This window comes from Nannobrachium achirus (genome assembly GCF_963921795.1).
Source record: "Nannobrachium achirus genome assembly, chromosome: 16".
Taxonomy (NCBI): Eukaryota; Metazoa; Chordata; class Actinopteri; order Myctophiformes; family Myctophidae; genus Nannobrachium; species Nannobrachium achirus.
The window spans coordinates 57,714,492-57,786,580 of NC_137823.1; the positions used below are offsets into that span (position 1 = coordinate 57,714,492).

The 72,089-nt window shown below is 41.6% G+C and overlaps 2 protein-coding genes across 2 annotated transcripts; both read left to right on the top strand.

Annotated features, from left to right (window-relative positions):
- Positions 1 to 24,594: 24,594 nt before the first annotated feature.
- LOC308301160 (uncharacterized protein) lies at positions 24,595 to 53,405 on the top strand (the record flags this gene model as incomplete). Its single annotated transcript, XM_080745053.1, has 6 exons — positions 24,595 to 25,149; positions 27,554 to 27,988; positions 39,625 to 39,800; positions 43,089 to 43,494; positions 47,525 to 47,962; positions 53,373 to 53,405. 6 exons carry the CDS (start codon positions 24,595 to 24,597, stop codon positions 53,403 to 53,405), a joined length of 2,043 nt encoding a protein of 680 aa, XP_080601179.1.
- A 10,757-nt stretch (positions 53,406 to 64,162) lies between these two features.
- Positions 64,163 to 70,979, top strand: LOC308301161 (12-(S)-hydroxy-5,8,10,14-eicosatetraenoic acid receptor-like; the record flags this gene model as incomplete). Its single annotated transcript, XM_080745054.1, has 3 exons — positions 64,163 to 64,302; positions 65,969 to 66,362; positions 70,488 to 70,979. The coding sequence occupies 3 exons, from the start codon at positions 64,163 to 64,165 to the stop codon at positions 70,977 to 70,979; spliced, it is 1,026 nt and encodes a 341-aa protein (XP_080601180.1).
- Between the last annotated feature and the right edge of the window lie 1,110 nt (positions 70,980 to 72,089).

Genomic DNA, 72,089 nt, shown 5'->3' on the forward strand with positions numbered 1-72,089 from the left:
ATTAATTTATGCATTAATTAAAATAGCGCCCCCTAGCGGTCATAAAACGTCTAATGCACCTACATAGTTAGACTACTTTCAATTGGTTAAAACTGTGTGTAAAATGTTAGGGAGGGACAAGAAGAGAAGAAATCCAGTTGGAAAGTTAAAAGGCAAGTCATTTTATGTTTGGTTGCGCTCTGAAAATAACAGATCTACAAGAACACAAGCCTTGTGAGCTATGTTCAGAATGCAACCAAGTGTAAAATCAGGCATTACGACTCAATCAAGGCCCGCCAAAAGAAAAGAAAAAAACATTTTTGTCTAGAAAATAAACTGTAGATTTAGTCGACTTAAATCTGACTGAAACTAAAATCTAAATTTGCTGTCCAAATGAACACTGTCAGACAGTAGGGTCCTTTTGTCAGATAGTCTAGAAGACCAGCACTCCTAATCTTTAACAATGACAGTGAGATACTTGTTGCACTAACTAGCTGCTATGGTCTCTTTTTGTAAGACACTTTATGTATATATATTTATATATTATTCGCCCCCTCTCTTGATGCACCTTCTCTTTACTGGTACTGTACTGCTATTGTTTTTTCCTCCTATCTATCTTTTTTTCTTACTTCTCTGTAACTTTGTAAATAACTGTATACTGCTGTGCTACAACCGGACAACTGAATTTCCCCCTTGGGATAATAAAGGTATCTATCTATCTATATCTAATCTGGGATTGATGATGCTGCCACAAACCCATGCACATATATGTCCAAATCCTATTTTTTTCTTTTGTATGTCTTTCCATCGTGTACACAGTGAAATCCGGAAAGTTCATTTAGGACAGCAGATAACGTTGTCTGGACAGGGTATCCGTTTTTTGCTGGCTTCACCTAATGGCCAGTACAAGTATTATAGCATGCTATCAACCCGATACCAGTATCAAAATCATTGCACCCTAGCCCTACACAATGATATTTTATTTTTATATATTATATACAAATATACTTCAGTAGTTATTCTAATAAACAGTGAAACATGCCCATGTGTGGTGGTTACCTTGTCTAGGTGTTGGTCTGATGTGGATCCATGTCTGGATGAAGACCTTGTGTAAATGATGGAAGATCTCCTTCCACCAGTCCTCACATCACCCTACAGTATATAAACAGAGTGTGTACTGTTTACACAGAATGCCTACAATCCTTCAAACCTATTTTTAAAATGTCTTAAAATGTACTATACTTCACTTTCAAAAAGACTTTTGGTCATTTTATGGTCTAATCAGGCTTTTATGAACACCCTGAACAGCTTTTAAGTTGCTTGATTCAATATTTAGATTTTTGATGATGATGAAATATTTGATGTAAATGTTATCAGGCCTTCCTCCTCTAGAGCCTCTCCCCATACACACTCACTCAATGTAACTTCAAACTCCATTTTAACTATGATAACTATGACCCTAAAGGCCCTTTTCCACTGGCAGCGATAACAATGACGATAACGATTTAAAAAAGTGGGTTTTCAATTGAAGTGGATCGGCAGCATCCACCCAACACCGATACAGACAACGATAGCCGACAACTATCTATTAAAAAAAAAAGAAAAAATCACACCCGTGTGAACTGAGCGGTGGTTCCCCCCCCCCCCCCCCCCCCCTTCCCCCCTGTGTGTGTGTGTGTGTGTGTGTGTGTGTGTGTGTGTGTGTGTGTGTGTGTGTGTGTGTGTGTGTGTGTGTGTGTGTGTGTGCGCGCGTGTGTGTGTGTGTGTGTGCCTGGCCTGGCCTGAAAACAGCGCCCCTCCCTTAACATGTGTGGTCAGAAAAGGTACTGCACAGGCTTGAGGCTACATACAGACAGACAGACCCACCCACCCACATACAAACAAACAAACATACCTACACACACGGCCACGCTATGGAGACGGTGTGACCACCGCTCAAAAAAAAAAAGAAAAGAAAAAAAGTGGGTAACCCTTTATCATGAAATGTACAATAATGTGAAATTCATTTTCAAAATTGAACCTCTTAACTTGTGTAAGTGAACTATTGTATGTCTGTCATATCTGTTGTACTGTATGTGGTTGTATGTGATGTGTAATGTATGTGGTGACGGACCCCAGGAAGAATAGCCATGCTTAGGCAAGTGCTAATGGGGATCCATAATAAAGAATAAAGTAAAGTAACTACATCGTTAGGATCAACAACGATGTGGTTAAGATCACAGTGATATGGAACTGGGTCTCTGACAAACAGCTCGAGGTGCGCTCTGCGCGAGCGGCTGTTAATTGGCGCCTCTTCACATTGATGTCCGATAACTTTATCGGACATCAATGTGAAAGCATAATTATCGCTGTGATATTTTATGGCTATCGTCATCGTTATCGCTGCCGGTGGAAAAGGGCCTTTACCCTAACAAAAATGGGTGTTTTTAATGAATCTATTATAGTTAAAATGGAGTTTGAAGTTACAATGGGTGTGTGTGGGGAGAGGCCCTGGGCCTGGAGGGCCTGATAACATTTACATAAAATATCTAAATATTGAATAAAGCAAATTAAAATCTGTTTAGGATTTTCTTAAAAGACTGATTAGACGATAAAATGACCAAAAGTTTTTTTTAAGTGGAAACGTTGTTATTCCTATAGCTATAAAAGGTAACCTTTACACAGTTTAACCCTCTATTCTTATATTACCGGTATTTGGAAAATTGAAAGTTCTGTTTACTTCTATACTGGGGGTTCCATTCTGGCACAAGTCTGTGTCTGTGTGTGCAGTACGCTGCCTGGCCACCAGGTTGTGCTGTCGTGTTGGGGTGAGAGTCCCCCTCAGTTCACTGTTCTCTCTGGTCAGAGCCTCCAGCTGGCTTTGCAGTCGATGCTGAGCCACAGACCAGCCTCTCTCTCTGTGTTGCAACCACCGCTGGAGGGCCAGCATCTGGTTTCTCAGCTCCTATGTGCATCCACACACACACAGCACGCACATACACAGGTATACAGTAGGTGTTATGCAGGAAGGCTATAGTAAAGCTATGATGCAAAGACATACAAGTGCAGTCACTGAGGCGACCGCATATTTACCGGTGAACCTGTGCGCAAAGGTGGGGGCCGATGGGCAAGGAGGGTCTCGAGCTTATGAGAAACAACTAAAACAAGACCTTAAAACCTGGCGAAAACAGTTGAGTGCATTAGCGGAAGATGACGATATAGGAAATCATTAAATGGAGAACATTAAATTAACTTCTGAAAAGCCTACACGGCCTTAAAATATGGCAAAAACAGATGCGTGCATTAGCGCAAGATTAGATGAGGATAAAGAAAATCATTAAATGGAGAACATTAAATTTACTTCTGAAAAGGCTTCTAAGTTCTAAGCCTACACTATAGCCTACTAAAAACTAGTGGAACCGCGATCTTGCCACACGTGAATAATTGTGGTTGTAAACAATAACACAGACAATATAAATCCTTAGTCTAGTTGTGGGAAGAAAAAGTTATCATCATGGCCCCAAATAACTTTTAAATATCTTGCAATTGGCGACGAGTCTCTTACTAAATCGGCAAGAGTGCCTCTCATTCTCAATACGGTACATAAAGGCTAAGCTATATAACCTCTCCATCATCAGCAATAGTCAGTGGTGCGTGTTCCCCACACTCCCAAAGCCCCCACCGTTGCGCTTAGGTTCACCGGGAAATATGCGGTCGCGTCACTGAGACACTGAAAGAATACACAGTTATCAGAGACACACATGCATACAAACGCTTGACACAGATATGCATAGACCAGACATACAAACACACACATAGACACATGTAAATGCCTGATTACACAAAAAAAAAAAAGAACACATCCAGGTTGAAGTCTCCCTCTTTCACTCGCACGCACGCGTGCGCACACGTTTGGAATAAGCTATGCACATATATGCAACTCAGGTGCATGGTGACAGGCACAAACACACCTGCATAAACACACTCACGCACACCCACACACGGCACACTGATAAATCAGAGTCAGACATCCAATAACAAACATTGACTTAGTCAGAAAGTGAGGGTGTGCACTGCGTATACACAGGTCTCTTATTTCACCGTAAACTGTTTGGACACACGAGCGGTGTTGGATCTCGTCAGCATCACAAGAGCAATTAGAAAAACCTCTATTGACAAACAGGAAATGCCGCTTGCGCAGTTTTTCCAGTTAAAGCGAAAAAGTAATTTCTGATGATGTATGCCTCCTCGGAAACATTTACTGGTGGACAGACAGCTGAGGACCACTGAGTCATTCATAGATTTTAACAAGTTGTTATCCAGATGTGTGGTGAAGTCATTTAGAATGGTAATCCTATTTGTGGGGGGGTAGGTGATTGTGATTGTGCAAATGTTTTTGGCAAAGTTGACCCCAGTTGACAGAGGTGGTGCCTAAACACAACCCTTTATTGCAGGGCTGTAGTCGGAATTTCGGGAGTTGGTCATGAAGTGTGGGTCATGACCGAAAGTATAAGGTCTCGAGTGCAAGCGGACGAAATGAGTTTCCTCAGACGGGTGGCTGGTATCTCCCTTAGAGATAGGGTGAGAAGTTCAATCACCCGAGAGAGACTTTGGAGTAGAACCGCTGCTCCTTCACTTGTAAAGGAGTCAGCGTAGGTGGTTGGGGCATCTAGTACGGAACTGTTACCCCCGCGACCCATTTCCGGATAAGCGGTTGAAGATGGATGGATGGATGGATGGACTTTAGAGAAGAACGGAGCTGTGGACAGAAGCGGAGTCCAGCAAGAGAGGTGAATAGGTTGTTATGTACTGGACTCGTCACTCGGCACACAGTGAGAGGATAACAGGGAGAGACATGGTCAAATGTACAAGACAACATGCCATGCCGGCCATGGGTAATGGAGCCATCAAGCCTGAAAATCTATCCTCACAAATGTCATAGACTACGGTTTGCTCCTACATGATCACTGCACATAAAAGCTGTTTTTTTTTAAAGGTCAAAGCTGAAGATGCCTCAGCCTTTTGGTGTGCAATGTGATGTCCTGTGAGTTCAAAGACACTCAAGAGCTGTGGTGCTCTTTCCTTGTTTAATCATAAGGAAGAAAGAACCTCACCGTTTTTGGCGTTGTGCATTAATTCTGATTAATTAACTGGTTTAAGTCAATCACCCTAATCATTGAGATGCGAATCACTAGGACACACATTTTCCCCCTAGCATCCTGACATCTACATTTACAAAGTTATTCCCGTAGGAGAAAAAGTCCTTTTGCACACCTACTAAGATGGACAGGTGATCGAAGTAGTTAACTTGAAGAGCGAAAAAAGGGGAGAGCACACTGTCTTCACTTACAAAAAGATATATAGTTATGCAGATAAAACGTTTCAGTCGCTCGGACCTTCACCAGGTGTTGTATGTATCTGCATTAAACAACATATATTTTTGTAAGCCGATACAAGTCCAAAGTGATGCCCTAACATTGTCCAGAGAAGACACTGCCTCTTTTTCCATGATTATACCTGTCTGAACAGTGAAGAAAGATAAGGAGGCCAGTTTACTGTGCAGGGATGGAATGGAAGACCACAGTCAAATGTATATAATACCTTAGAATCTAAGGTGTTATGTATTGTTTGATTGGGCAGTTCGGGCTGTAATGCGCAGTGACTTCCTCTGTAGCAAGCCATAAGTGACATAATTTGGGACTTTTCCTAAATGCCTCCAAAACAGTTCTTTCTTTGTTCAGTCAGCTCGTAATAATGAAACTTCAGTTGAAGTGATAGATGGATGACTGACATTTCAGGGGAAGATCTCAGGTTGCAACTCATTCACGTCACCTTTAGTTGTTGTCACTGACAGGGAAACTGGGTGAAGAGCTCCCATGTCAATTCCCGTAAATCCGGTGAGTCTCACCTTGGATCAAATCCCAGTCACTTCCAGAGTGGCCCTGAGCCTGAGACTCACCCCATGAATACATGACTTAAGGGTGATTACCTTTCATTCTGAGGAACAGATTACGCGCAATACCTGTGACACCGGTTAGGCAACACACGTATACACTCACACAGTGAAGGTGCAAGTCAAGCTTAACAAGTTATTATGTAGACAGAGCGGATGTGGACATTTAGTTAATCAGTTACTCGTGAATTTAGATTTTCAGTGTCAGCTGTGCCTGTAACCATGGCTCATTTCATAAGAACAAGTGAAAAGCGGTGAGAAATAGTACATGTTAAGGCAAATGCCTTGTAGTCCGGCTGCCAACTTGGCTTTTATGGCTTTTTTTCTTTTTTCTTTTTTGCAACCCATTTTTCACCCAGTGCCAATTGTCTATGTAATCCTGGGCTCTGCTCTCCCTCTGCCGCGCCTGGGGAGACAAAGGACTGACCTCATGCTTCCTTCAATGCATGAGTAGTCCAAGTTGTTTCTTTTCACCTGACAGGGGGGATTTCCCCGGGATGGAAGTAGCGCGTGGAAGGAACACGTTATTCCAACCAGTTTCTTTCCCCTCCATCAAACTCCCCGGCTGGCCAGGGGAAGGCATTATTGAGACCAGGTTTACTGCATGTTTTTGTGAGGGTATCAACCCTAGGAGACACGGGGAGAACATGCAAACTCCACACAGAAAGGCCCTATCGCCGACCGCACCTAGGGTGTGGGTGCTGATGACGCGGAGGGAGATACACACCCCCAGCACCCACAGCGTCCCCCGGCAGGAATCGAACCCAGGACCTTCTAGCTGCAAGGCGAAGCGCTAACCACTGCGCCACCGTGCCCTTTTTTTTTTTTAGGTATGACATTTGGTATATAGTTTTTTTTTATTGGCCTAAAATGTTGTCTATACATATACATTCATGAAACCACCTGCTGACCGCCTGTCAGCACTGAGCAATTTCTTTAATGGGGGTAAAAGTTTGGGCCCATCACTTACTATACACTATACTATAAAGGAAAAAAAATACCCCCAAGAAATATGCTTTAAGTAGCATGTGAGGGGTCAAACTAGGGGTTTTTAATTATTCTGAATCCATTGCAAGCATTTGTTTTAGATGAAAAACATTCCTTGGGCTAAAAACGCTGACAACACAGTTGTGAAAAGTGATGTCTCATCACTAAACCATAGATTTGTGCGGCTACTTTTAGGCAAAGGAATATTTTTCATGCCAAACAAATGCTTGCAATGGATTCAGAATCATTAAAAACCCCTAGTTTGACCCCTCACATGCTACTCAAAGCAGATTTTTGGGGGGTATTTCTTTACCTCCTATAAAAGAAATTGCTCAATGCTGACAGGCCGTCAGCAGGTGGATTCACGACTGTATGTATATAGACAATATTTTAGGCCAATTAAAAAAAAACTGTATACCACATTTCAGACCCCACCTCAGGGGCAGCCGGACTATCGCAGGATGTTGGAGAAATGTTGCACTGATCAGTGCAACATTTAGTGCACTGATCAGCGAGTCCACTGGTTCTCAACCTCAAGTCCACAACGCCTCACAACTTGTAGATCTGCTATTTTCCCAATTTTGTCCTCTTTCTTATATTATTTGACAATTTTAATAGTATAGTTTGTTGATTACTTTTGATGCAGTAATGGTCTTTTTGAGGTATTAAAAAACCCCTGCAAGACCCGAATTAATTTCTACTGGCCAAAATTAAAAAAAAAAAAAAAAAAATCAGATGGTGTTGTAGGAGTCCTAATCACAGGAAAATGTAATAATGTTTTTGTAAGATTTTATAGCCATAAATCATAAATCATGCTCTAATTTGCATTTTGGGGATACTTTTCACAATATTAACATATGTTTCTAGACATTTTTAGACAACATATGTGTTCTAGACATTCTAATGATCACGAAAAAAATTATTACAGACATTTTACTTATGTTTTAGTGAGGAATAGCTTCAGTTAAAAAGTGAGATGTTGTTTGTCCAGACGCTGGAATTTCAACTTCTCTGGGAGGTGTGAATGTCAGTCTCTGTGGGGGGTATTTATATGCAAATATCGTGGCCAATGGCATTGTAATACTAAACAATAGGATTTAATGGTGATGTTAATGTGAAAAAAGAACAGGAAAACTAATTATAACATTTTTTAAAAAATGATTTAAAAAATGTTGCCAAAAAGCAACGCTGGGCCTTGCAGGGTTAAAAGTCCTTAAATTGTCACTTCACTCATCTGGGAACCCCCAAAATCACGTGGGGACCCGGGCCCCCCTGGGAGGCCATGGTTATTGTACTAGTTGCACTGTTGACAGTGACACTGTCACTTTTCATTCTGCTGACTGTATTGGTTGCATGCAGAGTTTTGTTACTGACACTTAGTTTTTTAGTTTTGGGCAGGATAGAGTGAGGACAATGGCAGCAATGAGCCCCCGTAATAGGAAGCACCATCAATATCAGTATACAAAAGTATACACCACCTATACAACTTAAAGTTATACCATGTAACTTTTTTTATAAAACAAATCTTAAAATTGTCCTAACTGTTAATCGCTAAAGTTTTAGAACACCCACTCCGTTATTTTCAGCTTCTAAAGCCTTCTCTTTATATGTTTTCTATGATCCTGAAAAACGGCTGAAAGAAAGTTTGCTATAGAGCTACTGACCACTAGTTGAGCAACTTACACAGTATAGCTTTAAGAGATTCCCACTGGGCCAGATAAACAGATAAAAAATATCTGTCTCCGTTCAAGTGGATGGTAAGATACAGATAAAAAACATCTGTGACAGACCATCCACTTGAATGGAGACAGATCATTTGTATCTGTTTATCTGGACCAGTACAGTGGGAATGGGCCTTAATGCAGAAATACAACAAAAACACCAGGTTACAGTGTCCTCAGTCCTCACACTATCTATCCAGCCCAAAACAACAAAAAACGAATCAAGTGTCTGTGACAACCGTAGTACGGGGTTCTCTCTCTTTGTTGGATAAGATTTGGAAGCTTCCTGAAAACATTTTTTCTTTTCTTTTTCCTTTTCTTGATTTTTTTTTCCTTTTTCCTTTTCTGTTTACTAAAGAGCTTATGGGGAGACCCATATTGAACAAACACTCTATAGCAATGCTTAGTATCAGAATTTTGGGTAACACTTTACTATAAGGTACAAAGTAATACACTTAGTTAATGCTTAACTAACACTTTATACCTGATTAACTAATACATCAGTTAATCATGAATTCATCATGAAAAATCATCAAGTAATGTTGGAATAGCTATTACTTAACTAACTTAATCTATCAGTAGTTATGTGTTACTATGTTAGTTAATAGTTAACATCAACCATATTACGGATGGTTTGTAGATCTGTTTTTTCTGGAAGTTTTAGACCAACCAGTACCACCGGGTCAACGCACTAATCCTAATCGCCTATGAAGCACTCATCCTGGGCATAGAATTGACCAGAAAAAAACAGATCTACAAACCATCCGTAATATGGTTGATGTTAACTAACTATTAACTAACATAGTCTTAACTACTGATAGATTAAGTGAATCATTGTGAACGTTGACATTTGTGATTTTCCACACACCAGATTCACCTGGGCCTCGTTGGACTCCATTTTACGTGGCCACGCGTCACTTTGTGTCATCTGGCCACCTGCTTGGTGACTCACTGGCACAGAGTGAGTGCTCTGAACAGCACCTCCGCTGCCTATCTCCTCCATCTGGTCCACTATCTCTCTGCAAAAGAAGCAAACGCATTTGTAGGGGAAACGGAAATAAAAGGGCACAGATTGCGAAAGCCTCAGATTATGAGCAGAAGACACTGAAGAAAAGCACAGTATAGCTGGCTGATAGAACACTGTGATTTATCACACTTGTTGTTGCAATACTATATTTCATACTTTTGTTTACTTTTGAATACATTTAATGTCCCCTGCCTTTGAACAGAAATTCTAAGATTTTCAGGGATCGATTCTCTGGACCACAAAAGACATAAGGGCAAGTGGGTACTTTCTATTTATCATGCCCTAAAAATGAAAAGATAAAATAAAAAAAGCATTGTGGAGGAAATATATGTGATGGAGAGATTTACCCATACACTCAGGTTACAAGAAGAAACAATTCTCGAGAAATGGGAAAAATGGACCGCATACAAAACCCAACATGATGACACCACGGAAAACTAACTTTGAAATGGACAAAAATGTGAATTTTGAAATTATGTAATCATGTAAACCCTGCGCTGTATGATTGTGACAATTTGCAAATAAAACTTAAAAATCCCTGCTTTTCTGTTAAGTTTGCTAAAACCTGCTTTACCATCAAATGACAGCCCTAAAGAAATGTCTATATCAAGACTGTAATGATACAAATTTAAACGATACGATTCGATTTTAGCTGTTTTCATTTTGATACTTCGATTTTTTTTAATTAAAAACGAAATTTCGATGCAGTTACTATATCGTTACACCCCTATTTAGCACGCATACTCTCATCCAGAGAGTCTTACAAGTGCAAGATCAGAGGCATCGTGGCATGATGAACCCTAGTCATCACAGGGTGAATTGTCATGTAAGTAGAGCACAAACTAAACAATTAAAATGCTACAAAGTAAAGCCCTTTGCACACAGCACAGTTGCGTTTGTTCCGTTTGCTGCATGAATAAAACGCATTGGATTTGGTGTGCAATGCTGTGCGGAATCAGCGCTGCGGATCCCAAAAGGAGTCATAAAAGGAGCGTTGAGTTTTTTTACCGCATGCGACAAGACGCACGAATCGAACTGGGTTCGATCGAGAAAAAAACGCACGGCCGCAGCCACTCGTCGCACGGCTAATTCGGATCCGTTGTGCATGAGGTCATAGAGAATCATTGTTTTCTTTTTAAAAAATGAAATTGTCCGTTTTATCCGTGCGGATAAACGCGCCTGTGTGCAAAGGGCTTAACTTGGATATCAGGTAAATATCAAACCTAGCATCTGTCTGTCTAACCAACATTCTTGTTATCTCAGAGAGGTGACGTGAGAGCTAAAATCTCTAAAATCTTTGTGATTTAAGTGAAACTAAAACTCAACATCCTGTTACTGTAACATTCTATTTTCATAATTAGTCACTGTCTGGCCAAATGTCTTAACTCCATTTTTGAGGTTTTTGATTTTTTTGCATAAATCAGGGCTATAGACCATATTCACACCGCGGCCATCTGTGCAGTGGGTTAGGGTTAGGGTTAGTGCAGTGCTTGCTCCAGTGCTTGCTCCACCATCATATTAACTATTTGTTGTTAGATTGTTTCTGATTAATATGCAAAAAATCACGATACAGTAATATTAACTATATGATGGGAGAGCAAGCACTAGTCTGCACAGATACTGTAGCAAGTCAGTCCCCCACTCATATTGTGGGACCATCGCTCCATTGTTCACAATGGTTTGTAATGCAGGCTGCTATCCCAGGAAGTCATGTGATCCAAGATGGCCGCGGTGTGAATATGGTCTATTGAACAGCCTTTACATCCGAGTGTTGGTTAAAATAATATTGAACCAATGAAAAGTAGTAAAAAGTCCTTCGGTCAAAACCTCCTAACTCCACTTGAACTCATTTTCCCGAGTTAGGAGGTTTCGGCCCCGACAGCAGAGATATGCTACATAATATGCTATTTTCATCATAAATCATTATCAAGAATCTAGATAATGATTTTTTTATTTTTAGTTAATTTTTATCCCACGATGTTGTAAACCATTTTTCACCCAGTGCCAATTGCCTAATAAGCTGTAATCCTGGGCTTTGATCTCCCTCTGCCAACCTGGGGAGAGCCCCGAACTGAGCTCATGCTTCCTTCAGTGCATGAGGAGTGTGCATGCCACTTCTTATCACCCGACAGGGGGGAACTTCCCTGGTTGGACGTAGCGTGTGGAAGGAACACATTATTCCAACCAGTCCCTTTCCACCTCCATCAGGCATTATAGAGACCAGGGTTACTAGATAATGATTTCTGATTAAAATATCCCTCTAAGGTTTTACCTGTGAAGTTCCCCTGATTGTTGTTGCGATTTTATTCTGGGTGAGGCGGCAAACTCCTGACTACCTACAAGTGGGACAAGAAGCACATGTTAAATACAATAACTGATGGTGTGTGTGTGTGTGTGTGTGTGTGTGTGTGTGTGTGTGTGTGTGTGTGTGTGTGTGTGTGTGTGTGTGTGTGTGTGTGTGTGTGTGTGTGTCGCACAAAAGCTTGTAGATCGGCTGTTTTCACTAGTTTACATTTTTAAAATGATAAATACAAAACGAACGGTTTTGGACATACAAGGTTTCCACCCGACAACGACGATATTATAACCCTGGGCCTCTGGTGTCACATGGGCATTTCAATAGTCTTATCCCCAGGTTTCTCACCCTGCTCTGCTTTGGTCGATCTCCTGATGCGCTCTTTAGATGCTGCCATCGTTTTGCAGAGAATCTCTGCCCTGGGCACCGAAGTGCTTGAGTGTTCTTGCTTCCTCGCTTTCCCCTGGCCAGAGTGGCTCACTGGAGGCTCTGTGCTGCTCTGTAGGGGCGCGTTCCTGAAAGACAGAGTCCGCCGGGACTGCGTTTGGCACCAGACTATGTCCCTAAGCTCTTTGCAAAATAAGAACATGTTTAAAAAAAAAAAAATCAGACACGCATATACTTCCTAGATCAGGGGTCTTCAACGTTTTCAGGCCAAGGACCCCTTAGTTGAGAGAGAGATGAAGCAGGGACCCCCACAACCTTTTCATAGATTCCATATAGTTTCATCGTTTGACAGCACAATCATCAGTGTATTTTGGATTCATGTCAATTTGTGCTTTCAGATATTTAACCACTTGAACCGTCAACACAAATAGCCAATCTACAAGCTCACAGCGCGAGGCGTTGTGAGCTTGTAGATCTGCCATTTTTGGCTAAAGTTCTCAGAATATGGACACTAGGGTTCAAGTGGTTAATATAAAAAAAAGGAGAAAAAAACGTTCCATCACTCAAAGATTTGTAGGACCCCCCCTGTCGTAACTCTGAGGACCCCCTAGGGGTCCTGGACCCCCTGTTGAAGACCCCTGTCCTAGATGATTTAAAACATGATCGTGGAGACATGAGGTGATACAATGTGAGATTGGATCAAACATCAGCATTCAATATTTGTCATTGTTACGCTTTCTCAAAAGTTGTTTTTGCTTTACACCACTGAGTGACACAATAAAAAACGGAATATTTCCATCAACCTCAAGGTAGACAGTCCTATAACACTGGATTACTGTAGGTGTCACCAGGGCAGTCTAACCATGGCTCATGTATCGTAGCAAACAGCAATCAGATTGAAAATATGTTAAAACATTCTTTCTATTTAGATATATTCAATAATGTAAATCTCTGCTGTCGGGCCGAAACCTCCTAACTCCAAAATGTTCATTTTTGGGAAAATGAGCTCAAGTGGAGTTAAGAGGTTTTGACCGAAGGGCTTTTTACTACTTTTCATTGGTTCAATATTATTTTAACCAACACACAGACGTAAAGGGTGTTCAATAGCACATATTTATGCCAAAAAAAAATCAAAAACCTCAAAAATGGAGTTAAGAGGTTTTAGCCAGACAGTGACGAAATGTTAAAGTGAAATGCTGAAATAAATGACATTTTCATGGTTCTTACTAGAGGTGTAACGATATAGTAACTGCATCGAAATATCGTTTTTAACTTAAAGAATCGAAGTATATCGAAATGAAAACAGCTAAAATCGAATCGTATCGCTTTATTTTGTATCGTATCGAATCGGCAGTGCAAAGAATCGATTGTATCGATACTACCTACTTGTGCATTGTATTTAGCATTTTTACGAAGGAAAATGTAAAAGGAGGGGTTTAATTACTTTTCCATTCCATATAGCTACACTGGTCTATCGATAAATGTGTGTAATCTCTGGGTTCATGTCAAGGTGCAGGTTTGTCAATATACAATGACCATGTATTTGGCAGATAATCACTGTGTTTACTTATTTATATCCATAATAATACATGTTTCCCTTAAAAATCTGAACTATCCACACATTTCACACAGATTTAATTTCTTTGCTAAATAGTTACTATATCGATTTTAAATCATTGAATCGAATCGTATCGTATCACCATGAATGAACCAATATCGTCCATGTATCGTATCGTCAACCATGTATCGTGATATGTATCGAATCGCTATTAAAATGTATCGTTACATCCCTAGTTCTTACCATCGCTGCTGGAGCTGCAGGATGGGGATGGCTCCCGGTACAGAGGGAGACTTGATGTTATTGGCCTGGAATTGGTGCTTGGTTTCTGGGTCAGGTGGTCGGACATCACAAACTCCTCCCCGGCCTCGCTGGGCGCATCACTCGCATAGTCACCTTCTGACAGGTCTAGATTGGAGTCCTGGTGCTGGAGGAAAGGAACTGGGGATGGGGGCTTTAGATTGTGAGAGAACTTGGAGTGTGGGTGATCATCATCATCATCATCACTGCTATTACTGTTGCTACTTCTGCTAGTGCTGCCATGACAGGAAGGTCTTATGGGAGTTAGACTTCTGTCGTTCGGTGAGGTGGAACGTGATGGCGTCGGTTTTGTTGTAGGCCGTCTCTGCCCTTTGACCCTAAAGGAGCTGGAGCCCAGGGGCGTCAATTGGGTATGGCAGGGGTATGCAGCTGCCATACCCTGGTGCAGGGGAGGAAAATAAAAGTTACTTTTAAATATAAATCCATGAATGTCTCTTTGTCTATCTGTTCTGGTTATTATGTTGTTAAATTACAGTAAAATAACTACAAATGCAAAATTTAACAAAATGTCTCTTTAACAAGGTATTATAATTATATTTTCCACACTTGTATTCTCCCCATCTTGACAAAATGGTATATTCCCAGGTTCCGCAGGTCAGCTGCACAGGTGCAATGCATTATTGTTAATTGTGGCAAGTTTACTAATATGCTAAGTTTAGCTGCACTTGAAAAAACATTTCAGGCTGCCATATCCAGCCCAAGAAACCATAGAAACCTGTGTAAAAAACTGACATTGTTTTCAGACATTGTGAAAATAGCAGATCTACATGCTCACTTTGTGAACATGTAGATCTGCTATTTTCACAATAGAACCGTGTTATCCAAAATGTAATGCCTATTTTCCATGAGGACTCCCATCTTTGCCATACCCTAGCTTTTGCTGAACTGACGCCACTGCCGGAGCCCCTTCTGCTTCCTGGTTTTGAATTGTTGTTGCGTCGCCGCCGCCGGGCCCAATAATATGTTTTGTTTTCGGCGGAGCCCGAGGGAAGAGCTTCCATCTCTGGGCCTGTGACTCTCACTATGTGGTCGTTCACTGTCTTAAAACCAACAATAACTTCCTGAGACGTCCCGGCCTGAGGACGAACCGTGTTATTATTGTGAGGGGATGGATGGGTTTTCAAATGTTTTGTCTGATGTGGTTCGGTTGAGACGGCAGGCTGTTTGAGTGTCGACACTTCTGTGCAATTCCCTTTGGCGGGGCGGCGACTTGGCTCCTCCGAGGCCACGCGAGACGATCTCAGAAGTTCACATGTCCTCAGTGTTGCTGTGAACTCGAATTCACTTTCCCCCATCATCTCCTCTCCTCCTCCTCCTTTTCCAGTGGTTTTGCCCAGTTTGTCCTCCTCCTGTCTCCTTCTCCTTGCCCCCTGCTGTATGAAAGACTGGTTATTGTCGTTCCCAGCTGGCTGGTTTACTCTGGCTTCTCGCTGACGTGACTGCTGGACTTTCATGGCATCACTGAGTCTTCTCTCTCCTGATTTACCGTTCTTATGTTTTCTCTCTTGTAACTGGTAGAGAAGTTGCTTTCCGTCTCCTACTGCTGGCATGCTGCTCCATTCTTGTATTTGACCCAGGGAGGGAGGCAGAGAATCAGGACTGGGATGGGGCCGGAGAGGGGTGGTGCTGGCCTGGTTTAGGGAAAGCTGCGGGGGTTGTTCTTGTTCCAATGTTTGGAGCTGGGTGGAGGAATCAGACGAGGCCTGGGATTCAGTCTGGGACTGTGCCTGGTTATGGGGATGACACAGAACATGGCTGTGTCTCTGTGATATATGTGAGGTTTTGTTCCTTGGATCCCTGATAGCCTCTTTCTGAACTGTCAGAGGGAGCTCGGTTGCATGTTGCATTCCTTGATCTTTAACGTCCAGACAGGGGGCTGAGGAGCGCCTTTGCTGCCCGCCCCGGGTTAACTTCCTGCTGGGCTGCTCGTGGTCGAGGGAGGCCCTCCTCTGGGGCTTCCGATGGACAGCGTCCTTATCTTTAACCCTCTCTGTCCCAGTCTTGCCCTCTCCCTTGCGCAAAAAGTAACGTTTCTCCGTCGGCCTTCTCAACTCGACAGTGTCCTGATAGAGAAAGACGCAGACGAAGTTAATTTCTGTTTGCACAACTAAGAAAAGATGAAACACAAATGAAAACCCGCGGGGGAAAATATGTAGAAAGTGTTTTGGAACTTTTCCCCTTTGCTCTGCGTTAATAGAATACACGTATAATAATTGATCATGTTTGGTGAATCATGCATGCAAACAATCACTCTACAAAGTAGGACAAATGGCTGACATTGTTCTGTCATGCACAGTGTTGATTTCGTCGATTAAAACTATGATGAAAAAAGTTTGTTGACTGTGTTTTTTTCACTGACGAAAACTAAATAAAAACTAAATACAAACTAAGCTGTGATGACTAAAACTAAGACTAAATATATTGACAATTTCGTCAACAAAATAAAAACTAGACTAAAACGTTAGGGAGGGACTAGTGCTGAAGAGAGTAACTTTATGTTTGGTTGCTCTCACGTGTTGCGTGCTGAAAATAGCAAGTGTAAAATCAGTCATTACGATTCCATCAAGTCCCGCCAAAATACATTTTAGTTGACTAAATCAAAATGTAGATTTAGTCGCCTAAAATCTTATGGTATTTAGTCGACTAAAATTAGACTAAAACTTTTCAGGTGACTAAATTATGACTAAAACTAAACGACATTTTTTTCAAAAGACTACGACTAAAACTACATCTAAATTTGCTGTCAAAAACAACTCTGGTCATGCAGTATACTTTACTTTACCTGCTCTTGTCTGGGTTTAGTGATTTCATCCACTTTCAGCTGCTCCTCTACAAACTCTTCAAAGGTCTTCTCTCTCTCCCTCAGAGCAGGTCTGATGGGCCTGGCAGACCAGTGAGAAAACATCAATAGCCGGGGACCCACAAGCCCAAAAGCTCAAGGAATAGGGTGGGACCTGTGATTTTCTGCCGTACTTTTTATTTCTGTTTTATCTATTAGTTTGGTCATTAAGGTCCACAGAATGAGAGGCCTGCTCTGCCGGAAACATCACGAAAAAAGGTTATGGCCATTTGGTATATTCACTGTCCCATTGACTCAACTAGAAATATTAAATAAAGGAAAAACATCTGCTTTAATTAGCATGTGAGGGGTCAAACTAACTAGGGGTTCTTCATGATTCTGAATCCATTGCAAGCATTTCTTTTCCATAAAAAAACATTGCTTGGGTTAACTTTCGGCAGCCCAAAACTGTGAAAAGTGGGAAAAAAAAGTGATGACTCATCACTTTTGACTGTTTTGGGGGGCCGATATCTAGCCCAAGGAATGTTTTTCATGCAAAACAAATGCTTGCAATGATTCAGAATCACGAAGAACCCCTAGTTTGCCCCCTCACATACTAATTAAAGCAGACTTTTTTTCTTTTTTTTAATATTTCTAGTGGAGTCAATGGGACTGAGTGAATATACAAATGGCCATAACTTTTTTTCGCGATGTTTCCAGCAGAGCAGGCCTCTCATTCTGTGGACCTTAATGACCAAACTAATAGATAAAACTGAAGTAAAAAGTACGGCAGAAAATCACAGGTCTCCTCCCATTTTGGTGACTGGGTCCCCGGCTAGAAGGCATTTAACCCTGTCTGCACATGGCAACTACAAGCACAAACATCAGGGCTGTTAAAGGAGTAGTTCACCCCCCTTTTTTTCTATTGATTACACATACCATGGAGAGTTCAATAATATTTGTTTGTTTTTTTGTTGCATCCCCAAGACAATAATTGGATGGGGACCCAAATGCATTTGGGTCCCCATCCGGAATCAATGGGGGTACATTTATTGTAATCAAATTATTGTCTTAGGAATGTGACAAATACCCAAAAATATATATTTTTGAATACAGCCTGATATACGATATGATTATGTATGAGTAAGCAGACACACCTTAATTCATAATAATGATAACTGAGGCCATCTGGTATCACTTCTCCTTCTTGAGATTCAAAACAACAGCTTCTCTGTGGAAGTTCTTGATTCCCAGTAACAACTGTTGTCAGCTACAACTTACAGTTGGTCACCAGTCATTGATTGACCCGTTTCTAAACTTGTGGTCCATGGAACACTAGTGGACCATGACATGATTAACGGGTGGTCCATGTCTGTCTTTTCTTGGCTATAGTGGAGTCTCATGTCTCATGTCATGTTCTGGCTCAAACCTTGTGCTGCTCTCACCTTGTGCTGGGAGACTAACTGGCCAGGTTGATATCCCAAAGGTGTGATTGACTTGGAGTTACATTGCAATGATTATGCGTTCCCTTTATTTTTTTGAGCAGTGTAGTATATACCTGCATACCATTCCCTTATTAGACATACAGTAAGTATACTACTGTATAGTACCTGTCTTCAGGGTTAGCGGGTGGGACTCTTCTGACACCAAAGGGACTGACTTGATCTTTGACCTGTGCTCCATATTCATTTGTAGTTTCTTCTTGGATGGGAGACAGCAGCCTCTGCTTTGGTTGTTCTTTCTGAACAGCACAGCTGCCTAAAAGAGGAACAACATGACAGATGGAGTCGCGTAATTACTATGAAAAACATCTCTCTTGAAATTAGCTTTGTTGTTGCACAGTTTGCATATCGTTTTCAGATTTAGTTGAGCCTGGCGTGCATTATATTTTGAATAATTATTGCTGCTGCTACAATGTCTAAGGAACTAGAACAAAATGGGTGCACAAGACAATAAAGAAACCTTGAACCAAGTGGACGAAATACTGTGTAGGATGAAAACCACTGACTAGTGTACATCGTCATGCATTTACTGTGTACATACAGCACTCTGGCTACTGAAAGCAAGTGGGCAGATTCAAACGTTGACCATGGGTTAAGAAAACACAATTTCCCCAGAGGGCTACTCGGATTTATTTATGGACAGGCTATCATCAGATCCAGATGTCTCAATACAAATCAGAAGGAAAATGGATGGAATAGCAATAGCCAATCTTTTGGTGTCCTTTGTTGAAAAGGATGTCACAACCACTCTTTGTTTCCATTTGTTGATTTGCGCCAACCCCACTCAGCAAGATTTCATTTGAATTACGCAACATACTAGTCATCTCCCATAGTAAAAATCTAGGTGGGGTATTAATCGGGTCCCACACTGATTACAACCGTAGTTTGTTTTTATAGGCATATTTACATGACTGTTATAATCTGGCATTTAATCTGATGAATGTGATTGAAGTTACAGTTATTGTGTGCATATGAAAGTAGTTGCTCCACGTAGTGTACCCTGGTAAAAGCCTGGCTTTTAATCACTGATTACAATGGGATATGTTTACATGCCCACAAAAAACTGATTACTGTGCAAGTACTCCTGTGTGCAGTGTTCTAATAAACCCCTCAACCTGAAGGAACTGACCTTTAGTCAACTACCTGGTATGTCTTTCCTTGCAAAAGCATCAAGTTTTTGCATAGTCTATGGATTCATGCTGCCGCAAATAAGCAAATAAGGGAGGTTCCTAGTATAGGTTTCTGCTGAGGATACATATCCTATTCAGGAATTAAATAACCACTTAAACCATATACTTTGTTGACCAGAGTCCCCTGGGTTCTCCTCCAAATCTCCCTTTAGTCCAAATATTTTCATTGAATAATCAATGGACATGCCGATCTGCAATTTTCATAGAATGTTCGCCCAAGAATACAGACTCTAGTATTCATGTGATTAAAATGTTGGTTTAGAGGCCCATCATGAGTTTGAAACCTTCCAAATCCACCAAGTGTGACAGCAAGGGAAAAAGCAGAAGACTGAGATCGTTTGGTGTGTGCAAGAGGATGTTACAGATGTTTTACCAGTCTGTCATGGCAAGTGTCCTCTTTTTTGGTATAACATGCTGGGGAGGCAACAACAGAGCAGGTGACACGTTTAACCTGAACAGACTGGTGAGGAAAGCAGGCTCTGTTGTTGGGTCCTCTCTGCAGGGGGTGGAGGAAGTAACCAGAGTGCGTACAGCGAGGAAGCTAGATTCCATTTTGGAGAACTCCTCTCACCCCCTCCATCTGGAGATCACCAGTTACTGGAGTAAGAGAGGAAACGACCGCTTTGCCTACCCAGGACGGAGATGTGAGAGACTAGGAAAATCTTTTGTACCGGCCGCCCTTAAGCTGTACAACGAGACACGTAACGGACGAGTGAAAAGGACTTCCTTCCTAACCTAGACTGACGGAACTATTGCTGTATTGACTTTGACCCCTAAGGACCTTCCAGGGAGAGTGCTCATGTGCGTCTTGCGGTGACACGCTCCCTAGTTTTTCTTCTTCTCTGAGCTGCTATTTTGTTAGTTTTTTCGCACTGATTTTTGACTTTGCACAATTAGGTTGTGTTGGTAGTTTCTGAGTATTCTGCTTTGTTTAACAATGTCAGTGAGATACTTGTTGCACTAACTAGCATTGACTGTTACGGTCTCTTTTTGTAAGTCACTTATATATACTTATATATTATTCGCCCCCTCTATTGATGCACCTTCTCTTTATTGGTACTGTACTGCTCTTTTTTTTTTCTTTTACTCTTATCTATCTTTTTTCTTACTTCTCTGTAACTTTGTAAATACTGTATACTGCTATGCTACAACTGGACAACTGAATTTCCCCCTTGGGATAATAAAGGTATCTATCTATCTATCTATCTATAACCTCTCCACACACTTTCTAATGGTTTATTAACTACTAGTAGTCAAACCTGTTTTCTCAACAGAGTAGTAGAAGTAGAGCATCAAGCCTGAGGGCTTCTATTCCAAATAAATTGTTATAGCAGAATCAAAAATAAATACATTATAAAACAAAACATAATGCTCTATTTGTAATTAATTTAGAGCAAGGACGCCAGCACTCACTTTAGATAGACTCCTTCTTGTTTATTCAATTGTTTTCCCCCAGCCACCAGTACATGTGGACGTTGATAGGGTAGAATTATGATACATAATTCTATGATTTGTGTATGAGGCTCATGTGACCATATAAGGATATATTATGAACTGAACTTACAGTATAGGAGACCACATTTTGGTCGGATACTGTAAGCTCAGGCTAATAGATTACAGGTCATAGTAACTTTGGTTGCCCTGACTATGAAATCATGTTTTGGTTTATACTATGTCACTAGTGGAAAGTTACCAACACTATGTGTCACTGCCTTCCTTATTATGATCTGGGAACGAATGAATGAGTCCCACGACTTATACTGTTATTATAACTGTACTCTTTATATACTGCATGTTAACTTCCATCTTGGAAGAGAGAGAATTAGCAAAGCTACTACTAGGATGGTACGCTCACTGTCTGTCTTCCTTGTCTGACTCTCTTCAAATACAGCAATTTAAGATATAGTCCTTTGGCTTGTCTCTGTCTTATTTTGGTTATGGATTTATCCATATTCCATACTTATTTAACTTTATTCATAATTTATTTAACAGACATTTCGGCCTCACAGGCCTTCCTCAGCGTGTAAACTCCACAGTTTACAGAGTGCTGGCATCCTTGCTCTAAGTTCATTGTTCACCTGAGCCCTAGACGAATGTTTATGTGAACCACTTTTTTTGACGAGTGCTCCTCTTCTCTCTTCCTCTATTTGTAATCAAACACAATAGAGCAAATATTGATTATGTTATAGACATATTTATGTCATTGTCCTGCCTGTGTCAATATTCAGTTAAAATAACTGTTGCAATAAGGGTGTGGAGGAACTGGATTGGGGGGGGGGGCAGTGATGAGTAAAAGGAAACAGGATGTAAAAGCAATAGATACAATTCTCTGTCCTAAGGAAAGTCATAGGCCTGTGTCTGATAGGGTCAAGTCACAGTCAGACAGTGAATGATTATGTCCTTGTTATGTGTACACATAAATGTCCATAAAACAAATACAAATATTGAAAGAGAGACAGTGAATGGAAAGACTTCCCTGCAAGCCAAATGACGTCATGATGACGTTATGATAACGTCCTCTGGTGACTCCGGTGACGTTCAGAACTATAGGTCAGATCACAGCCCATATGGGGATGATCTTGACGTCATTACCAGGACGTCATATGGACTATAGGATTATTGTTATCGTTTGTAATGTTAGTTGAAATATGAGCATGTAAGGTTATATTCTGGGACATATCTGACTAGTTATGGCCTCAATCGGACCCTCTCTGATTAATCCAGGACATCCATTTTCATGAGCAGGATTTATTTTAGTTGAAATCAGGTGATATTCTAGGCCAGATCTGACTAGTCATAGTTTGACTTGATCTGGCCCCAATCGAGACGTCACTGATTGGTCCAGGTCCTGACCGTGCTTGCTGGGTTATTATAGAGACTAATATTCCAGATCAATACAATAGAAAGTCTTTGAAACGTTCAACAAACGTTTCACCTCTGGCTTATCAATAACACCTGGACACCAGATGTTAAGCACAGTTGAACCAACATAATAAATTCTCCCCAGCGCTACAGCAGCTCTGGGGTGGGTTCATGCTCTCTGCACTCTGCACAGGCAGCATTTGCTGAGTAATAAGAAGAAATGCTTTCCTGGCACACACTGTAGAAAGCATATTTTCCTACTGTTCGCTGTTGCTTTTGATCACCATCCCAAAAAGCTCCCCTGATAGCCAGCTAGCGTAAGAGTTGTGTGTGTGAGTCATGCATTTGCTTAACCGTTTACTGCATATTATTTTCCTTCTTTGACTTTTGACTTGGATATTATGGCTCTGCTGTGTTATGCAAGACGGTTAATTTCTCTGACGTCCGAAGCAGTCATGTTGCGAAAGGTGACACCGTTGTTTTACTCGATGAGTGGACTTTAAATGATCTCTTTGTTTCCTTGTCTTTTTGAAGGGTCCACCCATAACTTTCAAATAATAACTCAAGTCTGGAACGAGGTCGTGACTCGTGCCCATTACTTATTTCGGGGATGTGCCCCTGGAGAAAGCCTTCACAGGACTTGTCTGGACTGGCTACCAAACTGCAAAATGAGTTTGAGGCATGTGGGGTTAAATAGAAGGGGCCTACAACTTTACCCAGAAAAAAAAGAAACTTCCTCCCTTAGGACACAACATTCCAAATGCCTTGTTTACTTTGCCATACATAGTAGAAACAAGTGACAGAAGCTGTATCTGTCCCTCCATTCCTACGTGTAAATCTCTCATCGATTCCCATGCACATTGCATGTACGTTTGTCATTCGATTCCCAGGGATGTACTTTATATAATCCTCTCTGTGGAGACTCTCTCACAGACTCCCTCAGTTACATATTTATCATACTTAAATTGGGATGGAATCTCCACGTTGATTCCCGGCCAGCGGCTCCAGATGGAGTTCAGTTCTATATTATGCATTTCATCAATCACAACTTGTCATTCATGAGAGACCGCGCTCCAACGCGCTTCCCAGACAAGCAGCAGTGCTGGCACGCAATACAAGCGCTGCCTCTCTTTGTCCATCTTTGTCTTTATTTCTTTTATGTCCACCTCCGTCTCATCCATATTGTGGTCCCAACTGATAACTCACTGGAACCCATCCATACAGCAGTTCTAGGTAATTGTGGAATACTTCCCAAAAGGTGAGAAAGAAGGTGAAAGTTTTTCCCATGGGATTAGTCATTTCTCTGACATACTGTACAGTCAACTTGCTCAGTGGCTGATAGCCTGATTGCCTGGGTTCCACTGTGGGACCTGACAGGCCCAACACGTATCACACTTTACACTACAAAAAGTTTCTCTTTCTTTTTCTTTTCTTTTTTTTTATCTCGGTTCCTATACAGATTGCAACTCTGCTGGTCTTTTCTTTTCAGGTAAACAAACATTGCTTTCATCAAGTGTTGGCCAAACCTGTCCAGAGCCTTGCTAAGCCCCTGTTAGCCCCGCTGTGGAAAACCAACTGGTGACAAGCAAGCAAGCAAACTGGTGAGTAGTGACTCACTGTGCCTTGGGCAACAGGGAGGAGCCAAGATAACAAGTCTGAACAGCCAGACAATCCCAAAGACGCTGCCTGCTGTGTGTTGCCTACTAGGAGCTCAGCTCTCAGCACCGTCAAGACAGAATTACTTGCAGACTTCGGCTTTCGTTCTCTGCTTTCAAAAATCAGGACCGCAAAACCAAAGGTGTGTCAGAAGAATTCCCCACCTCGGCTTTTAAAAACCTTTTTTTGGTGATAAAGTTTTTCTGCTTCAACTTGGAACGCTGCTGCTGGCTCAGTGAGGATTGTCTGCTGTGAGTGTGAAGTGAATAGATTCTATCTAGCCTGTGTCAAGAGGACTCAGGTTACACAAACCAACCTTTTCAGAGAGGAATTAGTATTTCTTTTTTTCCTGAGTATTTCCTGAGCATATATATAAGATCTTTGGTGCATTTTAAAAATGGATAAAACCCACGCCAGTGAGAACTGCAACGCAGATATCGATGCCCTCTATAAATTCTATGCAGCCGTGGTGATTATCATTTTCATCCTGGCGCTGCCGCTGAACGCCTCCGTCCTCCACCTGTTCGTCACCAAGCTGAAGTTCTGGAAGTCCAACTCCAACAACATCTTCCTCTTCAACCTGGTCCTGGCCGACATCCTGCTGCTCTTCTGCCTGCCCGTGAAGGCGCACGCCTTCATCCAGGGCGAGCGGCGCAGCAAGAATCCGTTTGTGTGCAAAGCCATGCTCTTCATGCTGTTCCTCAACCGGGGGGCCAGCATCGCCTTCCTCACGGTGACCTCCATCGACCGCTACTTCAACGTGGTCCACCCGGGCAAGAAGAACCTCCTCAAAGCCCTGAAGAAGTCCCCTCAGATCTCCATCGTCATCTGGCTGTTCCTGCTGCCGCTCACCATCCCCACCATGCTGAAGAACTTCGAGTGCTGCAACAGCCTCAGCAACTCGGATGACAGCCATGGAACCAACAGCACCACGGATGATGTAAAGATCAAGGTACAGCAGGGGTGGGCAACTTTGATGATGGAGGGCCACTTTGATTTATTTTTTGATCTACAAGCTCGCGACGCGTTTTGAGCTTGTAGATCGTCTATTTTTGCTATATATATTTTTTTAAATGGAATCCTGAATTATTTTTTTGTATCTATTTTTGAATTGGAATCCTGATGTTCTTATGTTAACTTTATGAACTTAAATACAAATACATTGGACATAAAAAAGACTAGTACTGGTCATTAAGCTACTAATATAGAGTGAAGTAATTAAAGCTGGTCATGTTTGCATGTTTGGAATTGTAAAATCAGTAATATATCAGTATTTCAATATTAACCTGCAGGCTGCATTAAGTGAAGGTGGGGGCCGGATGTGGCCTCTGTGTAAGTGAAAGTGTTTTCAACATATATCGCCCCCAGGGCGTAATAAGCTGGCTCAGTACATAATATAAAATAAATTATGAGAAATAAATGTAAAGTATGTGTTAAATCTCTCTGAAACTTGCTACATGACTCAAAAAACACATCATTCTGAGTGCATGATGGAAAGTCAACATTCTTATCTTTACCAACAAGTCAAGTCAAGTCTATTTGTACAACGCAGTCACAACAAGGCTTTATAAGCACTCATTTAACCACACCCTGACGTTCTAACAATACCTTGCACTTACATATTTGTTCTTCAAATAATCAAGCGAGATATGTTACAGTACATTATTACATAATAACTGTAACCAGATTCTGTTGGCTGCAAAAATGGCCTCTGGGTTTGCAGCAGCAGTAGTGTGTTGCATGAGCTGGGCCTACAGTATATACATGTTTAAATCATTCAAATAGCTGATCAATAAGCTCACAATGCGTCGATGTAGACGGGATATTTGAAGTGTCCTCCTCTGGATTTTTACAATGTTTATTTTTTTATACACTTTATTAAAATTCGTTTTTTGTGCCTTTTCTGGATAGTGCAGGTAGACAGGAAACAGGGAGAGATGTATTATTAGAGCCTATGTTTTTGTCCATGCCATGTCCATTCCTATTTTTATTTTTTTTACTATTTTGAAAAATATTTTTAAATAGTTCAAATAGCTGATCTGTAAGCTCACAACATGCCAATGTAGATGGGCTATTTGAAGATGAAGATGACAAAATGGTAAAAAGATGCAAAGACGTTTAGGGATAAGGGCTAAGGCATGGAAAAAGAAAATGTGGTATGCCCATGCACTGCTAGGCCGGTGGGCGCCCCACAATGATTCTTTTTTAACAGTGTACAGTATAACAAAAGAACAACAGCAACATAATGTTTTGCTCATTTTCGAAAGAAGATTTCCAGAAAAGGCAATTTTTCCACATCTAAATTGAACCTGTGTGGTTTCACAGTGATACTAAACAGCGCGGTTTCGCTCAGTTGAGTTCTTAAAGCTATACTGTGTAAGTTGCTAGTGGTCAGTAGCGGTAGAGCAAACCGCGGTCGCGTCTGCTTTTTTCGGATGTTTTTCGCCGCGGACCGGGCCTTCAGACCACCGCGTCCGCCTCGCCTCTCCGAGACACATCCGTAGAGGTCTTCCGTGTCCCTCTACGAGCAGCGGTTGGGGAGCTACATGCTAGACTCCTAGACCAGTGTAAACACTGCAGTGTACTTCCTGAAGGGCTCGGCAGTGTATGATCTGGGCTGTGATTGGCCGGTAGGGAGACACGTGTACAGAATGATGCATATGACGTAATTTTGCCTGGAAAAACAGCCCCGGTCACGGCCACCAGGGCTCAGTAGAACACATATAAAGAAAAGGCTTTGGGAGCTGAAATTAACAGAGTGGGTGTTCTAAAACTTTAGCGATTTAATAATTAGGACAATTTTAAGATTTATTTTATTAAAAAAGTTACATAGTATAACTTTAACTCAGTCGGTGCCATATTTAAAGTGGGATGACCTCTTATATTGCCGGTTCACCAACAAAGGGTTAAAAAAATAGTGTGCACGCTGGTGCACACATTCGTGCACAGATCATGCACTATGCATGTGCATGCTTTTCACAGCTTTCAAACAAATAAATCCGCTTGGAAATCCGTTCAGGCATTCAGGAGAAAGGGGCCCTTATGTTTTCTTCAAATGTAAACAAACATGGCTGCCATGTTTGAAAGATGGGGTTGGTATGGGGGTTAAACATGCAATTTCGCGATCGCGATCATGCCTAGTACACTGTTGGAGGTCCAAAAAAAAATTTTTCAAAACATTTTTTTTCAATTTTTTTTTTTTTTTTTTTTTTATTATTTTTTTAAAAAAGACGTTCAGAAGACGTCTGGCAGGGAGGTCCATAGTGAAAAAGACGTTTTAAAGACGTTTTTATCATAGAAACATATTTTTTGGCAGGGTATGAGTTAAGAGGACGGTGTGCTTTCTTTCATTTCAGGACGTGGTGGACGGCCTGAGAGAGTTCGTCTTCTTCACGCAGATCCTCATCCCCTTCATCATCCTGGTCTACTGCACGGTGCACATCGTCAACCGGCTGCGGCGCAAGACGGTCGGGGACAAGACCAAGTTGAAGCGGGCCGTGTTCCTGGTGACCTCCGTCATGGTGGTGTTCTCCCTGTGCTTCCTGCCCTGCACCCTGGCCAGGATGGTGCTGCTCATCGCCCGGGACCAGGAGCTCGGCCTGACGGAGGACATCGCCGCCATGGTGTTCGACGGCCTCATGGTGCTGTCCTACATGGACTGCCTGCTGGACCCGCTCGTCTACTGCTTCTGCAGCACCAAGTTCAAAGCCCTCTACCTCAACACCTACTTCCCCTTCTTCTTGAAGGAGGACATCGCGATGCCGGAGAGCACCGCTTCCGCAGAACCCAAGGTCTCCAAACCCAAGGCCGACAACAACGTCCTCTGACCACGTGAACCCTAATAGCGTCCCGGCTATTCTGGGCATGTCATAATAACTGGTGAAAATAACAGACCTACAAGCTCGCAATGCGACGCGTTATGAGCTTGTAGAGCTGTATTTTCAGCGAGGAGAGTTGAGGGGGAAAAATGAGGGGGACATTTACAGATCCCTGGGGGACCCCGATCAACGAAGTAAAGGGTTAATGTCACAGTGCCACCCATCAGCCAACTACCAGGAGATAGAGAGATAAACTTGTTCTGGAGAATGATAAAGAACCCAGCATACAGGACTTCAGTTTCATATGAAAAGACAACATCATTTCAAAATGACCTTTCAGATTTGTCTTATAATAGACGTGACTGCAACAACCATAAGGTTGAAGACACTGACAGTTTTTGCTTTGCTTTCATGAGAAGAGGACTTGATGGTTGTGTGAGAATGAGGTGGGGAAACAGCAAGTGTGCAGCAGCCGCTGACGTGATCAAAGCAAATACTACAACGCGTGTTCTTACACGCAGATGATTTGGATCAGCAAAAAGGGAGTCTGGTTTACTTTTTAACCGACATTTTTCAACCTATATGCTTGAAGGAGAATGCCTATCAGGTTAACGTGTGCCAAGTACGGAATGTGTCCTTTATCAAGAAGGCAATCTTTGAAATGTCATTTTCTATAAAAGTACATGTTAGCTTCACATCCCAGACCAGGAGTATAACCCATTTAGGCCTAGGATTATTGACTGGTTTAACTATTGAAAAATAGCAGATATACAAGCTCACAGCGCGGCACCGAGTGCCGCGCTGTGAGCTTGTATATCTGCTATTCTTGAAAAATCGTGAAAATTAGAATTTTGACCCGATTCTATAAGTGTCTTTTGAATCCTTCTAAGGTTTTTTGAAAAAACTATGTTCCTATGTCAGCAATCTGGCTAGCCATCATCAAAGAAAAGGTCCTTTTCACTTAACTGGAGCTCAGTTAGTCTGTTCTTGAGAGACTACTATGTCAGTGGTGCTCAAACCTTTTCATGTGATGATATGTATTTGGCCACGGACCCCCATCTCAAAATATTTAGTTCCAGGGACCACCCAGAAGCAAAATTTGAGTTACAAACGTTCGCTTTGAAAATACGTAATATTCAAAGATTTGCACACATTTTCAAGACTTAAAAAAAAGAAATAGCAGATCTACAAGCTCGCAGCGCGGCACTCGGTGCCGCGCTGTGAGCTTGTATATCTGCTATTTTTCACTGGTTAAAGCATTCAATAATCCTAGGCCTAAAGTTTAAGATACGCTGGAGAATGGAAGCAGTGGTGAGCAGTCAAAAACATTGATGACATGGCCTGATCAGATCATGTTTTTTTTCTTTTTTATAAAGATCTGCTGTAAAATTGTTTATTTACTCAATGTATTTATCATGCTGGGTCACTGTGCCATTTGAAATCTGTGGTATTCCCCATAGTGTGCACATCTTACATCCTACAGTACATGTGTCACACTATTGTTTACCAGACTGTAGTTAATGTATAATAACTGACTCACGCACAGCCTAGACCTCTGTACGCGATTTGCCCTGTGATTCCCAGCTGAACAAACTACCTGTCTCATCTTTAGGAGATATTAAGCATGACTATCTGTGATGACACGTCTATTGCTAACTGTCTGGCTATTAATAGAACAATGAACATCCCAATCAGATTCCGCTTTATCGAGGAGGTATTTATTTACACAGCTAAATCATGATTTGGGCGATTGAATTTTCGTCTGACTGAATCTTCAAAATGTATGTGTCACGTTTTACGTGCAACAGTGATTGCTCAATAGTTAGAGGAAGTGCAGAACAAAAACTACAGTATTTTCAGAAAGAAAAAGCAGTTTACATATTTAAGTTATAATAAGTACATAATGTAGCATTGGCGTGTTTGACTAAAGATGACCCCTAAAAGAAATAGACGTATCACACAGATGTTATCATTTGTAATAACAATTGTGTAATCATTTATAATTGCCATTTAAAATCAGGCATTATAATTCTAGATAAAGTAAATACCTCACAATTTTCTTTTAGCTTTTCTTCTCTTTCGTACTTTTTGTGTTGCAATGTGAAAACAAAAAGTAAATATTCTGTATTATGTTTGAGCACACAGTATACTGTTATTTTATTTGGCCCGAATGTACAAGGTGATATTTAATAACTAACAATTTAATAAAAGTTTAAACTGAGAAGTATGTTTTGGGGATGGATTAAAGCTTAGCTTAATTAAAGTGTAACCTTGCGCATGTTTCAAAGCTTACATTAACCTACAACAAATGCTTTTAACGGGGGTTGAGAAAGAGCATCTGTTATCTGAAAATCTCAAATCAGATAAAGCAAAGTAGAGAAAACTATCTAGCCAAGTCCAGACTTGCAGTCAACATTCTGACAATTTAACTTTTGTTTTCAAACTGTCTACAGTTTGAAGGCTTGTACAATTAGGGCCCCAACCTCTTGACTTTAAACATGACTTAACAAAATTGATGGTGAGCACCTAACCCAATCTAACCCCAAGAATGTTTAATTCTATGAGTCACTCCGTTATATAGCTGGAAGGTATGATGAACCTGTCCACAGCTCAAGTCAGAGACCATGAAAGGAATTTAAACAGCTTAGAGATCCGTCAAAAACAATATGTGTCAAACAACTAGAATCACCATGGATAAATAATACAAATGAAAAGCAATCGTTAAGCATTTATGTGAGGCACCCTGGTAACTCAGCCAGTTAATGCTTTGACTGCATAACTGCAATTTCATTAGTTAAATTCCTGACTTCAGACCTGTGTTTAATGCCCGATAGTTGATACCCTCCCCTCCCAATCTTTCTTCACTGTCATTTAAGAATACAGGTTTAAACGAGTAACCATTAAAAGAAGATTACCTCAAGATTAAAAAAGTCAGAAAGTCTGAGGGCTGACATTTGATATCTCATTGCAGTAAAGAAAAAACGAAGCAAACACAACTGTAGTGTTTTGTGATGTTTAGATGCATTTGGGAAGCGTCTAGCAGATTACCAAGCGTGTTTAGGAGTAGAGCGCTCGTGTTATGGTTAGATGTCACAGTTATTGTCCACGACATTCAGTTATTGTCCACGACATTGCAAGCGGCGCGAAGGCCAGAGGACCTTGGTCCTGCTCTTCGCGCCCGAGCACCGCAGGCGCGAGTGCCCGCGAAGCCGTGGTGTTACGAAGCCGTGGTGAATGCAATCGTTATATTTATGCCCAGGCCGTAAGGCCTGGGCAAGCCCACGATAAACGCATTCTATTCACCTCCTCTGCACGGTCCAAGTGACTACAATGGAGCGCTCCCTACCTCCGGTTCAGCCAATCACAAGCTTGAGTCCTAAACCATGTCCTTAAACAAGCTTGGTAATCCACTAGATGCATTTGGGAAGCATTCTTACCCTGGTCAGGGCGTGTTGGGACAGAATGTGCCCTGGGGCTGCTTCTTCCAGCTGACTGGGGAGATGATGACACCTCGGCTGCCAGGAACCCTGGGGAGCAGCTGGACCCCTGAGGTGACGGAGAGACAGAACGAGGGAGACAGAGTAGTGGACAGTTAATGACAGGAGAATGCCATAAGGGTTTGAGTGGATATCGTCACTGTCGGGTAGAAACCTTGTAACTCCAAGTTTCAAATTTGTACGTTGTTTCGCAAAGTAAAGCCCTGCTTCATCATACAAGGCTGTCGCACAAGAGTAATGAAAACAGCAGATCTACAAGCACACAACGCCTCGCAGTGTGAGGCGTTGTGTGCTTGTAGATCAGCTGTTTTCACTAGTCATAAATCATTTTTAAAATGATAACTGCAAAACGAACGGTTTTGGACAGGTTTTCACCCGACAACGACAATACTTTTTCTTTTTTTTCCAACACTTTTCTATCCAATCCAGAAAGACCATTAACACAGAACAGTGACAGGGTGGGGTTAGATATTTGTGGCTAACTGCATCAGGAGTGGAACAAAGCCAGTTTAGTGAATAGCCTGAGATATCATGAGATATCAAGTTCAGACTCGCATTTAGGTTTTTTTAAGAATGTGTTTTGTTTTCAAACTTCAAACTTTTTTGTCTATCACATAGGGGCCCAACTAGGCATATACTATATCGTCGTCGTTGGGTGGAAACCTTGTATGTCCAAAACCGTTTGTTTTGCATTTATCATTTTAGAAATGAGTTAAACTAGTGAAAACAGCCGATCTACAAGCACACAACGCCTCGCACCGCGAGGCGTTGTGTGCTTGTAGATTTGCTGTTTTCACTACTTTTGTGCGACGGCCTTGTTTGATGAAGCAGGGCTTTACTTCGCGAAAACATTTACAACTTTGAAACTTGGAGATATGAGGTTTCTGCCCGACAGTGACGATTTACTCTGTCTCTCAGCTGTTTTTTACAGGGATGCAAAAACCGGAATTTCACATCAGGTTTCACTTTCTGCATTCAGCAGTGTGAATAACATGCATGCCATTCTGGCAGTAAGGTATGTTCAGAGATAATGCCCAATTGAACTCTAATCCTAACTACAATGAAGTGTAGATTGATCGGATTAGTGAAAGGTTTCGGGTGACAAGGAAAGGAGAAAAAAAGGGTGCTTGAAAAGTCTTTATCAAATAGTCTGATCTCAGTGCTTTAAAACAATCATTACCTACCTCCTCAGCGCTAGTTAGTGTCAACATGGGTGGGGTGCCAATAAACTGGCCTGGCAGAGAAGGTGACAACAGTAGCCCTGTAAAAATAATTAGAGAGAGAGAGAGAGTTAAATGTAATATTTTGCAGCATGACCCTGTTGCATGATGAAACTCAAAGTCAGTTATTTCTGTGAGTATTAACCCATTTAGGCCTAGAATTATTGAATGCTTTAACTATTGAAAAATAGCAGATATACAAGCTCACACGCGCTGTGAGCTTGTAGATCTGCTATTTTTGAAAAAGTTGTGCAAATCTTTGAAAATATGTATTTTTAAAGCGAACGTTTGTAACTCAAATTTTGCTTCTGGGTGGTCCCTGGAACTAGATATTTTGAGATGGGGGTCCGTGGCCAAATAAATATCAGTTTGGGGGTCCTTCACATGAAAATGTTTGAGAACCACTGACATAGTAGTCTCTTAAGAACAGACTAACTGAGCTCCAGTTAAGTGAAAAGGACCTTTTCTTTGACGATGGCTGGCCAGATGGCTTAGCCTGACACTTCAGTCCGCACATCACCACCCCCTGCTGGTGGGTGATGTCTGGCGCTCGCAGTCAGGCAAAGATGGCTGACATAGAAACATAGGTTTTTCAAAAAACCTTAGAAGGATTCAAAAGACACTTTATAGAATCAGGTCAAAATTCTAATTTTCACAATTTTTCAAAAATAGCAGATCTACAAGCTCGCAGCGCGGCACTCGGTGCCGCGCTGTGAGCTTGTATATCTGTTATTTTTCAATAGTTAAAGCATAAAATAATGATACAAAATAATGTGTACCAATTCTAGTCAAGGAAGTATGGATAACAAGAAGAAGGCATTATTAGGCAAAACAGACCAACGGGAGGATAGGGCGAGTACCGTACACTGAGAACATTGTGAAATCAGACATTCTATTTCAAAAGCGTGTGGGTGGAAAGACAAAATATGAAAGATGAAAACACAGCCGCTGCCCAGGAAACCATTGTTCAATTCCTCAAAGTCTTATAAGTGCTTGGAGAGACTTCTATTTACATTTAAGAGTGCTCAGCCCTGCCTACGGTAGGTGCGAAAAACTTAAAGGGGCTACACCATGAATTTAACTTTTTTTTCCTAGTTTTTATAGCTTTTTTTGCCTACCTGTTTTTCCTTCTACCCCCCAAAAAATGTTTTCTTAACACTCAGTCATCTTCATTTCATCTTCATTTCAGGGGTTTTCTGAAAGGGTGTGTCTGAATGGGCCTGTTCACAGCCAATAGTCCCGCCCCCCTCAGTCTCCACGTGAGGAGGGCGGGGATTGACAGACATGTACATAACATGTACATAAAGCCAAAAGGTGACATAGCTCTGTTTACACAATGCTGTACCCCCTCCAACTGTATATATGTTCCCATTTTCAAATGTTTTTATTATATTGTGACACTTGCTTTGGCAATGTAAACGTATGTTTTGTCATGCCAATAAAGCTCCTTTGAATTGAATTGAATCTCCCTCAATAGCGCCCCGTTCCCAACAAAGGGCATGTTGGTATTGGTAATTCAATGTTTAGACTTAAACCTGTATAAACATGTAATATGGGCCAATATGTACAGTATATAAACAATATTTGTATTATGCATGGTGTATCCCTTTAAAGGGGCACTCCACCACTTTTCAACCTATGTTCATATAATTGGTCCTCACTCAAAAATAGCTTCTTTTTTTTCTCAGAGGAGGGCTGTGGGCAGGTCAGAAACCCATCGTCTTGTGACATCATCGATTGCCAATCCATCTTATAGAAACTGCAGGCTTTCTAATCCTGAAAAGTTGCAATTTTAAAGTGGAAGCCATTGTTCTCGTGATAATAAAAATCTAAATATTTTCTTTTTAAATATTGATTAATTATTATTTTTTTGGAAAATGATGATGTCACAAGACGATGGATTCTGAACTTCCTACAGCTCTCCTAGGAGACTTGGACTGAGTATAAAAAAATTGTGATATTTTATCATGAACATTTAGTGAGGACCTATTATATGAAGACAGGTTGAAAAGTGGTGAACTACTCCTTTAAACATGCAGACATATTATCATCAGCCTCCCTGGTGCCTAACAATAGTTCTTGAGCAATAACGACGCATCGCGATGCGATTAGCCAACACCGACTTGGGACCCCTGAATTGCTGTTCTCCACACCCTCCTATCCAGTATGGGTCTGCCGGTTTGTTAGCTCTGCTGTCCGCAGTGTGTTTACGTCGGTGGTGTACCTCGATCGTTCCCTTACTGGCTGTGCCTTGGGTCGGCTCCCAATAGTAATAAACAAAGATGTGATGTGTTGAAGAATTGTCTATCATTAATGTACTACTACTCATTAGTCATTCAACAGCGTCTGAAGCTCAAGGAGTGTGCAAGTACTGTACGGGTTCAGCTAAGGACACACTGGTATCAAACTTGCTGTATACAAGTTATTTTTTCTCCCCAATTTTGTCATTGCCAATTTCTCCATGTATACAGTATACATACAGGTAACAGTTACAACATAAAGTGTTTTAGGCTCTCTGGAACTCTACTGGAGGGATGGAAAATCCTACTGACCAAGGCAGGAATTTCAGGGAGGCCATGAAGGCCATGGCCGTGCACCTCAGTTTGGCCTTGTGCCCCTCAAAACAATGGCATGCCTTGCGGCCACAGTGGCCTTAATGCCCCAGCTGACTGTACCACTTTCTGCTCTGTCTCTTTCTTGTCAATGTGTAGACAGTAGACACCAGTGTCTTTCTTGTCATGTAGACACCAGTGTCTTTTGTTGAGATTCTGAAATCTTAACTCCCCGAGTCCCCATCTTTAAACCAATCCAGTATCTTTGATTGATGCAGGGCTGAGCACGAATCAGATTGTAAATACCACCATTTATCTATATTTCACTGCTGATTAGGTTATCATCCATAACCCTTAAATTCAACAAATTCTTTCAATGGACTAAAATCTTGTTTTATTTGATGGCCTTCCTGCCCTGGCATTTGGCCTTTGTGCCCTCAAATAATGGACAACACCAAAGGCCAAGTGACCATAAAATGACCAAATTCCAGGCCTGCTACTGACTAAAGATATTCCCTCATTTGTTGTGCTGTTGATGATGCTGTTGGAGAGTACTACTGTCTAACACATCTCTGAGCATTGTGTGTCCAGAATCTCCCATACTGTAGATCAGGGGTAGGCAAATTTAGGCATGGTGTTAATGTGACGGAGAGAGTCGCAGCCCCAGCCTTGAAGCCAGAGATGTCTCTTTGGTCTAGTGGTTAAGATATTGGACTTTCACGCGGGAGACCCAGGTTCGAAGCCGGGTGGGGAGGTTCGGATCACCTCCGTTACATTGGTGTCGTGACCCGGATTCGGGCTTCCCCATAGGAGGAGGTCAAAGGGGGGTGAGTGTGACGGAGAGAGTCGCAGCCCCAGCCTTGAAGCCTCAAAAGTCTAGTATCTCCCCCAGACCAAGAGATGTCTCTTTGGTCTAGTGGTTAACATATTGGACTTTTGCGTGGGAGACCCGGGTACGAAGCCGGGTGGGGAGGTTCGGATCACCTCCGTTACATTAACATTGGCACAGGGGAGGGTGATCATCACTGGAACACTGGCAGAAGTTTGAGAGAGAGGATTGTTTATTTTAAAATCGAATATTGTTTTAAATGTGGTCAATTAAATTAAGGGTGCGTTCAGAAACGCGCACTCAACGCACTGGTGTGCCATGTTGTCATTCGTTTATTCGGTGCACTTGGTGCGTTGTCGTTCGGAAATCCAGTGCGCGGCGCACCGGTGTGCTGAGTGCACGCACTGAACGACCCTACTCAGAAGATGGGGTTTGGCAGTGTGGTGCATCAGTGCGGTGTTTTGATTGGTTGGTTTTCATGGCCATGTCTCGAGCGCTTCTCAGCTGTGAACAATGGAAGAAATGACCGCAAAATGCAGCATTTGCAGCCGTCGTTTGGGCTTGACATAAACGTGTAAACTAACAGCAGGCATGCCAATGTTATGAATTACATCTCCTTTCAATATCAACGTTACGTTAGCAACTGCTGCTTTTCAGAAAGTTTACCTTCAGAGTTCAGAGTGAAAAAGCGCACAGCTGCAACTTAACTGGTCGTTCGTAAACAAGCCACACTGCACTCTACAACGTCACGCCCACTGCACTCACTACACTGAGCACACACCCGGTGCGCATTTCCGAACGCACCCTAAGTAATCTAATTTGCAGCCAATTACATCCTGTACATAATTCTACATTCATTAAAATTCGGAACTTTGACTGGGGAGGGAGTCGGGGAGATAGGTGGGTCTAATGATCATTATAACAAAGTTCTGACATCAAAATATATCAGATTTTTAGATTTTTTTAAAATGTATGTTGAAAATTTATGTTGATCATTAACACATGGGATGCTCAGGTTTATAACATTTCTAGCTGTTGCTGCTGCCACCGTTCACTCACGCTTTATTTTGAAGAGCCTAGAAATGTTATAACCCTGAGCATCCCATGTGCTAAAGGGGTGTGGCTAGCGACTCAGCGTCTGGAACCAGACTAATTGAGGCCAGGAAACATGAAAAAAGCCACAACAAAATGATGTCATGACCCCTTTAAGCAAGAGCCTCCTGGTTGAGAAATACTAGTCTAGAGCACATACCTAAGCAGTTAGATTGAATCCACAAATAAGTGTTGCCTCTTATTACAACACAAGTCTAAAGCAAGCAAAGCTTTGCTCCAATGTTTATATTAGAATGCAGTAAACTCTCTTAACAACTTATAACATACATGTCAAGGTGCTTTGAATGTCATGTCCAACATTACTACCATTTCTGCGATCAATAACTAATCAAGATTAAGAATGATGAATTAGAATGTCCCTTCGTGGCTCAGACAGTTGTTTGGCAACACCAGTCACAAAGTAATGGCTTCTGATCCGGGTCAAGAGCTCAGTCGCATGCCTCCGCTTCTCTCTTTTCATCTTAGCCGTCTCTGTCGCTAGATATACACTGCCTAGTAATACTAATACAGTTGTCGCTATATATACACTGCCTAGTAATGCAGTAAATTCCCTAAGAATATGCTTAAAAGACCAAATATATCGTCACTGTCGGGCAGAAACCTCGTATCTCCAAGTTTAAAATTTGTAATTTTTTTTGCAAAGCCCTGCTTCATCACACAAGGCCGTGCACGCGAGGCGTTGTGTGCTCCCGTGAAGTGTTGTGTGCTTGTAGATCGGCTGTTTTCACTAGTTTAAATCATATTTAAAATGATAAATGCAAAACGAACGGTTTTGGACATACAAGGTTTCCACCCGACAACGACGATATATCAAACCCCGTCCAAGGCACCCCTGCATATGGGAACTTTGGAGTGGGAGTGCTTGCTTGAGATTTGTTCCTACTTCCATTTGGCTTTGACATAAGAGCTGGCTCTCATCATATCACAAGTATGCATTTCAATCCAACAAGCACACTCATATTTCAACTGTGTGTTGCATGTTGTCTTAGGCCCTATCCTTACTCCCTCAAGTGTAGGGTCCAAGATGTAGTCGTCATACTCAAAATGCAGTAACTGGTACCACATCCCAAATATTTAAGTCAGGGGTGGGCAACTTTGATGATGGTGAGGGCCACTATATTTCCACCTTCACTCCAGAGGGCCACATTTGTCATTCTAGTATTGCATACAATTGAAGCAAAACTGGCAGATCTACAAGCTCAAAACGCATCGCGCTGCGATGCGTTTTGAGCTTGTAGATCGGCTATTTTTGCTTCTTTTGAATTGGAATCGTGAATTATTTTTTGTTATTTCTTAATTGGAATCCTGAAATGTAACATTTTGATTTAATTTGAAACGCATTTAGTTATATACTCATGTTAACTTTATGAACCTAAATACAAATGCATTGGACATAAACAAATACATTTTAATACTACTATACTAGTCATTAAGCTACTAACACTGACGGAATTAAAGCAGGTCATGTTTGGAATTGTAACAGCTGAAATCAATAATATATCACTGTATCAGTATTCCGGTATTAACCTGCGTTGCCCATGTATGATTTAAGTTATATAATACAGTTTTTGTGTGTCCTTTTATGCTTGGGCTCTGAGCCACCATCCATGTCCCTCCAACCGTGTTGAGTCAAGGACAAGTTCAGGCATGATGTAAAGTATGTAGGTTATGATGATGAAATTGCAACCGGTATTTCCCCCTGAACACAACAACTACAAGGAAACCAAAAGCAATGAAATCCCCTGAAAGACAGGAGTAACGTACAGAAATCACGTCATTAGATTACAGTCTCAAATGTTGCTGATGAGATGCTTATCGACACGCCCCGATACTTGCCATGAGATGACTAGGGTTTGAGTTGGAAAGCTGAGAGATACGGTTCTTGGTAAGTTGCAGCGTCGTCGCAGACAGAGATAAGCCCCCTCTCTCTAAACCACACCTCTGAAATGATTTTTAAACGCCTCCTCTGTGTGTGAGAGACCAGTGCCAGATTCAGTGTGCAGGGGGAGCAGGCACACTGACAGAAAAGGGCTGTGTTTTCAACTATTTGGAATCATCTTTTTTGTGACCATACACGAGTATATATTTACAGTACATATACTGTATATATATATATACATATTCTATCCAATGTATGCGTTCGCTCTCGATATGTTTTGACAGTGCACGCTGGGATATGCCTTGACCGAGGGTCAGAAGCAGCTACGGGCTCTCAGAAGGGTGTTGTAGAATTTGACGCGTCTCGGTGAGGAGAGAAATCACTGCCTGAAGAAGAGAAGTACTCACTGGGTGAGAGGTGGCTCAAGGGTCTTCCAGCTGTTACTACCACTGAGAACTGCTGCTGCTGCTGCTACAACTACCAAGCCTGTGGAACTGGTATAGCCTACACCTGACAAAGACTTGCTCATTCAAACAAAACAAAACTATGAATTCATCTGTGAATTCAACGCTGACTCCTGACCACTGCAACACCACTAATCCTGTGACATATAAGATCCTATCGTGGCTGATGATTGGAGAGTTTGCGCTGGGCCTGCCTCTCAACCTCACGGTCCTCTACATCTTCCTCTTCAGGTTTGGAGACAACCATCACCCACCACTTTCTTTAACATCCACTCATATGCATAGTGCATACACTTCATATTGTAGCTTATAACTAGGGTATTTAACTGTCATTTGACAAGGGAACCTATCTTTTATGGATAACAGCCTTAATGCCATGACAATACAATGACAATGTCATAAATTATTACTGTGACCCGAGATAGGTCACATATGATATAGCAAAGGGGGCGCACACATACGCTACAGTATACACAACTTTGTGCCTTCCTTAATTCAGCAGTATTCAATATCTCTTAGGACAAATTAATGTGCCTAGAGGAAGCCCCATGGAAAGTTTCCTACTTGACATGGCCAAGATTGTCTTAATTTGTGGGATGGCAATAAAAATGGAATAAAATCTGTTCCAAATTGTGCAGTGGTTAACCAACGTACACAGTCAAATCCTGAGTGTTCATTTAGACATGTGTAACAGAGAGAGCACACATGTAACCAAATGGACCGGTTACATTTGCACAAACTGTGAATTTATTGAATGCTTTAACCAGTGAAAAATAGCAGATCTACAAGCTCGCAGCGCGGCACTCGGTGCCGCGCTGCGAGCTTGTAGATCTGCTATTTTTGAAAAATCGTGAAAATTAGAATTTTGACCCGATTCTATAAGTGTCTTTTGAATCCTTCTAAGATTTCTATGTCAGCACTCAGCAATCTGGCCAGCCATTGTCAAAGAAAAGGTCCTTTTCACTCAACTGGAGCTCAGTTGGTCTGTTCTTGAGAGACTACTATGTCAGTGGTGCTCAAACCTTTTCATGTGAAGTATCCCCAAAATGATATGTGTTTGGCAACGGACCCCCATCTCAAAATATTTAGTTCCAGGGACCACCCAGAAGCAAAATTTTAGTTACAAATGTTCGCTTTGAAAATACATATATTCAAAGATTTGCACACATTTTCACGACTTTTTCAAAAATAGCAGATCTACAAGCTTGCAGCGCGGCACCGAGTGCCGCGCTGCAAGCTTGTAGATCTGCTATTTTTCAGAAGCAAAAGTTACTAGGGCCCCTCCACCTTGGGCCCTATAGTAACTCAGTCCAACTTTCCTCCCCCTTGTGACGCCCCTGCACACATGTAACCAAATGGACCGGTTACATTTGTACAAACTGTGAATCAAATGAACACTGACGATTTTACTGTGCGTTTGATCATTGTTCCAAGTTTGCAAAGATCTCTATTATAATGATGGAGGATGCTGCCCCTTTATCTCCACCTTTTACGCAAGCTCAACTCTTTCAGGGTGAGCAAGCACATTATGGAAACGGTTTATAAGAACCTCATAGAGGGAATCTTAACCTTCAACATGGCAATGTGGTACGGTAATCTTAACATAACGTGTAGAGGCATGCTGCAAAGAATAGTCAATCTGGCATCAAAATCATAGAGAAAAAACAAAAACAATTAAGTTGTATCTACAATGAAGTGCTTAGGAAAAAAGCTGTCAAGATAATAAATGACCCCTCTCACCCACTCCATAGGGAGTTCGATTTACTTCCCTCTGGTAGACGCTATAGAACAGCTTGGGCACACCGTAGCCGTAATATTTTTAAAAATTCATTAATTCCAAATGCCATTAATGATGTCATGTTTCGCTGATCTGCCTGTCTTTTCACATATGCCATTGTTGTCCTTCTTGCTGCCTTAAAGATGCTTTGTGTGTAATTGTTTGTTGCTGTTATCTGTTGTTTTAATGTTGTGAATGTATATGAGACTAAAGACCAATCTCCACATTGTAGACAAATAAATGAAACTAACTAACATCTTCTGAGCATGTTTGGAGTGATGCTGTATTGCACTCTATCTTGGTTTCACCAAATCAATGACATGATGGGGATGGGAAGGACACGTTTAGTTTCATATCACCTCGACTTGCTTTATGGTCTGGTCATGCTGCAAGTGGTGGCCTCAAGATGCTCTATGACTATGTTGTCCAAAATAGGGTGGTACGGTCCTGGGTTGTTCACTAAGATCCAACATCAGCTGCTGGGCTCGCTTGCCTCTCCATTGTCTTTCACTTTCAATACGCTTGTACTGTTCAAGTCAATCAAGAGTAGTAAAGCTCTTGTACTGCCTGGTCAAAGTACTGTTTTAACGAGATCTTATTCAGTCATTATCTCTCTTGAAAATGCCGCGAAACCTCTACTGCATCCACAGTTGTTTTTGTTTGTTTTAATCATAATTAAATGTAATCCTCAAAATGTCTGATTAGTTTTTGTTCCCCCCTCTCTCTCTAACATTTAGAATTAGCAATTTTATGGTTTTTAACTGCAATTGTTTTTGTATGGATTTTTTTGTTGACCCCAGGGAGACATAGCTGGTTGCTATGGCACCAGCTAATGTGGATCTGTAATCAAATCAAATTAAATCAAATCAAAATCAAATCAAAATGCTCTCTGGATGAGGTTGGACTTGCATCAGCCACACACAAACATGTTTGTTAAAACGTTACATATACTGTGTCCTGACTGAGCTTATCATTGCCGGAGGATACATAAGGTAATATGTAACACAGTGCATAGACTGTGATTTGTGCCCTCGGATGAATGAACACATCCAGGTAAGGTCAAAAAGGCTTATATAAATCATTGTTTTGGGCTCATCTAAATCCAATCAAGAATACGCAAGGGTGTTAAAATAACAGACGTTAACGGGTACACATTATTGTGTATCATTATTTTATGCTTTAACTATTGAAAAATAGCAGATATACAAGCTCACAGCTGCAAGCTTGTACATCTGCTATTTTTGAAGAATCGTGAAAATTTGAATTTTGACCCGATTCTTTAAGTGTCTTTTGAATCCTTCTAAGGTTTTTGGAAAAACCTATGTTTCTATGTCAGCAATCTGGCCAGCCATCGTCAAAGAAAAGGTCCTTTTCACTTAAATGGAGCTCAGTTAGTCTGTTCTTGAGAGACTACTACAGTATGTTAGTGGTTCTCAAACTTTTTCATGTAAAGGACCCCCAAAATGATATGTATTTGGCCACAGACCCGCATCTCAAAATATTTAGTTCCAGGGACCACCCAGAAGCAAAATTTGAGTTACAAACGTTCGCTTTGAAAATACATAGGCCTATATTCCAAGATTTGCACACATTTTCATGCCTTTTTCAAAAATAGCAGATCTACAAGCTCACAGCGCGGCACTCGGTGCCACGCTGTGAGCTTGTATATCTGCTATTTTTCAATAGTTAAAGCAGTCAATAATCCTAGGCCTAAATGACACTTTTTTTCTCCCCCTGCTCAGGTTCAAGTTCTGGAAGACCAACAGCATCTTCCTGTTCAACATCGTGGTGGCTGACTTCCTGCTCGTCGTGTGCCTTCCGTTCAAGGCCTACCACTTCCAGCACGGCCTGCGCCGCAGCGGCAACAGACTGGTGTGCCAGACCATGCTCTTCATGCTGTTCCTCAACCGAGGAGCCAGCATCGCCTTCCTCACCGCCATGTCCCTGGACCGCTACTTCAACGTGGTCCACCTGGGGCGGGGCAACTTCATCAGGGTCCTGAAGAAGTCCCCTCAGATCTCCTTCCTGATCTGGCTCCTCCTGCTGCCTCTCACCATCCCCACCATGCTGAAGACCTTCGAGTGCTGCAACAGCCACGGGCGCATGTTCGAGACCGACCCGCAAGATATCACCGACACCTTCAGAGAGGTACAGATTGGTTTCCTTTTCCGTTTTGGTTTCCTTAAGCACTTGTTTTTGCTTAAGAAGAAATGATCTTCTATGTATATTTATTTTCTAAACACCTTAAAGGAGTAGTTTACCCCCCAAATGAAATGTCTTCTATTGATTACACATGCCATGGAGATTTGAGGCCTTATGTGCCACAAGGCACGAAGTGGATAGGTAACACAGGTAATGGAGATTTGAGTTCAATAACATTTTTAGTTTTTTGTCGCATTCCTAAGACAGTAATTACATTTTAAAAAAAGTACCCTGACGGTTTCCCCATCCACTGCCATTCATTTGGGTCCCCAACCAGTGCCATGCATTTGGGTCCCCATCCGGAATCAATGGGGGTAAATTTGCTATAATGACATTTTTGTCTTAGGAATGCGACTAATACAAAAAAATATTATTGAACTCAAGTCTCCATGGCATGAGTAATCGATAGGAAAAAAGTCATTTTGGGGGTGAACTACTCCTTTAAATCATATTGAGAAAGATCACACCTTAAAAGGATGAGAACCGGTGCCTCTCAGACAGCGACCACAGCAGCATCATAAGGCAAAGGGCTGGAGCACACGGATGATCTTAAACATTGTAATAAAGTTGAATAGGTGCAAACAGACAGTCTGACATTCTGATTCAGCAGAGGAAATGGGAAGCTTGTGCGTGTGTCCGTATCCTTTTTCCTCAGCGTTTTGCCATAGCAAAACGTGTGTGTGTAGCTGATACCTTTAACATGTAATATCCACAGCAGACAGAAGGAAAACATGCTGTACCAACGCGTACAGCAGAGTGACTCACAAACCCAAACAGTATGAGATGTTTATCCTCCCATAGCAACTGGTGGTCAGGGAGGAACAGCAACCTGTTGGCGTGTTTGATTCTTAGTAAGATAACTTCACAAGAGATTAGCAGATGGCCTGAAAAGCATTAAAGCTCAGCAGGAGCACACTGAAATATTCAATGGTTTATAGATTTTATGTCAGAAAGGCAGGGGCTGAAATTTCTAAAAGGGCATTTTGGTGAAAATATCGAAAATATCACACCTCCAAGCTCACAACGCGTCACAACTGCGACGCGTTGTGAGCTTGGAGGTCGGCTATTTTCGGTGCTTGATACCACATTAAACTGAGCAGAAAAAATGCAATACTGGAGAGGTGGCGTACAGAGAGGGCAATTCTTAATCAACATAAGATGCTGCATTCAAGTTCAGGAGAGTTTGGACAAAGCAATTCTCTTGAATGCTGCCTTCAGGTATGGCATGGAAAGGGGGGGCATTTGCATTTCATTCCCCATAGTAAAAACTGCATTCATGGTCTGGAGAGGGCACTTTTTACAGACTGGTAAAAGGGCAGGGGCTCAAGCCCCCTTTGATCTCTATGCGTGCACGTGACTGTTCCAAACAGCTCTCCAGCATCCGAGCTGATATAATATACACACTTGTCTGCTGATGCTGAACGCCGTTATTCTACTGGCAATGTTCTATACTGGTGTATGAACAGCAGCCGGTGTCCATTAACCTTTTATATCATTCCATTAATCTCCCCACTCTCAACCTCATATCTACAGTGATACTCCAACTCCTGTGGCCTCTGGCACAATTTTGACTGGCCCACCAATCAATCAATCAAGACAGTCTCGCGAGGCCAGACTGTTGCCTCCGCGATTTGGGCAAATGCTCCCGGCATACAGTCTGGCAAACGGAAATAGAAACGACGAGTGCGAGATAAAGCAGATGTGACGCAACCGCTCCCTTGGTGCAGTAGCAATAACATGTCCTACTGGAAGCGTTATGTCTCCTTTCAATATTTCTGGGGGCATTATTTCTTCTTTCTCTGGTGTTGTTAGTGTTACTTTCATGATGTTTTCAAACGTTTTCTTAAACTATACACCCATAACAAGAATAGGCCACTCGAATGACTTTGTCTGAGCTAGTGTGTTTCTGTTATGTTTCCAATGGGACTAGAGTTCAGTGCAGCAGTGGCTACTTCCGATACTCGCCGTTCGGGAGCTGCCGTTCCAGACTCTATATAGCATTCAGAGATTGTGGAATAGTTGTCTGGCTACACGAGACTAATCAAGACAGAATTAAGTTATATTATCTCATCTTTAAGCCTAATTACATTACTATTACATGAATAATCATCCAGGCACTCTAACCCAAAATGGACGGATGCTTTCGCTTTCATTTTACCGTCTCAAATTCAATACCGCTATGCTTCAGTATAGAACAATTCGTGTGGCCAGTCTATGACATCAGTCATCTTTGACGCCAGTATAGTCATTATTCGTCTACGTTTTAGCCCGATTCAATCGACTTCCTGTACAACATTTACGTTTTAAAAAGTAAAAAAAATAAAACAAACAATGTCATTAACTCATTATAAGAAGACTTACAGAAACGCTTAGCTCAAAGGAGCTATAGTCAACTTTTTCTTGAAAATCACACCTGTGTGAACTGAGCGGTGGAGGCCTGCGCACCTTGAGGTACATGCAGGGGTTGAGGTATATGTAGTAGAAGTAAAACTAACTTTTAACTTGGCAGGCTACGGACACGGCCAGCCAGTAACATATTGTGAAAGCCAAACACAGGAGCGGCGAGAGACCACCGCACCGCTCAAAAACGGATGCTATATGTGTTTCAATTAAAAAATTACCACAAAAAGCGTAAAATAATGATAAAATAATCATTTTGGCCATTGTCAGACCGACACTTTGTTTACATCCTAGTCTATTCTTAGATAGTGTTAGACTAGGATGTAAACAAAGTGTCGGCCCGACAATGGCCAAAATTATTATTTTATCATTATTTTACGCATTTTGTGGTCATTTTTGAATTGAAACACATATATGAAGCTTATCTTTTTATAACATATTTTTGAACATTATTTTTATTTTAGCATCCGTTTTTCAAGAAAAAGTTGACTATGGCTCCTTTAACATTACTATAAACTGCTCACTGCCTTCATTGCCCAAATATAATGCTTCATAAGAAGAATGTTGGTGTGAGATTCACTGGAAAAAAGTTTTTTACATGCAAAGTGTTTCAAAGCTAAAACTAAAGGGACAAAATCAACTTTATTGTAACTTCATATGATTACAGGTGTAAAAGAAGTGTTAATTGGAGTTTTTTGTGTGTGTGAGCACTCAACATGGTAGTTACAGGAGTAATGGGGAAGACAGAACAGAGGGGAAAGTAACACTTAACAAAGAAACAGGTCAAATAACAGGAAGGCACGTCAGTTCAAATACAAAGTCCAGTACAACGTACAATAAACATCTGCATTTTGATCTATGGGAGAGACATCAGTAAACAGAAATTGTGGTTGAACTGATGCTTGTGCTTGCATTACTGCGATAAGTGAGGAAAAAACAGAAGAGCAAGAGCAACACTTCCTCAGGTGAGACAGAAGAATGTCAATGCTTGAATGCCATGCGCAAATACCACAAGCCGTACCAATTACGTAAGTTAGTTTCCACCCAAAAGCCAACTACAAACACAACTGAGCATGTGAGCACTAACATGAGCTGCAGAATGTTGTAGGGATGGGACGATATGAAATATCATATCACGATTATTGTGACAAAAGAAATCGCAATTTACGATATTATCGTGATAATCAAAATCCATTATCCTGGGGCGGAATATCTGCCAAAAAATAGCAGATCTACAAGCTCACAACGCGTCTTGTGAGCTTGTAGATCGGCTATTTTTTGGCAAAGACATGATGGAGTGAAAAAAAGACTATCAAGTATATTATAAGTACCTTTTACCCATTATAGAGGGTTTAAGTGGTACCAGATATGCAGCTCGGCAAATAAAAGGTGAATTGATCCCAGTGCATGACGAAGGACGATATCACGATAAATTAAATCACTGCGATACTATTATCGAGTGTTTTTTTATCACAATAAACGATAATACCGCGTATCGTCCCATGCATCCGTAGAATGTTGTTAAAACTTCCACATCTGAATCTTTTTGGGTGCGTGTTTTATTTCTATTTTTCAGGTGGTCTTCTTCACGCAGATCCTCGTCCCGTTCTTCATCCTCATCTACTGCACGGTGCGCATCGTCCACCGCCTGAGGCGCAAGACGGTCGGGGACAAGACCAAGCTGAAGCGGGCCGTGTGCCTGGTCATCTCCGTGGTCCTGATCTTCTCCGTGTGCTTCCTGCCGTGCACGCTGGCCAGGATGGCGCTGCTGTTCGTGCGGCTGAAGGAGTGGCAGGAGGTGGAGAACGTGGTGGTGCAGGTGTACGACGGCTTCATGGTGCTGTCGTACATCGACTGCCTGCTGGACCCGCTGGTCTACTGCTTCTGCTACTCTGGCTTTAAGGACGCCTACCTGGCCACGTTCTGCCCGGCCATCATACGCAGGAAGCTTAGCGTCGATTTTTTCACTGGAACCACCACGACAACGACCACGACAACTCGGATAACATCGCCAGTAATTACGCCAGTCACCGCGCCGATGATAGAAAATAAATGATTCTCTTTTTTTCATCTATGGTTGGCTTGCCAATTCAGGGACGTGCTGGGCCCCTGATTCAGCCCGGGAAAAAGAGTTGGACAGGCCCTCATTGCGCACTATAGAGAGAGATCTCTCTCTATAGCGCTGCTGCTACTCAAATATTTGCCATTTCAGATCATGACAAGTGACAAGCCAGTGGGCCAATTACTGTACACGAGTTATATTTCGTCGTTGTTGGGTGGAAACCTTTTATGTCCAAAACCGTTTGTTTTGTATTTATCATTTAAAAAATTATTTAAACTAGTGAAAACAGCCAATCTACAAGCACACAACGCCTCGCACCGCGAGGCGTTGTGTGCTTGTAGATCTGCTGTTTTCACTACTTTTGTGTGACAGCCTTGTATGATGAAGCAGGGCTTTGCTTTGCGAAAGAAAATTACAAATTTGAAACTTGGAGATACGAGGTTTCTGCCCGACAGTGACGATTTACTTTGTTGGCCGCCCAGCCCCCAAAATGGAACAAAGACTGACATTTTATTTGTATTTTTTTCCTAATGGCCAGCCTGGACCGGCCGGGAGTGAACCAGTCGTTCGGGAGTTGTCCCGCTTTCCCCAATGGCCAGCACGTCCCTGCTTGCCATCCCAGCACGTGTTCTATTTTCAGAAGGGGTCAAGAGAAACAGGGACTTACAAGGACAACGTGCTCGCTCCCAAAAGGACACAGAGCCATTGAGCAGGGGCCACATTATTTAGATATGACTTTTAGGATTGGCCCTTGCGTGACCTGCACTTAGTTTGAAAGGAGTTATGAAAGCTCAACTGTTATGAAAGCTGTTGTAAAAGATCAATGGTTTTGTTTTTTGTTTTGTTTTGTTTTTTAGTTTTTGCTTACGTACAGTAAGTCACCGAAATACATCTGTGTCGTCGATATCTGTGAATTTCTAATCTATGAACTGCATTTAAAACAATGTATTTCATCATCACATCCTTCAAAGATACATTTCATCATCTTGTCGTTTAGTACACAATGATTTACTTGAATTTTAGGAGGCTGACTGAATTTAAAGTAAAATGCTTCGTGTGAGATCAAGCATGGGTTATCTCAAAGCTCAGGCCTAGGGATCCGGAGTTTTCTGACTGTCTCGCATTTCTGTTGATAATACATCAATATTAATCTGTATTAATCTAAATAAATATAAATAATGGATAATATTAATACAGCAAAGTAAGCACTTAAGCCCTATTTTATAGCCTACTTAGGCAATTCGAAAATAGCTGATTTACAAGCGCACCAATGCACAGCACTCAAGCGGCTGCTACAGCTCTCGCATTTTGTAAACAAACATGGCGGACCCCATGTCCGATGCGAGTTCACAAATCGCAAATAAAAGCTGCATTAAGCGAAGTTTTATCTGAAATCAACGGCATCTCATAACTTAAAAACGAACAACAGTTTGCACCTTTGGAATTTCTGTCTGGAAAAGACGTATTTGATGTTCTTCCGACGATGTTTTGATGCGCTGATGACTACTGAATGGACCTGTCAGTCAAAGTGAGTAACTACGTCATCGCGTAATGCATCGTCTATGGAGAACTCTGGCTGTTGCGAGGCTAATTTAGAACAACACGCATCCTCAGTAACCTGCGGTCCATGCTGCTGCATGCCAATGTGGTAGGGAATAAATGTAAGCAGTCAGTGGGACTTAAAATAATTTGTGATTTGTGAATTAGTTGACTGCAAAGAAAACAACAGCAGTACCTGTCTACTGTCTTGTGACACAACATTTCAGCTGCAGTATGTTCCTATTTACTCAACACCAGTCCATGTTTTTTCATAACTTTGCTCCACTATGTGGAGTAGTTTTTTGCATTTCAAAAGCTGCAGGAGAGTTTTCTATATGCCCAAATGATCACAAGGTCTTATCATTTATGGGCTTTATACCTTTTTGCAGTGCAAAAAGTGAAGTTGTTGTCATTCACCTGAAACAATGCATTTTAGTTTTACATTTTAGTGCAGCTACTGTAGTTGACAGCATGTTTAAATTTGATTCAGGGTTACAGTTGCTACAGTTTTGTCAGCACAGTAATAAAGGTTACTTGAGTTCTTACTACAAAGTAAAGCTTTGATGGAGGAAAAAAATGGAATTTCAAAGTCCAGTGTGAATGAGGCCTTTCAGAGATGTCTAGACCATGGGAAAATCTACTGGGAGAGGAATCCCATCTACTCCAGACTGTTTTGGTTTTAAGTGATCTAATAAAACGAGAGGAAGTGCCTTTGAACTTTGACAAAATAAACTGGACGACCGAGAAGCAGTTCATGCAGTGAATTTTGAGTCAAATGTTTTGGTGATGTATCATGTTGCTTTAATAATATTTTCATATCACTCGGGAGCAGGAAGTTAAGTTGGCCGTTGGTCAATGGTCTGCATAAAACTCACTAAACTATAAATTGTCCTAAATTACGTCTGTGTTAATAAGGGTTAATAATAGTCATCAAGGGAACGCTTATTTCAAGCAGCACAGTGAAATATGAAAATAAAAAACGTATATAAACTTAAATAGAAAAAGCTTGAAATAAAGCCTTACAGTGAGGGATACTGAGAGAAATACTGCACATTTAAAATGACACCGCTTGTACTGTACATTGACATGGGCTTTTTAGGAATTGGGATCAAAACAAAACAACCAAATTATGTAATGAATAACAGACTGGCCATGGAGGTTGGAGGACACTGAAAGCTGGAGACATTTTGGCAGAAAAGTCCCTTTAACACTACCAAGAGGATAACAGTTAAACATATCCGCTGGTTAATATTGATAAGAATAGCTGGTGGGGTGGTTATGGGGGAGAGGGGCCTATAAAACATGATCCCATCGTGACTGTAACACCAGGGAGTTTTAGCCCCATCAAGACCTACAGTCTACAATAAAATAAAAAATCTGTTTCTGCCGTAAGTAGACAGAATATCTATAAATTCACTAAACCTCTGTCTGTCTGTCTTTCCCTGGCATAACTCGGACACCGTCTAACAGCTGATTGACCTCAAACTTGGCGTGTGGATCCCGCCAGGTTGACCTAGTATGTGCAGTGCCGAGTGGGAATTCCAAGAACTGCAAAACCGTATCTGTGTCCACAGAGAGAGGTCGCACCAAATGTCTTCAGTGTTTGAGGGTGCAGGGCAGGCATTGGCTTCCCTGATTTATCAACCCAACCCATGGAGTTCACAGATTGGCCAAGCTTTGCGTCACGTTTGTGCCACGGCACTGGGCCAAATATAAGTAGTCACATGTACAACGGAGCCCCATTCATGTACAATGGGTACTGCATAAACAAACAGTTGGGGCAATCATTCCCAGCTTGCATTGTTCACGACCTGCATCGTTCCCGCACTGGGTACTCTAACACAGTGGTTTTCAAAGTGGGTGACGGGGCACCCTGGGGTGCCGCGACGGCAGTCCAGGGGTGCCGCAAGATCATTTGATAATATTTGGAATTTATTTGGACACTTGAAGAAATATTTAGTATCATTGCCAGACCCATGAAATGGGTAGGCCTACATAAGCAAATGTCGGTCTGTCTGTCCGGGTTTTCTATATAAAGGGTATATATGATGATGACATGATGATGACATGCCTACAAAAGGCATGATGTCATAAATGATGATGACAGACAGGGGGCTGGCACAACCAGGTTGACCTGGTCTAGTTTTAAACTTGAAGTACAACGTTATTCTCAGTCAGTTCTAACCAAAATGGCTGTAATCTCAATGTTTTCCTCACAACATAATCACTAAAATATCGTCACTGTCGGGCAGAAACCTTGTATCTCCAAGTTTCAAATGTGTACGTCTTTATGGAAAGCAAAGCCCTGCTTCATCATACAAGACTGTCGCACAAAACTAGAGAAAATAGCAGATCTACAAGCACTCAACGCCTCGCGATGTGTGCTTGTCGGCTGTTTTCACTAGTTTAGTCGGCTGTTTTCACTAGTTTAGTACATTTTATGGATGATAAATACAAAACGAACGGTTTTGGACATATAAGGTTTCCACCCGACAACGACGATATGCTACAAATATAAGGTGCTGGGAGTGAAAATTATAATGTAGGGGTGCCTCGGATTAAAAAAATATTTATGGGGTGCCCTGAGACAAAGACGTTTGGGAACCCCTGCTCTAACAACCGGTACACCAAGTAATGGGTAGGGTTACTAGGGTACAAAGGGTATTGCATAACCGGATGGAGCACTGTTCCCGATTTACATCATTCCTGACTTTGCATTTCCCCGAGTAGGCTAGTAGTGTAGTATATCAAATACTATTGCTATTAGCATGGCCCTCAATGCATTTCTAAAGTGTAAAAAATGCAACAAGTATATCAAGCCATCAGCTAAAAGCAATAAAGAACTTGCAGTATACAGTATGTGTTATACAGTTTGTGAATATAATCTGTATTATATACAATATAACATCCATGTAGATCTGAAAGACCACACAAGAGCTGCTCACCAACCACAGGCCAACCACATTCAACTGAAGTCAAAAGGAAAAGTGACACTTCTGTCAAAATGATTGATTGAATGAATGAATGTTTTGATCGATGCTAATTATTCTATGCAGATGTACAGTATATTGGTTAGTTGTTCACGTTAGGATATTTAGATAGATATATGTATACTTTTTGCTTAATCATAAAAGCTAAGAGGCATGTTATTCAGATGTCATGTTCAGACGGATGCTAGCAGGGACATGCTGGGCCCCTGATTCAGCCCGGGAAAAAGAGTTGGAGAGGCCCTCATTGCGCGCTATAGAGAGAGATCTCTCTCTATAGCGCTGCTGCTACTGAAAGATTTGCCATTTCAGATCATGACAAGTGACAAGCCAGTAGGGCCAATTACATGAGATATATTTCGTCGTTGTCGGGTGGAAACCTTGTATGTCAAAAACTGTTTGTTTTGTATTTATCATTTTAAAAATGATTTAAACTAGTGAAAACAGCCGATCTACAAGCACACAACGCCTCGCACCGCGAGGCGTTGTGAGCTTGTAGATCTGCTGTTTTCACTACTTTTGTGCGACGGCCTTGTATGAAGAAGCAGGGCTTTGCGAAAAAATCTACAAATTTGAAACTTGGAGATACGAGGTTTCTGCCCGACAGTGACGATTTACTTTGTTGGCCACCCAGCCCCCAAAATCGAACGAAGGCCAACATTTTATTTTTAATTTTCTCCTTATGGCCGGCCTGGACCGGCCGGGAATGAACCGGCCGTTCGGGAGTTGTCCCGCTTTTCCCAATGGCCAGCACGTCCCTGGATGCTAGGTTTAATGTTTACCTGCTATCCTAGTTAATTTGTAGCACTTACTTGTTCCCTTTGTGCCCTTCTTAGGTGACCATTAACCTCGCACACCAGGCTTTCTGAGAGAAAGCCTGGTGTTCGTTCACAACAGCCCGTTTGGTTTCTGCCCGTCGCGGAAACCACTAGAAGAAGCGGCGTCGCTCTGATTTGGTTCCCTCCGTTTGTTTCCCCAATCCCTTTTAAAATGCTCGAGTAGCCTAGTGTAGTCTTTCCAGTCGCTATGAGTTGGACTAAAAGATGCATATACCAAACAAATTTTTCAAAAGCAAAACTACTCCGCATCAAGGAGTTTATTAGGTAGGCCCTAAAAGTATGTCCTTGAGTGCAGGGGAATTATTTTGGGTTAAAACTGTTTCCGGTGGATAGTTCCGGCCAAATTGTAGTCCTTTGAGTACTACAACATGACGTTTTGTGGTTTCCGCTCCAGACCGGTTACAAGCCCGAAAAGTGAAGTGATCCCAGACTAGGTGACCATTTACCCTGTTGTTTGTTGACTAGGGTTCATGACATTTAAGTTGCTGGATAAAAGCCTAAATCGTCTAAATTGTAAAATCTATAAGCCTCGTTAAGATGATTAGTTCAGAAGTTATGTGTGTTTAATCATTTGTCAACAAATAATTGACTTCATTGACCTTGACCTTTGATGTAAAACATGAAGTTTCATGGAATGTGGAGTTGATGATTCCATGATTGATGGTTCAGTAAACAGTGTTGCGTCGTTGCAGACAGAGTGACATACTGTATTACAGTACAATACAAACATTTCAAATTGCTTAAATTATTAGAACAAAATTAAGATGTATTTATGTCCAGATCTAGCTGCCTTGCTGAATGATTATAACACTGAAATACAGTAGGAAACAGGACTCTGGCCGTGGGCAGGAATCTGCCTGTCACTGGACAATGCTCCCATGAATATATTAATTGGTTATAAGTGCTTAATTTGAGGGGGAGCAAGGGGGAACATGTTCCCCCACCTCTTTGATTGGATCCGGCACCTATTTGAATGGATCCGGTGGATCCGGCACCTATTTGATTGGATCCGGGACCTTCCCTGTCAATCAAAATAGTCCTGTTTGGTCATTATTTAGAGACCTTTTTGGCTGCAGCATTTTTCATGTTTTTGTTCAATTTCTTGCAATTTGTCTGATGTGGTGCTTCATACTGTAGTAGGTGACAGTGACACGCGATAGACAAGCTAATGCTATAAACATACATGGTGTCATAGAATTTTGTTAACATGCCAGATATTCAGATTGATCATTCCAAATTGATAGATTGACTGTGTTCTTATGTGCCACATGTGCCAATTGTTGCTGCTAATGTTATACTGGGTACGATAAATATAGGTAAATATAGGTAAAAAAGTTATTTTTTTAAGAAGAGGAAAAAAGCCAAGGAAAAAACCCTGTAAATTGTCGTGCGCGCGACAGTTTATGCACCCAGCCTGTGCGTGCGCACAGGATCCGGCACCTATTCCTTGACAAATTAAGCACTGGTTATATCACCAAGTTAAGTGATGTTGTGAGCGTCAAGGTCTTCCTCAGACAAAGAATCATACAGAGACAAGCCTTCAAATACTTAATAGGTCAGATCAATACATTAATGTGGAAGCATTGTCCAGGGTCCAGCACCTTGAATTTATTTGGATGTGTCGTGCTTTTGTAAAGGTTCTGCAGTACTCACCTGTTCCCAACACAGCCAGTAATCTGCTCTGCTCCTGTAGAACCCTCTCAAACTGCTGCATCTGCTGCCGAACCCAGGGGTCCTGATATAGGTGACCTGGGACCTGCCAGGTGATAAGAGTGTTACAATTTATAGTTCTAAAACCTGGAAGTCAGCTCGCTCGCAAGATTTCCAATAGTACTGTCCCAATGTGTCCCATTCTCAACATTCTATGCAGAAAATGTCAAAGGGTCCTTGGGCAAGACTCTGAACCCCTAGTTGCTCCCGGTGAGCAGGTTGGTGCCTTGCATGGTTTCCTCCGCCACCGGTGTATGAATGTGTGTGTGAATGGGTGAATGTAATGCACAATCTCTGTAAAGCGCTTTGGATAAAAGCGCTATATAAATGCACCATTTACCATTTTATATAAACTGTGTATTTTGCTGCTATTGTATGTATAATTAAACTTGTATTAATTGTGTTTGGTTTTTAAATTGTAAAAGGTCTGTTGATTTGTGGGGATGATCTTATTGAACAAAACCTGTGGATATAATTATCCTTAGTTTGTTACAGAGCTTATTTTTCTTAATTTATTTAAGGAAAATATTAATTCCTTTGGAAATCTGCAGTGTGAACAAATGGTTAACTCATGTTAACTTCCAGACTGACCTGCAAAACATACATATCTGTAGCACAGAGGCCCAAGCATTTGCAAAGTGGTGTTCTGCTGCCCTCTACTGGGTCCAGAGAAGTGAGCACTGAATTGTATTACTAATTTGAGTAATGGAATATTGTAACAAGTTACTGTTGGAAATGGAGTAATATTATTAGTTACTATTGAAGTAATGCAAGTTACTTTACTTCTCACAATATGCCCATATGACTTGACTTGAAAGAGTGTTGTTGTGTGGTTTTTCTGGTTTTCTTCTGACTACAACATTGTTTGGTCTTAGGCTTAGAGTTTGCACTGTAAGCTTTTAAACATACTGACTGTGGCAGTTTATTTTGTTCACTGTCTGTCTATTTTGTTCACTGTCTGTCTGTCTGTCTGTCTGTCTGTCTGTCTGTCTGTCTGTCTGTCTGTCTGTCTGTCTGTCTGCCTGCCTGCCTCCCTCTCTCTCTCTCGTACATATTCATTGTCTATGTCTCTCCATCTTTCTCTTCGATTTCTGTCATTCAAATTTCTCTGTGATCTCCAAAGTCTGACAGTTATTATTATTATTATTATAACACTCACTTCGCGAGAGATGGTATTACCCCTATCCGCACCCACTATTTGCTGTTGCTAGTTTGGGGAAAGAAATGCCTAGTTTCTCTACCACTACCATTGAACATCTATACTATAATTTTGCGAATGTCTGAGTGAGTGTCTGTCTGTCTGTCTGAAACAGCGTTTCTCCTCAGTGGCTGGAGCAATTGATCTGAAATCGCATCACCATAAGCATATGAACACACCTGACATAACTGTGAAGCCCGTTTGTCACTTTCACAAATCGTATGCTGTATATTAGCATTTTTATGGTGTATCTACTATCTATTCTGCATCTAGCATGAGGCACATCTATTCTGCATCTAGCTTGAGGCAAAATGTTTAACCAGCTCTGTGTGTGTGTGTGTGTGTGTGTGTGTGTGTGTGTGTGTGTGTGTGTGTGTGTGTGTGTGTGTGTGTGTGTGTGTGTGTGTGTGCAGGCAGGCGGGTGTGTGTGTGCAGGCGGGTGGGCGGGCGGGCTGGGGGGGGGGGGACAGTATCTCTGTAGCCATTAAACGAAACGGGTTTCTTACATTGATGCTCCTACATCATGCAAGCACCAGTTAAAGTTACTTTCCATCCCTCATATACTGTGTGCACAGTGCACATCCCATAACCCACACACTGCACATCATTTTGGAGCTCATATCTTTGAACGGGTAAGGGCTAGTAAGATTGACTTAAATGCCTTATGGATCATGTAAACCATAGCCTGGAGGCACCATTGCTCTGCTACCATTAATTCACAAAATGCACATGCATGTCGTTGATTGATTTGAAGAATATTTGTGAACTGAGGTCCTGAATGACAGATGATAAATAATGTAACATAAACCAACAACTTTTAATGAGGGGTGATTGCGACCGTAGGTCGCATTTAGTATGCAGATCATGTCTGTCGGTGTGTGTGTCACGCCTCATGTCACGCTCCATATATAACCAAGACATCTCCATATATGGAGCTGGCCAATACCTCTACATCTGATCTCACAGACTCCAGTTATGGTTATAGCTGACCTGTTCTGACATCACAATGATGACTCGACCAGCCAGATTAATTGCGACCATAGGTTTGCAGTTTGGTATACAAACGTTCACAGCTTGACCATATCTCTGTCTATAACGCCTGACACTGTAGTTCCCCTGACACATCACTATGACATCACATGTGTGACATCATATGTGATGTCAGATCCTCAGAGCAGTGATCTCCATATATGGGCATAAAAGGCTGACACATCACTGTGACATCACAGGTGACTTCACAGTGATGTCAGATACTCAGAGCAGGGATCTCCATATATGGGCATAAAAGATAAAAGGGATTGTATGTATGTCAGACGACAGAATCCATAGATGGGTCTTACTGGTAGTTTAACTCCTGCTTCTTAACTCTGCCAGTGCCCTCAGGGCGTCTTAATGGTAATATGTACTACATGTTAAAGTAATTTCCCCACACAGTTTGAAAGACATCTAAGAATGATTATTAAACAATAGGGGCATTGTAACAAAACTAAACTAAAAAAACTTTAAAAGAGGAGTTGCAAGGAAACAGACATTGCCTGCTGGATAATATTATTCTTACTGGAAGTATCACCTGAACACCCATCATATACTGCATATTTTATTGATGGTTGCAAGAAAAAATGATTACAATTAATTGGACGAAGCCTAAACCCTCCCATGATTGTTTAATCAATTCTAAAAGTCAACGTTTACACAATGGAACACATTACTAACTGACTAACTAACTAACTAGCCTACTAACCTGTGGTAGAGTTGTCTGGTTTAAGCTCTGGAGCGGAGCAGTCATCTGGATGCTCACAGCGTTCCCCTGTGGTGGTCCACACGGATGGTCAGTGGGCCCAGTTGGAGGACATGGGGTAGAGGAGGAGGGAGCAGCCTGGTGAGTCCAGCCCACCTCAGGTGCATCGCCATGGGGGAGGAGAGCGCCTGTGTCAACCTCCTGGTGCTCCTCTGCACCCGTAGTTCTACTAGTAGTGCCTGGTAGGTTCGTTGTTGTAGGAAACCGGTCTGGTTGCTTTGGACTGGAGGTCTTCTCTCGGTCCACGCGGGTCCTATGGGTAGGGCTGTCACGATGTGACATTTTACATGACAATTAATTGTCACTCAAATAATTGGCGATTAACGATTTAATTGTGTTTTTGTCGTTGATAATTACATTTCTGTTTGGCTTTTAGGCTTTGAAGTTGCACATCATGACACATAACCTAAAATATACAAAAAGATTACTGACATATTTGACAACTTTATACTTAAAAAATAACATTGATATTGGAAATAGCCGATCTACAAGCTCATCTACAAGCTCACAACGCGTCGCGATGCGACGCGTTGTGAGCTTGTAGATCTGCTATTTCCACTATTTTTTACATTTTTTTAAAAATATATGAACATTTTTCAACATGGAAACGTTTATGACGATTATGAAAAATAATCACGATTATTTCAAAAAAATCACGATTAGACGATTATGTAGTAATTGTGACAGGCCTACCTATGGGTCCTCCTGTCCATGGGTAGGCCAATCTCAGCAGACATCGTTGGATGACGGCTCGGCTGCACGGCGATGGCTCGTGCACTGTGATGTCTCTGGCATGCCTTTGATAATATAATAACATAATAATAATAATTAACAGCACACATAATAGGCTAGTGGTTCTCAACCTTTTCAGGCTGTGACCCCCAAAATGATCATATTTTAACTGGGGACCCCCCCCCCCCACCCACCCTGACGAGCACTAAGAGTTGATGCATTGCATTTTGTATAACGTGGTTCTATTGTGAAAATAGCAGATCTACAAGCTCACATGTGAGTATGTAGATCAGCTATTTTCACAATTTCTGACTCTAATATTTGACAATTTGGCCAATGTTTAATTCGTCATTTTAGACTTTATGTTGGTTTGTTTACTGTTGAGAGAGAAAACGATGTTGCACATTAAGTTAATCATCTGGGGACCCCCCTAGGGGTCCCGACCCACAGGTTGAGAACCACTGTAATAGGCTACACAATAATTAACTTTAAGTACTTTACTGTGTGATAATGAGTGGTGTTTATTTGTTATTTTTTTTATCCTAGCCTATAACATTTCTATTGTAGGCTATTCATCACTGTACAGTGTGCACCTGTCCTTCCTTCAATTGTTTTTAATTATCCTATTGTAATATCAATGTCAGACAGTAGCCATACAGGGCAACAAGCAATACAAACTTGATGAAAGGAGATAAATAGATAATAAATAGATTATTCAGATGTGTTTTTTGATTTATAATGGACTATTTCTTTCAGGCTGAAGCCCTATCGTTCTAAATCAGATGTCATAAAGCTTATAGAATACTGACTAGCCTAAGTATCCATAATACTAGTTTAAAATCGCCTTTTTCTTGATAATTTACAGTAAATGATTGTGTTTGAAAGGTGCTGGATTAGCCTGGATAACTTTTTTATAAAACTAAAGTGAAATTATTACTAATAAACAGTAGAACACTTATTGGCATTTTATCTTTATTAAATAAATAGTTACTTACCTCCAAAAACAGGCCACATGTGGAGCTGCTGATATTAAAGTGTGTTTCATGCGTCGTCGCTACAGTTACCATGTAAACTAACAACCAGGAAGAGGAGGACCCTCTAAGATAAAAACAAACTATAATAAACTAAACTGAACATAACCAAGGCACCAACAAAAGTAGGCTATAACGTTACCAATAAATAGCCTATATTATTTGAAATAAAAAATACAAATGTTTACAAAGTTAACTAACATACAAACGACAAAAATATGACGATGCATGCCCTTTAATGGAGAATAAAAGGTGAGAAGATGAAGGAATGGATGGGTAGACATGAAGGTAACAGGTGGACTCATTTGCGCCAAGCTACGCGCCAACATCCAGCGGCGTCAGTTCCAGAAAAAGCCAAGGTATGGCAACATGACTGGTGTCTTGCACGCGCGCCCTCGCGCGCGTGCAAGACACCAGTCATGTTGCCATACCTTAGCAACAGGCACGATTACAGTACATTTTATTATTTCCCCCTGTAGCCAAGGCTATGGCAGCTGCCATAGCTTGCCATACCCAATTGACGCCTCTGCTGCCAACATCTACATCCCATAGCCTGGAGAGATGCTCGTGCTGTGATTGGTTATTAGTTGTCAGTGGCTTGTTGGCCTTTCTTTTGTAACTCTATGGCCTCACCACAAGATGGCAGTAGATTCCCACTATTTGTAAAACCTGGCTTAGTCCAACGATAGATAATTATCAGTCTTCACTCAAAGAAATGTGCTTTTAAAGGGGTCAGAAACCCCGCCTCTTTTTTTGTTTTATCAGACTTGAGATATGAAAAGATTTCTAAAATGTAGGCGTGGTTATCTGCCGTTGTGGGGGCGAGGGGCGGAGTAATGCGTCTTCTATCAGAATCAGAGAGAGACAGAGCGAAGCTGTCAGCAGTGGGCACTGGGCAGTTGCTGTTCCATTTCGGAAACATTTTTTAAAACCAGCCATTGGAGGTGTAAAAAGTATAAAGATTCGGCAACTCCAGGTTACATAACTAATTTAAATGTGCAGGTATTTTACAAACAAGCTGTCTGAGCTTTTATCCAGCTATGGACCACGGAACCAGTGAAGAATGGACGCTACTAGGCTATCACTATAGCTATTTGCTGTGTAGTGTGTGTGTGTGTGTGAGTGACTGTGTGTGTGTGTGTGTGTGTGTGCGTGCGTGCGTGCGTGTGTGTGTCATGACAGTGCGCGCACACACACATCGTCCACACACGAAAACTAGCAGATCTACAAGCTCGTTGTGAGCTTGTATATTAGCTATGTAGCCTAGCTAACAGTCGTAGCAGCAATAGCTTCTCAACCATGTAAACACGTTGGTTTCGGCTCTACGGCTATTAGCTAGGCTACATACATAGCCGATGCGTGATTTGGAATTGCACACGCGTTCTGGGCAAACCCCGCCCATGGAAGCTTTTGATTGGCTGAACCGGCGCTAGGGAGCGCTCCTTTTTGGTCGCTTGGACCGCACGGCGGTGCGTTTATCGTGGGCTTGCCCAGGCCTTACGGCCTGGGCATAAATATAACGATTGCATTCACCACGGCTTCGTAACTCGCGCGGCCGGCGCCTGCGGCGCTCGGGGGCGAAGAGCAGGACCAAGGTCCGCTGGCCTTCGCGCCGCTTGCAATGTCGTGGACAATAATCAAACGCCTCCGCCCAGAACGCATGTGCAATTCCAAATTACGCATAGCCGATATACAAGCTCACAGCGCGTCGCTTTCGCGACGCGTTGTGAGCTTGTAGATCTGCTGTTTTCCGTGTGTGGGTGTTGTGTAAACACACACGCACGCACACACACACACACACACACACACACACACACACACACACACACACACAGGCTACACTACACAGAAAATAACACAGGCACCACACAGTGTAACTGTCCGTTGAGAGAGCCTGCTCTTCTCTCTGGCAAACAAGCATACCGTGAAACCACGCCCCCCCTTGATACGACTCTGTAAAACAAACGTTAATATTAATTAGATATGCCTACGTCACGTTACACCACAGAACATTGATAGCTAATATTTAATGAGTGGCGCGAAAGATTTCTTTTGGACCTAGAAACTGGAAGTACACAGAAATAGCTACAGAGACAGCAGAAAGCTCTGAATCCCCAAGCCTATGGGCAAATTGAACCATATCACTGCTCCCTATCACAAGTGACTCATTGATATAATATATATTTATAGAAAAAGTGATTTTGTGTTTCATGGACCTTTAAGGGCGGTTGATTAATAAAGAGACGTCAGACGTAACAGTTTGTTATTATGGATTATTGCCTCCAATCTACCATTGCAAGATGGACCTCCAATTTCTTCCATACTGCCCTGTGATGTGTGTAGTCGTGTGCTCCTTGCTATATCCTCATGGGTCTTTTATAGCAAGCGGCTTTAATTTTTCCAATCCCTTTATAATCCTTCTTTGTTCAATTTGAAATCTTTCGGGGAAAATAGTTTGCCGTTTAAGTATTAAGCTGTCCTTCCTTTTGGAATACATTAGCCAGCTTCTTTTTTTCCCCTCCATTAGGCTAGACTAGATTCATTGAAATATGCAAGGTGACAACTTCTGTCTTTTTTATTTTGAAGAACTTAGAAGTGAAACTTTTTTTTCTTGATGGTCCTCTGAGGACAAACTGTGTTAAGAGTTAAGACAGATGGCCAGTCAGCAGAGTCTATTGGTGCGGCCTGCCCTTAATGTTCGTAGCCTAGCCTGTTGCATCCTGGAATGGGCCGACGCAGGGGTGTTGCACCAAATCCTGAGCCCTGGGTACAAGGATTCACTGTGGGCCCCCCATGAATGTTCTTCATGGGGGGGGGGGGGGGGGGGGGGGGGGGGGGGTTAACCCATTTAGACTGGGAACGCATTATTAAAGGGGAATAATTTTCAATATTGAACTGTGTCATTAAGGCCTATACCTTAGAGGAGTTGTGTGGGGGGGGAAAAAAAGAAAAAAGTTCCCCCCCTTCTGTGTTGCCTGGAACTGGAGGATTGATTTTGGGGTTTGTATTGTAAAGTACAACTTGATGACATCACACATTGAAAATGGGTGGTCTTCCCCTTTAAGCATTACATTGTGCTTTAACTATTGAAAAATAGCAAAAAAATCTTTTTTTTATTTTTTTTAATCATGATTTATTTTGTCAGTGGTGCTCAAACTTCTTGTGAAGGACCCCCAAAATGATATGTATTTGGCCACAGACCCCCATCTCAAAATATTTAGTTCCAGGGACCCCCCAGAAGCAAAATTTGAGTTACAAATGTTCGCTTGAAAAAGAAATATATTCAAAAAATTTGTACACATTTAATTCAAAAATAGCAGATCTACAAGCTCACAGCGCGGCACTGTGTGCTTGTATATCTGCTATTTCCCCCCCCCCCCCCCTCAGTGAGAGATTAACAGAAAGAAAACTGAGATGATAGTGTTTGGTTCACCATCTAAAGCTCCTATATTGTTATCCACAATGAAATGATCAAGCATGTTCAACAGACTATGTATACCTGTATATAGTTACAATCAAACAGGAGATGCATTATTCCACACTTTATTGTTCATATTGTTTTCTGTCCTCTAGTCTAGATAGTTAGAAAAACAATTGAGAGCAACATCCTGACCATATCTAAACTCATGGTTAAACCATTACGAACAGTGTGGACCTATAAGATAGAGATACCATGCAGGAATCAGATTAAACGTCACTAAAAATGTTGCTGATCATTGGCCCTGATCATGTTGCAGCCTACTGGCCCTCCCTGAGACTTGTTGCCACACGATGACAGGGTTTGAGGTGAAAAGATGAGACATGCTTGGTCATTGCAGCATCGCAGACATGAGGCACCGCTCTTTAAACCACAACTTTTCAAATGTTTTTAAAAGGCCTCCTCCGTGTGAGAGTCCAGTGGCAGATTCAGTGTGCAGTGCAGGGGAGGCAGCAGGCACACTGACAGAAAAAGGCTGGGTCTGTTTTTTCAACTGTATTATTTTGCAATCATCTTTTCATGACGAAACATGTACTGTATACAATACTGTATAGAGTCTACTACATGTTATGTTGAATGCATGCTTTCTCAATACGTTTTGCAAGTTTTCTTTGTCGGTGCAAGCTGGTACGTCTTGACGGTGGTTCAGGAGCAGCATCGGGTGAGGAGAGAAACCCCTGCGTGAAGAACAAGTACTACCTTGGTGAGGAAGATCTTCCAGCTACCACTGAGAACTGCTGCTGCTGCTGCTACAACTACAAAGCCTGTGGAACTGGTATAACCCGGACAACGATTTGCTGATTCAAACAAAACAAAACAAAACAAAACAAAACTATGAACATGTCTGGGAATTTAACTAATCCTGACCACTGCAACACCACTAATCCTGTGACATATAAGATCCTATCGTTGCTGATGATTGGAGAGTTTACGCTGGCCCTTCCTCTCAACCTCACGGTCCTCTACATCTTCCTCTTCAGGTTTGGAGACAACATCACCCCCCACTTTAACATCCACTCTCTATGCCTTGTGCATACACTTCATATTGCTACATTGCATTGTTACAATACATCTAAGGCATTTAAAGGAAAACTTTGTTTTTTTACAACAAGGTTTCATATTTTAGATTGTAATTAGAGAAAAGGAAAAGTGAGTGTTAAAATGTTTTCATTTGCTTTGTTCTATAGTTTTATCGTGTTTACCATGCTAAAATGTGGGGCATGCGTACACATGGGGGCATGCGTACAAGTGGCTAAATATGTCTTTTTAGACACAATAAGCCAGCAGTTTCTTTATTGCTATTTACAGTAACACTTCTAGCCCCCATAAAATAATTTTAACACTCATCTTTTATATTCTTTAATTACAACCTAAAATATGAACCCTTGTTGTAAAAGTTGTATTTTAACAGAAATATGTCAAGGAACCTAGCCTTTATGGATAAAGCTCTTCTTAATGATTTCACAAATGATTACTATGTCCCGAGATTGATCACTGTATGATATAGTGGAGCATAGGGCCGCACACATACGGTACAAGTATACACATACCTATCACTATCATAATTTTGCACTATTCAAATATCTAGGGTGTATTAGTATGCCCAGAGGGAGCCCTGTGGAAAAATCCCGCAAGACCATATTATCTTAATTTGTGTGGGAGGGATATGAAATTGACTAAAATCTGTTTCAAATTGTGCAGAGTTTAGCTAATGTACACAGAAAATCCTCAGTATTATCCATTTGTAACGTGAGTGAGTGTGAAAATGAAAGGGTCCATTTGGTTACATGACTTGTGTACACTCTCAGAGTAAAATGTATTGTCAATTTGGTCATTGTTCCAAGTTTGCAATCATCTCTATTGTAGTGGTGGATGCTGTCCATAGTGTATGTCATACTGTATGTGCATGCATGAAGTGATGCTGCATTCCAGTCTATCTTGGTCTCACTACATCGATTACACTGTTTAAAAAAATGGGAAGAGCAATTGATATCTCCAGGAAATGTGCTTCTCTTGTTGCTTGTACTCTTCTATGTCAGATTGTCCAACGTTTAGTTTTACGTCACCTTGACTATAGCCGCAAGCGGTGTCCTCAGAAAGCTCCAGATTGTCCAAAATAGCTGGGCCAGCCATCCAGGATCATTGTGAATCATGGGCATAAAACTTTGATTCTGTGAAAAAAATAGTAATATAATTATTATTATTTTCACAGAATGAAAGGTTTTATGGTCATGATTCACCAGGATCCTGGATGTCCTGGATGCCATGTATTGCACTTTCAGTCATGACTTTAATATTTTTGTATAATAGCAATTTATTTTTATGTGGACCCCAGGAAGAATAGCTGGTTGCTAGCATCAAATATCAAATCAAATCAAATCAAATCAAATCAAATGCTCTCTGGAAAAGGTTGCATTTAACAACAATCGTCTTTGTTAAGATGTTTTCTGTACTGTGTCCTGAGCTTAATTCATACTGCAATATGTAACCAGAGACTGTGACGTGTGCTGTGCCTAGAATCAGATGAAATGAACCCAGATTGGGTCAAAAAGGGGTTATACTGTAAATGAGTGTTTTGCGCTTATTCAATCCAATCCACATTACATAAGGGTTAACATTTTACTTCTACTTTTGTTTCCCGCTCAGGTTCAAGTTCTGGAAGACCAACAGTGTCTTCCTCTTCAACATCGTGGTGGCTGATTTCCTGCTCGTCGTGTGCCTTCCGTTCAAGGCACACCACTTCATGACTGGCCAGAGGCGCAGCAGCAATAAACTTGCGTGCCAGACCATGCTCACCTTGCTGTTCCTCAACCGAGGAGCCAGCATTGCCTTCCTGACCATCCTGTCTCTGGACCGCTACTTCAAGGTGGTCCACCTCGGGCGGGGCAACTTCCTCAGGAGGAGGTCCCCTCAGATCTCCGTCCTCATCTGGCTCCTCCTGCTGCCTCTCACCATCCCCACCATGCTGAAGAGCTTTGATTGTTGCAACAGCCTCGGACGCACGGACGACACGAAAGGTTTCACTGACGCATTCAGAGAGGTACAGATTGGCTTTGGATTTTAATTTACTTTTGTCTTAAGAAAAGATTTTAATAATATGGCATATCCACAGATTATGTAAACTGCGGACATGCCCACCTGGGGCCCATATAGGGAAGCCCACCTCGTACCCATATGGGACCCATGTGGGCGTGCTGGCTGGGGAGGATCATAAGTGTACCGTCGTGACTGGTTCACCTTGTCACATTTCACTCAGGTTTTTTCATATCACTTACTTCACACTGTCTACTGCCTTCACCCACTTATGTATTGCAATGTAGTTTCAAATACAGCCACGGGGTGGCACTTAGGAGTCAGCAAACATCAGCAGGATATATAATGTCTCATACAAGAAATGTATTTATCCATGGCATGTTATGGAAAGAAAATACAAGTGTTAATCAGAAACAGATTGGTTTCTTCTTTCCCCACCACAGTCATGCAATTTAGCTAAATTATGTTTTAATTAAGATTAAAGAAAATATTGAGTCTAAAAATGTCAAAAATCGTTCTTATTCTTATGTTCAATCACAATCAGAATTGGTTATGTTCAATCACAATCAGAATTGGTTTCTTACCTATGTCAACTACATTTGAATAATAATAGTTACCTACTCCTTGCACGAGGGAAATTCAGTATTTTCAGCCCAACCAATTTGCTGCCCACAAGGAGCACGTGAGCAATTAGGAGTTAAGAGTCTTGCTCAGGGACACACATCAACATTGCTACCATGGTCTGGAATTGAACCAGGGACAACCAGGGGCTCTGGATCCCCAAGCGGGCTCCCTAAACATTCAGCTATGGCTGCCCCTTTCTAAGCTTCTGATGATAGAGTTCGTAAAGACTTTTAATTGTAGGCTGTTATTGCTGCACACATCAGTCGGAGCTGCCGCTGAGCAATTCATAATGTTGGACTATAATATTACAAAACTAACATTAACCACTTTAATCCTATTTTATACCTTGGCTTTTTGAAAATGGACGATCTACGCTTTACATAAATTGTGCATTACATTCACACCAATCTCGCGAGACAAGAGTCAATGATGGCTATGAAAGGATGAGTGGGCGGTCCCTTTTCTTGACGATGGCTTGCCAGATTGCATTCACACACACAGATGGCAGGAAACCATGCAAGGCACCAACCTGCTCACCTGTAGCAACTAGGAGTTGAGACTTCAGAGTCTTGCACAAGGATTCTTAAACATTATCTCTGGGGGAGCCCAGAATCGATCTGAAAACCTTTTGAGAAACCTCTGTGTTTTATGCCAGTTTCTCTACCCCTGAGCCACCATCACACCTAATAAGATCCTTTACTCTAGCCTACCTATCTATCTAACATTATATTGATCAATGAATCGATAGCTTAATGGCTGTCTTTGCCACGAAAACATAATAGGCAAAACTCAAATTGAAAAACGAATTTACATGATGATCTTCTTCCCGGATTCAAACTGCCTTACCCAAGGATCAAGACATTACAACACATTGATTCTACCACCAAGCCATGGTAACTCTATAATCGTTTGTAAAACACACACATACATCCTTCTGAGTACATTTGCAGAGCATCAGTCTGTCTTATCAAAACTCCTTTTAATAAAATGTAGTCAGCCCATATAACACTATAAACATTTTAGTTAGTTTTGCTATTTGATTTATTAAATAAATAAAAAACTAAGCTGAAATAAATAGCGTAGCATAGCTGAATGGTTAGGGAGCCCATCTGGGAAACCAGAGCCTCTGGTTGGCCCTGGTTCGATTCCAGGCCAAGGTAGCGATGTCAATGTTTGTTCGTGAGCAAAACTCTTAGCCCCTAATTTCTCACGCACTCCTTGTGGGCAGCGAATCAGCTAGGTTAGGAAAATACTTAATTTCCTGACGAAATAGGTGTAGGCCTATATAATATATACTGCTCAAAAGAATGAACGGAACAAAATGTTCCCTTAATTCTTTGAGCAGTACTACAGTATACTGTACTCAAATAAATTAAGGGAACATTTTGATCCCTTCATTTCTTTGAGCAGTATATATATATATATATATATATATATATTAAGGAAACAAACACATTATTATTATTTTATTTTTTCTCCCTTTTCTCAATTCAAATGAGCTGTCTTGAGGGGTTCAGAGTCTTGCCCAAGGACTCTTCGACATTAACTCAGGGGGAGCCCGGATTCGAACTGGGAACCCTTCGGGAACCCTTCGTGCTCTAATAACAGTTTCTCTACCCCTGAGCTATGCCGCCCCATAAACATTAACAGAAAGTATGTAGTCTAGTATTTAACCACTGACCATTTGAAATACAAACAGTAACAAGGCAGCAGATCACCACTGCCCCTTAGTGGCGGACAGTTGAAAATCACATGACGTGCATGACATCCCTGACATGCCTGATCTGGGCAAATTGCCCCAGGAAATGTGACAAGGTGAACCAGTCACGACGGTACCTCTCCCCATGATAAACATAACCATCACCTAGAATATTGTCTTGTCTTCTAATTGCCTCATCGATTATTGATTGATCAGAATTCCACGGCAATGAGCCACAAACCTTTGGATCAAAAAGATCAAGGTCAAAATCAGGAGACACAAGAGAAACAAGATGGTTTAATTTTAAATTGCAGTTATTTGTGGATGTCATAATTAGGGAATATAATATGGTTAATTCCTAATGTATGTTTTGTAAAGGCCAGTTCACACCAATGATTTGCGATCGATGCAACTTTACCCTGGGAAGATTAGCTATTCAGGAACGCCCTGCTTCACACACACACACGCGCACACGCACACGCACACGCTCACGCACACACACACACACACACACACACACACACACACACACACACACACACACACACACACACACACACACACACACACACACACCGATAACCATCGGTCCGGGGAATCAGGGAACCTTTAGGTGACCCCTCTAACATGTAGGCCACCGCTGTCTAGACTTGCAACTTGCAACAACTTCCAACCACTTGCAACAACTTCCAATCACATGCAATAGAATGCCAAAATTGCACCGACCTGCAACAGGACAATTCAGACTTTTGCGATTTCTCTCAAGGTACAGGACAGGTATTGCAACAATGTTGTTGCATTGTGAATTATTGGTGTGGAATGGAGCTAACTTTGGGTCCCAGTGGAGTCAAAACTCCACTACATGTGGTGGAATTAAATGTAGTGGAATGAAAGTCATAAGTTTCGTAATAGACCTACTCAAGTGAAGTACAGATAAGTACATTACTCACGTAATATAAATGTACTTTGTTAGTGTCCACCACTGTCTGCAATCCCTCTGATCAGCTATACAACTCTCTTATTTTAATAACAGAAACAGTGTAATTCAATTTGACTTTGCCAGCGCTAATAGCGTGTCAAGGTTTGTGGAAGCAGCCCTGGTGGTTTGCGTAATGCAACATGGTGTTTTGTTATGTTATGACTTCTCCAATGTGGGAGGAGTTGCAGAATATTCACTTGCTTGTGGTCCATTTCTCTTACATATTTCAAAACTTCTTCTTTCGGCTACTTCCTACCGAGGTCGCCATAGCAGATCACCTGTTGGCATGTTTGTTTTGTTTTCTGCCGCTTAGTCTGGGACTCCATGTACTCTCTCACTGCATTGCAGTCGTAAGGACATGTTCCGTTCGTGGCCCTGCAACAATAATCGTTTTAAGAACACTTTTATTCCCTCCGCCATTAGACTTTTTAATTCGATGGCCAGCCGCTAGACCTGGACTACTAATTATTTTTTTAGGCCTATGCAATGGACTTTTTATTATCCACATGGTTACCTTTTTAAATGCTTTTTAATGTTTTTATGTGTATTCACTCTCTGTTTTTAACCTGTGTCCAATTCCTCTTTTTGTGTTGTGTTTTTAACTAATATGCCTGTATGTAGCTATGGGATATCTGAATTTCCCCTCGGGGATCAATAAAGTATCTATCTATCATCTATCTATCTATCTATCTATCTTATTTATTTCATTCATTTTTTTTATTGATTGTGACTCCTATGGGCTGGGGCAGTACCTGTCAGCAGGAGTTGTTGAATTGGCATTACCTCTCTAAATCTGCATGTTTGGGGGTGTGTTTTATTTCTATGTTCAGGTGGTCTTCTTCACGCAGATCCTCGTCCCGTTCTTCATCCTCAGCTACTGCACGGTGCGCATCGTCCACCGCCTGAGGAGGAAGACGGTCGGGGACAAGACCAAGCTGAGGCGCGCCGTGTGCCTGGTCATCTCCGTGGTCCTGGTCTTCTCCGTGTGCTTCCTGCCGTGCCAGCTGTCCAGGATGGCGCTGCTGTTTGTGCGTCTGAAGGAGTGGCAGGAGGTGGAGAACGTGGTGGTGCAGGTGTACGACGGCTTCATGGTGCTGTCGTACATCGACTGCCTGCTGGACCCGCTGGTCTACTGCTTCTGCTACTCTGGCTTTAAAGACGCCTACCTGGCCACGTTCTGTCCCACCGTCATACGCAGGAGGCTCAGCGTGGATCAGTGGAACAGTGGAACCAGCGGAACCGGAACGACGGCTACCTCAGCAACTCGCCGACAGTCACAGGTCATTTCACCAGCCACCATGCTGATGATGGACAATAAGTGACTCTCTTTCTCTTTCGTAGTTTTATTACTTTTTTTCTTTCTTCACCAGACAGCAGCTTGTCAACTTAAGCCTCTATCAGAGTTCAGGGTGAAGAGCTATTCACTTCACTGCGGTGTAGTTTTCTAGCTATCACCTAAAAATACATAACAAAGCCTAGGTGATAGCTAGGAAACTACAACGCGGTGAAGTGAATAGCTCTTCACCCTGGACTCTGATAGAGGCTTTAGCATCTTCCATCGCACACCCATTAGCAGTCAGAAGTGTGGAAATACCTCACAGACAGGAGGGCCTTTTTCTCAACTTCTTGGTCAGAAGTTTAGCAACATTCAAATGAGCATGTCGTCGTTGTCTAGCCTCGTAAACCTCCATGCAAATGCGATTTTCCGGAAGTTGGTGGTTTACGCTATAGTCGTTGTCAGGTGGAACCTTATATGTCCAAAATGTGAGAAGTTGTGTGCTTGTAGATCTGCTTTTTTCACTACTTTTGTGTGACACTTTTGTATAATGTAGCCAGGGGGCTGCCTGTCAGTTTCTGCCTGACAGTGACGATATCTTCTTCAGATATTTCATATTTCAATGTATGACACATCATTTGTACTTCAATAATCTGTAAAAAGCTGAAAATATATAATATAATAGAGTTTTTCCACCCAACTATTTGCTGAAAGTGATGATTTATAATTAAAAAATGTTTGTATAGTGCAAAAGGTTAAGCTGTTGTCATTCACCAGAAACAACGAGGAGTACTGGTCTTACACAATGCTGTTGCTCTACTCACTTCTCTTTTAAGAACCACTTAAAAACACTACCGTTTAAGCAAGCATTTGCCAATTTTTTTTTTTTTTTCATTTTCATTTGGTTGTGGAGATTGACCCAACAGTTTTGAAGATATGGCTTATAGAATGATGCCATGCTGAAATACTACTTTTGAGATATTCAAGTTCTAAATTTGGGAGGACCAACAGAATTATGGCCCGATCTCTCACATTAATTTAAAAAAGTCTTATTTACATGCAGAGTTAAGCTCTGGCGTTTAAGTGAAATGTAGCCTGATATTTATGACATGCTTTTGTGGCTTTATCACATTAAAAAATAAATAAATAAATAAAA